The sequence below is a fragment of the Globicephala melas genome, chromosome 5, assembly GCF_963455315.2.
Source record: "Globicephala melas chromosome 5, mGloMel1.2, whole genome shotgun sequence".
In the NCBI taxonomy this organism is placed as follows: domain Eukaryota; kingdom Metazoa; phylum Chordata; class Mammalia; order Artiodactyla; family Delphinidae; genus Globicephala; species Globicephala melas.
Window position 1 is genome coordinate 85846164 of NC_083318.1, and position 72089 is coordinate 85918252.

Sequence of the window (72089 nt, forward strand, 5' to 3'; positions counted from 1 at the left end):
ACTTTCCAAATTACTGGGGAAAGAACTACTGAAGTTGTAGATACTACATATTTTCTTATGGTTTGCAAAATATTTTTAGTGTCCTGAAAATACTAATATTTTATACTACTTCACCTGAGTATTTTTAAGAATGCAATCACAAAGAGCAATTGAATTCTTTTATCATAGTTTTTAAGTATAGATATTCTAATTTTCCCCTCAGAATTATTCCACCTGGACCAGTAAATCTTCTTTCCTGGCTGAAATTCTGATTTGCAGATTAGTAGCACCATCTAGAGTTCTACCTACATATATAGTACTGACTGTACAATAAAAGCCAAAAAACAATGTACACGTTGCCAAGGTAACCTGCACGACCACCATGAATACCAACACAACGGGGGGCTTCTGTGATGACCCGACAGAGATGGCTCTCAGCTTACCAGTTTCAGAGAGAAAGGGAGACGTGTGTGTGTGTGTGTGTGTGTGTGTGTGTGTGTGTGTGCACGCACATGAGTACACATGGAAAGAACCATTTTGGGTATTTGGCCCTAGAGGTCAGAAGAGGACTCAAGCAGGAGAGCAGGGCCAGGCTCACAGGAACGGCAGTTGCATAAAAGCACACCCTTTCCTGTGGGACCCTGCAGGTCAACAGGTTAGGGCACGAGCAGGCCACCAGATCGGCCCCAGGTCACCTGTGGAACGGGAAAACATGCTCCCAGTCTGGGGCTGTACCACCTCCTGGAGCCCCCGGCTCATCCCTGCTGGCTTTGCCACTAAACTGACTCTCAGGAACTAGAAATGTTGAAGATTTCTAGCCAGAAAACTGGAGGGCATCTTTATAAGCACGACCCCAAACGAACAACATTCCTGCAGCCGGAACTCTGCCGCCAGGGCAATTACTGCCTTCACCTTCGAAGCCTGCCCCTGAGTGAGGAATTTCTTTCCTACCGATCCTCCTTCGGCTAAAAAAATGACAGAAGTGAGTTGGATGCGATACAAGTCACAGGGCAGAGCTTCGGTGGCCCTGCGTATCGGGAGGAGTTGAAGCTGGAGCGGCTCCTGTGACTGCGGCGGCCAGGGGACCTGCGCCGAGGGGAACGCGACCTTCTCCTCATCCGTGGGGGTGACCTGCGCCACATGGGAGGCGGTGGCAGCATTCTCCTGGGAGGGTTGAATCGCCGGGGGGCTGGGGGAGGGGGTTGGCCGAGTCGAGGGGGCCAGCACAGCCGTGGCAGTGATCTCCTGGCCATCGATGTGTCCTCCGTCCATGTCCGTGTGCTTCAGCGCCTTCTCTGCCTCATCTGGATTCTCAAACTACACATATGCGTAGCCTTTAGACAGATGCGGGTGCATCCTTTCTACAGGCACGTCAATCATTTTAATTTTCCCATAGGTGGAGAATATCTCCATGATGTGATCCTTGGTCACATTCCTTGTGAGCCTTCCAATGTGCACTTTGGTAGGTTTAGGCAAAGGGCTCTGCCTTTTCCTTTCCTTTTCATCTCTTTTGGGTGGTTTGGATTTGGAGCGGGAACGCCGCCTCTTGTCCTGCCTGCGCCGAGAAGGACTCGGAGAGCCAGGGGAGCTGCCGGAGCTGGAGCTGCGGGATGAGCTGGAACTTCCTGAGCGGCTCGATGCTGAAGATGAGCTGGAGCCGCTGCTGGGGCCTGTGCTGGTGCTGGAGCCCGAGCTGGAAGTCGAGCTGGACCGAAACCTGGTGCTGCTGCTACCACTGGAAGTGCTGCGCCTCTTTCGAGTTTTATCCCTGCCACGATCCTTCTCGCTCGACTCCTTGGTGGCCCCCTTATCTTTAGAGCGATCCTTGGACTGCTTATCAGAGCGGTCTTTGCATTTGGTAGGAGAAGGAGCCCTAGTGCTGGACTTTTTATTCTTTTCTTTGACTCCTAGCAAGCTCTTCTTTTTCACTCCTGATAAATGCATTCTCCTCTTCTGAGGTGTTCAAAGCAGCAGTGGTGGCCTCACTTATCTGAACTCTCACTTCTAACTTGAGTCTGAGAAACGATCCCTAATCAATTGCAATTTACGCCAAAATGCAGCAAGTCCCCAGTCCAGGCGCCGGGCTGTGAGCACTTCCAGGGTAGGGCTCGGCGTTGCCGTCCTGGGTCTCCCCGGCGAGAGGGCCGCGAGGGCGGAGGCCGAGTCCCCGGCTGCCCCGAATTCCAGGGGGCCTCACTGGGCCTGCTGCAGAGCGGACCTAAAAAAGTACATTTAAAAAAAATTTTATTTTATATTGGACTACAGTTGATTTACAATGTTGTGTTAGTTTCAGGCATACAGCAAAGTGATTCAGTTATACATATATCTATTCTTTTTCAAATTCTTTTCCCATTTAGGTTATTACAGAATACTGAGTTCCCTGTGCCATAGAGCAGGCTCTTGATTGTTAACTATCTTAAATATAGTAGTGTGTATTCACACAATCCCAAACTCCCAATTTATCCCTCCTCCCCACCTTTCCCTTTTAGTAACCATGTTTGTTTTTTCTAAGTCTGTGAGTTTGCTTCTCTTTTGTAAATAAGTTCATTTGTATCATTTTTTTTATTCCACATACAAGCAATATCATATAATATTTGTCTTTCTCTGTCTGACTTACTTCACTTAGTATGATAATCTCCAGGTCCATCCATACTGCTGCAAATGACATTATTTCATTATTTTTAATGGGTTAGTAATATTCCATTGTGTATATGTCCCACATCTTCTTTATCCATTCATCTGTCAATGGACATTTAGGTTGCTTCCATGTTTTGGCTATTGTAAACAGCACTGCAATGAATATTGGGGTGCATGTATCCTTTTGAACCATAGTTTTCTCTGGATATATGCCCAGGAGTGGGATTGTTAGATCATATGGTAGCTCTATTTTTAGTTTTTTAAGTAACCTCCCTACTGTTCTCCATAGTAGCTCTACTAATTTACATTCCCACAACAGTGTAAGAGGGTTCCCTTTTCTCCACACCCTCTCCAGCATTTATTGTTTGTAGACTTTTTGATGATGGCCATTCTGACTGGTGTGAAGTGGTATCTCATTGTAGTTTTGATTTGCATTTCTCTAATAATTAGCGATGTTGAGCATCTTTTCATGTGCCTCTTGGCTATCTGTATGTCTTCTTTGGAGTAATGTCTGTTTAGATTTTTAAAAAATCCATTTTTAATGGCACCCTGAGTGCAATTTATTTAATACTGTCCTCATATTTATTTTTAAATATAAAATTACTTTTTAGTGTTAATTATATTAATAATATTGTACATTAAATCTCTGATACTTATTTGTCTTATAACTGGCACTTTGATCTTGGGCTTCTCAACCTCCAGAACTGCAAGAAACACATTTCTGTTGTTTATTAGTCACCCAATCCATGGTATGGTGGCTTCATTTTGCAGGAAGAAACCTGAACATCAGTAATGTTTGTTAATTTACACCACCAGAGTGCTAGAACTAACAAGAGAAATATTCTAGAGTTAAAAAACATTATTGCTGCACTGGCTTTCTGCTGAAAGTTGTTTCTTTGAAAATGTTTTGTGAATTTATTGAACGTCACAGAATTTAAATATTAAATTCCCTATTTTTACATGAAAAGATATTAAGATAATAACACTATTATTAAGATATAGTCTTATTGTATTTGAACATATAATTGGTCCTGCAAAGTTACTAAGTGTGTAAGTACATAGGATGATGCACCAGGAACAGTGGTAAATGTAAAATTTGTACACCAAAGGAGGTTAGGGTTGACAATTGATGTGTGTTTGCATAGTACTTTATATAAGATTGAGAAAAAAATGGGAAGATACAATGAAAATTAGGTTCACACAAAAACCTACACACCCACATACAAATGTTATAGTAACTTTATTCATAGTAGCCAAAAACTATAAACAACTTGAATGCCCTTCAATGTATGAATGGTTAAACAAACTGCAGTGCTTCCATACTGTGGAATACTACACAGCAATAAAATAAGAATGAATTATTGTGTGTGTGTGGCACGCACAACTTGGATTTATCTCAAGGGAATTATGCTGAGTGAAGAAGCCAACCTCCAAAGTTTACATATCGTATGATTCCATTTATATACCATTCTTGAAATGACAAAATTATACAGATGGAGAACAGATTAATGTTTGCCAGGGGTTAAAGACTGGGAACAAGGGTAGGGATGGAGCCAGATGGCCATGGGTAGTGTGAGGGGTCCTTGTGATCAAACTATTCTGCATTTTGACTGTGGTGGTGGCCCACAAATCCATACATGAGATAAAAAACAACATGGAACTAAATACACACACACATGCAAATAACTGCATGTTTTAAAAACATAAAATGTCAAAAGGTTAATAGATTGTCTCAATGTCAACTTCCTGGTTGTGATATTGTACTATAGCTAAGCAAGATGTTACCTTTGCCAGAAACTGGATAAAGGATACACGGGATCTCTCTGTATTACATTTTACAACTCTGTGTGAGTCTATGATTATCTGAAAATAAAAATGTTATTTTTAAGTGGTAAGAAATTTCAGAAAAAAGAATGTTATCTCCACTTGAGGGAGTCAAGGAAGGCTTCATGGAGGAGGCATCGTTTGAATTAGACTGTAGATCTTCATGTAATCCAGTAACTCTATGGTTAATAAGGTTTATCATTTTTAAAAGTTGAAATGAAAAATTAGAATAACAGAGAACAACTTGACAATCTCTTTTGGAATGATCCTAATAAAACTTCTTTTGTAGAATTAAAATTAAACAAGAAGTCAGTGCATTCTGTTGACCTGCTCATCTCTTCATTTTGAAAATACTTATTCAAGCTATTGTGATCAAGTAGCAATTGTATAAAATAAGACTGTAGTTACAGCAACAGTTATAATAACACTGTTTCTTGAGCACCTACTATGTTCCAAGAACTTTGCTAAGCACTTCGAAATATCTCATTTTGATCTCTACAATGGTGTTTGAGGTAAATATTATTATCCCTGTTTTATAAGTGAGTATACTGAGGCTTAGTGTGTATAAATAACTGGATTAAGTCACACAATGTAAAATCTGGGATTACTTCTTAACACATTATTAACCGGGGGATTTTTGCAGAAACTAACGCCTGTGGCTGTAATATGTCTCCAGTCAAAAATGTGTTAAATCAATGTGTAAATAATAACAAAGCTATATTTTCTGCATAATACAAAAATAAAAGGTCAGTTCAACAACACTTATTGAAAGACTATTATATACAGAGCACTTTATTAGGTACTGTGGGAAGAGAGATAAAAGATGTCGCTGAGAAATGGCCTGCCCTCTTGCACAGTTAATAAGTATTATTTCAGTCATGACTTCTTAACTTTTTCCAACGAGATGGTTAAAACAGACATGTCCAGGAATGCTGAAACCCTTTGTAAGTTATCTTTCAAAGAAAGTTATTTTAAAAATATGATACAGTATTATCTATTTCTCTGTGCACATAAAATTTGAACTATTGCTCATATTTTCACTGTGGCCTAACCTCTATTTCTCAAATCTTTTGTAAAAAAAAATATCAGAAATATTTCTCTGAGAAATATGATGCCATTGTGAAATTAAACTTCTAAAATTTCTCCTTAATTTAAATCTCTTCAAGTTTGTTTGCCAAAGAAATTCCTCATTATCACATTATAAAATTTATTTTAATTTGGAAAGTCACGTCCAGAAATCTGGAATATACTACTCATGGTGTCAATTTATACGGATTCATCTTTAAATGCCTTCGCAAAGATGAATTGTATTCTTTCGGTTTTACTACAGTTTTCATTATTACTTGAACATCCCAAGGGCTTGCTTCCCTGGATCTACCTGTGTGCTACCTAGAGGCCCAACTGCAAAACATACTCAAACAAGGGGAACCAATTTTTAACAGAACACTGAGAGAAATTAAGTTTGAAATGTACTTAAGTCTTTGTTTAAAATTCAACATTTTCCTCAATTTTTTTCAAAAGAGTTCATTAAATGAAATATGTTTTTGCAAAATATTTAATGCTGTCAGTTCATATCAGATTTCCTACCTTACTTTAGCCAAGTCCCTAAATTTTATCAGTTCATATACCAGCATTATTTAGGTTGATAAAAATCAATCTTTTTCTACTAAGTGGTTACGGTACAATACAGAACTCACACGAGTAGCTATACACAATGAGGAAAGGGTAATGGAAAGATTCCGTGAAATCTCACCACCAACAGGCCTGTACGCCATGGCACCGATCCTAACTTCACAGTGCCTAGATCACTTGAATGTTGTGTATCTAACAACTCAGTAATAATTTACCAGAGCTGAAATTATGAAGGTGGTTGATATTAGGCTTTTTCTCATCAACTTTATATCTAGGCAGTGAGAAATTCAGTGTCATGCTAGAGGTAGCAGGAGGCAGCTTTCGCGATGATGTCTTCCCCCTGAGCCCAGAAGAGTCTAAGAGGCCCATGGTCCAAGCACTGACTGGAAATGTGGAGGAGGGGGAGGGAGTGGTAAGAAGGGGAATCTGCAGTCATTTCAAAATAGAGGTCTGACCTCTAGCTTCATTTGCACAACTACAGCTACACACTAACACCTGGACCTTATTCCCCTTCAAGGCCTTGCAGTTTGGAAAAGCTTTAAATACAAATACACAAGCACTTGGTGATAATTCCATTTCATTCAGTAGTTTGTACTGATTCTGTTTTTATTTCCTCCTATCCAACCATACAAAAATCTTACCACATAAGGTATGCTGGTTGTTCTTAAGTGAATTTTCATTCTAGCCTCAGACTTTAAAAGAATTTGCAATAAATTGATTGGTGACATGTTCCCCATCTTCCCCTTCCTCTTGAATTATTATATTATAATATCAAGCAAATTGATGATATTTATTTTTTATTATTATATATTGACATTCTCAGTAGTGCAATGTTAAATAAATATTATTTGCTTTAACTTAGAATAAGTACATTATATAGTTTGTATAATTATTATAGGCCACAAGAAAACAGAATCTTCCCCACACTTATCTCTTGTTTGCTGGAAATGAAAATAAAGTTGTATTTCGGTTTCTCTTTGTTTCCTTAACTTTAGTTCCCATTCTTTTGCCGTCATGAAGTGTTTGGTATTCCGCTGTCTGTGTGCTTGAGCTTTCATAATGATTAAGATCACTTTCCTCATTTCATTAAGAAAAAAAACACCTAATACTTTCCTGTACATAAAAATGTAGCTCTTTCCTTTTCATACTTCCTTTTACTCTTTGTCCTGCACCTTGAAAGTGGAAATTTACCGAGATGAGAGAAACTGGGGAAATGAAGGAGGGAATCGCTTCAGATTGTATGTATGCATGAGAAATTTATGTCAACAAGCCAAAATTTGATGATAGAAAACAAGTGACTGCAAGTTGGGACAGAATCCATCTGGCAGAAGCAGGATGCTAAGTGAAGCAGAGCTAGGAAGGAAATAGCAGATAGTTTAGTTCGATCAGTCACATCCAGGTGATCTGCATGACTTCTGCAATTCTATATCTCTAAGAACGGCCTCTACACAAAAATGTGTTCCATTCTTCTAGGTTGTTCTCTCTCAGACACCAGTTTTGGAAGCGATCCAGTCCCGGAAGGCAGTCACTCTAGCATAAACACCGGGTTTATTGGGATGCCCACAGTCATCTCCCCAGCTCACTATTCCAGCGAGGTACCAGATATCTCTAGCATCTGGACTAACCAGTGGTCCTCCGGAGTCACCCTAAAGGAGAAGGGAGAGATTGGTAATTAGCATTTCAGTTTTTCACAGAGAAATGTGCTGTTTTTCTAACATGAGTTTAATGAAAGGGGCGGTTTTCAAAAATCTTCAGTGTGCTCAAATAAGAAGCAATGCTTTTTATCTATGCCAGTAATTCACATAAAGGAGGCACTCCCCTACCTGGAGAACAGCTTAGACTCAGGGTTCAGTACACAGAGATCAAAGACTCCACCTCTTGGCAGGACAGTACTAGTCTGATACATCTGACAAAATAACTGCCCATACTCTTTATCAGTTTGACACAGCTCCCAAAAGAAGGGTGAAGAATTTATTACTGATAAAGAATACAGACATTAGGGTCAGACACCTGAGTTTAAATCTCAAGTCTGGCCCTTCGACGCTAGCTAAGACCTTTAATTTGCTTATTTGTAATGCTCCTAATAATACCTACCTTCAATGATAATTTTGAAGATTATGCAAGACAGTATATGCAATGTGCTCAGCATAGAGCCTGGCACAAAACAGAACTTAGTAAATATTATATATAACCACAAATTCCAATTGTTTGTGCTTTGTGAAAAACAGCCAGTGGGCTGTTTTTTTATACAGGTCATAAAAACAAGGTGCTGACTGATCTTCCCGAAAAATCCTGGGGTCTCTAGTTACTGACCACCAATTAAGTGTTCGGCACTATATGAAACTATTAATTAATATATTATTTCATTAACCCATGTAATTCTGGCAACAAAACATGGAGTTAGGTTTCATTTTCTCCATTTTAGCAGTGAAGAAACTGAAGCCAACAGAAGTTAAGCAATTTTCCTGATATCACACGCTACTCAATATCCAGAGTGATCTAACTCAGAAGCCTATGCTTTCTTTCCCCTTACATTATACTAACTTCCTTGTGAATTTTCTTTTGTCCACATAAAAATTTTAACTAATAGTAATAATAACTCAATTAGAAATAATGTGTTTGTAATTTTTAAATCAATTAACCAATAGGTATTTACTTATACTCTCATATGTGGTAGGAGATGTAAAAAGAGTATAAACACATGAGCCCTCCTCTCAAGCAGTGTACAATCTGCTTATAGAAATTAAATGTATTATATGAAGCTATTTGATAACAAATCATTTTGATAATTGAAACCCAGGCATATGTGAAGACATAGCAGATTAGGAAAAAGAAATAGAAGATGCCAGAGACAATAAAGCTTAAATTTGTTTAAGAGACAGGAGTGAATGAGTCTGAGAATAAGGTAATTAAGGAAAAAAAGAAAGCAGTGAGTCTAACAGCATTACAAGCTGAAAACTAAGTTAATGCCAGCAAGTATCAAATAGAGAAAGATATAGTGGGTTCTGTTAACATTAGTTAGCTCACATGCGATTGGTGAATAGGGGAGTTATATCAGGATAAGGTGGAAGTTTTCATGGCTTATATGTGTTTTTGTCTTAGGCAGTGGAGCCAGAATAATGGGAGTAGAATTGCAATCTTCAGAAGAAAAGGCCTCAGCTCAGCTATTGCACAGGCGGAAGCCTTTGAGGCTCTATTTTAAGAAAATGTTAAGAGTGTCTGTGCCGAGGAAGCCCTCTCCCTGCCCAGAGTGGCACAGCCCAGGCTTGCTTAATTCTTGGGTCCTGGCAGGTCGGAGTTCCTCCTCTGCCCAGAGCTATACTCCCATGTGCATTGTCTCAGCCTCAGCAAGTCAGTTATTTCTACTCTATTGTTTCTGTGCATTTTTAACTTCCCTTAAGTCAGCCACCAGCCACCCTGGGCATTCTGTCTACCTACATTGTCTAAGTTATTTTTCAAGGTACAATTATTTTTGTTGTTGTTGATGTTAATTATCTGGTTACAAAGTTGCATAGCCTTTGAGGGGTCTGTTGGTCTGTATCTAACCCTATTTTTACCATAAATTCAGTTATTTTTAGTGAGTGGTTTAGTGAGAAACATAACAGGAAGTTTATTCAAGAATATGTGTATGGGACTTCCCTGGTGGCACAGAGGTTAAGAATCTGCCTGGCAATGCAGGGGTCACAGGTTCCATCCTTGGCCTGGGGAAGTCCCATACGCGGCGGAGCAACTAAGCCCATGCACCACAACTACTGAGCTCTAGGACCCGCGAGCCACAACTACTGAGCCTGCACGCCTAGAGCCCGAGCTCTGCAACAAGAGAAGCCACCACAATGAGAAGCTCGTGAACCACAACGAAGAGTAGCCCCTGCTCGCTGCAACTAGAGAAAGCCAGCTTGCCACAAGGAAGACCCAACACAGCCAAAGAAAAAATAAAAGAATATGTGTATGTATAACTGATATAACTGATTCACTATGCTGTACAGCAGAAACTAACACAACATTGTAAATCAACTATACTCCAATAAAAAAATTTTTAAAAAAGAATATATATATCTATATCACAACAGAAACTTTTAAAACTAGAAGAAGCCAAACTAGAAACCAACGTTAGTGATCAAGATATGAAGTAATGAAGGAATAAAGTAGGGTCTTTAAAGAAAGAATAAAGACAAAGAGATAAATTTGGAAGGAATAGTAAAGAGGAAAAATATTTCATGACTTAATTGATTACATGTGAAGGAGATTTAAGAGTAAAAGAAGATTCCAAGAATAATGAAAGCCAACCACATAAATGAGAAACTTGAAATGAAAAAACAGGTAACATTTCGTGATGCCTGTTGAGTTTAAGATGGCAATTACATAAATTTTAGTCTTATACTAACAACTTAAAACATATAAATGGAAACGGTTTTGGAGTACATGAAAATGTGAGACTGAATTTGGGTAAGAGGTTAATTTTGAAGATGTAGATTTGGAAGTCATTAAAGTGACAGCTGACTTAAAGAAAAGATAATTTCTTTGAGTGAGTATATAGAGAGGAAAAAAAATGAGTGTTGAGGAACAGCCAGGCTTAGAGGGAGGGAGAGAGGAAGAGAAAGAGAAACCAAAATAAGGAACCAGGAATGAGTTGTTAGAGAAGGAGGGAGGGGAAAATCACCATATTTCAGGATCATAGAACCCAAAGAAAGATCATATTTTAAGAGGAGGTAGCCACATGCCACTGAGATGGGAAGGAGTAGGACACCCAAGTAAAGGTTTTTGCATATAAAGTTATTAATGATTTTTGAGATATTAAAATACAAGGAAGGGGCTTCCCTGGTGGCGCAGTGGTTGAGAGTCCGCCTGCCAATGCAGGGGACACAGGTTCGTGCCCCGGTCCGGGAAGATCCCACATGCCACAGAACAGCTAGGCCTGTGAGCCATGGCCGCTGAGCCTGCGCGTCCGGGCCTGTGCTCCGCAATGGGAGAGGCCACAACAGTGAGAGGCCGCGTACCGCAAAAAAAAAAAAAAAAAAAAAAAAATACATGGAGGCAGTAAAGTGGCAAAAATTGTGGAGAGTAGACATAAAAGAGGGGGGAAAATGAGTGCCAGGTCCCCCCTGAAATAGAAAAGCAGGATATTATAATCACAAGGCTAAACTTGGTTTCTCCTCTTTAATTCCCCAAATTTATGAGACATTCACATCTAATACTATTATCAAAATGGCATTGTAGAATAGGTGACATATTTTCAAGTGAAATCATATACATCTGTGATTTACTTCAAAACAGATCTAGAGTTTAGGATGGGGAGAAGAAGGTTGGGGGGTTAAAATATATAGGAATGAACTAAGATCGACCATGAGTTGATAATGTTGAAGCTGGGTGATGAGTACACACTCCAGCCTATAACAGAAAAAACTGTGGCCCCATTCCAACCCCCATAAGCAAAGGCCAATTGGGGAGCCTAGACTTCCAGCCTTACCAGGATCTAATGAGGCCCAATCCCCCATCAGACTTATGTCAGAGAAGTCTGAGTGGGGAGCCACTCTTTCATCCCTGCCAGGTGATGATGAAGCCCTCCTCTACCTCCTCTGTGGTGACCAGCTGGGGAGCATGGACTACTGCCCAATGGTAAGGAGGCATAACTTTCTCTCCCAGTAGGGTGATGTCAGAAGAGGCCTAGTGGAGAGCCAAGCAGTGATGAGGCCACTACCCCATGAGGTCAGTGGAGACCACAAGGGGAGCAGTAACAAGATGCCCCCATCCAGAGTAGTATTTTTGTATTGATACTTCATCCTCACTATCTCAGGCTTTACATGTGGAATCCCCTCAATGGAAGGGGTGGGGGGTTTTCTATTCATCCAACAAGTTGGTGAGGATGGGAAAAAGAAAATATTTAAAGAAAACTATATTTAATAAGTTTCCCTAACCTTTAAAAAAAAAAAAAAAAAAAAAACAACCAAAAAAACCCACGCCTAGTGAAGAGCCTGAAATTCCACCTCCATCCAGCAGTAACAAAGCACTATTCACCACCCTGGTGTCAGAGGACAATGAGTGGGACTAAGATAGCACTTCCCTACCCCCTTTGGTGTCATGTCAGAGGAACCCTGTTAAAACAGAAGATACAGAGACTCATAACATAATACCCAAAATGTCCAGGATATATCTGAAAATCACTCAATACCAAGAACCAGGAATATTTTGACTTGAGTGAGAAAAGGCAATCAATAGACTCTGACACAGAGATGACACAGATGTTGGAGTTATCTGACAAAGATTTTAAAGCAGCCATCACAAAAATATCTTAACGAGCAACTACCACCTGCTTGAAATAAATGAAAAAATTTAGAAGTTTCAGTAAAGAAATAGCATACATAAAGGATCAAATGGAAATCTCAGAACTGAAAAATACTATAATCTGCAAAAAAAAAAAAACCTCACTAGAAGTACTTAACAGAAGAATGGGGATGATGGAAGAAAAAAATCAATGAACTTGAAGACAGAATGATAGAAATTACTCAATTTGAACAGAGAGAAAGAGGAGTGGAAAGAAAAAGAACAGAAGCTTAGAGATCTCTGAGACCATAATGGAAGAGCTAACGTACCTGTTACTAGAGTTCCAGAAAGAGACAAAAAAGAAAGTAAGGCTGAAAAAGTTTTCAAATAAATAATGGCTGAAAATTTCCCAAATTTGTCAAAGAACATAAACCTGCAGATTAAAAAGCTGAGCAAGCCCTAAGCAGTATAACCCAGAGAAATCCATGACAAGATACGTAATCAAACTTCTGAAAACTAAAGACAAAGAAAAAACCTTGAACACAGCAAAAGAGAAATGACACCTCTTCTTTTAGGGAAAAACAATTCTAATAACAGCAGATTCCTCATCAGAGATCACAGAGGCCATGATTTACGTGCTGGGGGAAAAAAATTGTCAATCCTAAATTCTATATCTGGCAAAATTATGATTTAGAAATGAATAGGAAATATAGAATTTTGCAAACAAAGAAAATCTAAGGGAATTTGTCACTAGCAGATCTACACTAAAAGAATGGCTAAAGGAAGTTTCTGAAACAGGAAAGAAATGATATAAAAATAATCTTAGAAAACCAGAGGGAAAGAAAGAACAAATTATGAGTAAATAGACTTCCCTTCTCCTCTTGAGTTTTCTAAGTTACATTTGGCACTTGAAGCAGAAACACTATTTGATGTGGCTCTCAGCATATAGAGAGGAAATATTTAATATTTGTATTTATTAATATTTAATATTATAAATGAGGGAGGGTTAAAGAGACTTAAAGGGACGTACATTTTCTATTCTAAACCCCACTCAAACTAGTAAAATCTCAACGCCAGTAGACTGTGATAAGTTATGTGTGTTTAACTTAGAGGAACCACACAATTTTCTTACAAAGAGAGAGTCTGGTCAAAAACACTAATAAATAAATCAAAGTGGAATTCTAAAAAAAGGTTACTGTATGATGCTACACTCTCAAAATTACAAAATTATAGAGGGCAAACAGATTGGTGATTGCCAGGTGTTAGTGATGATAAAGTGTTGGGGGAGGGAAATAGATGTTATTATAAAGGGAGACAGACCTCTGTGATGATAGAAGATGAGACCCCTCTGTACTATCTTTGCAACTTCCTGTAAAGCTGTAATTATTTAAAAATAAAAGGTGAACAAAAAATTATGTAGCAAACCACTTACCTGGCACGCATCTCTGTTTCCTTTCAAGGATCCAGCACATAACATTCTAGGAGTTATGGCATTATTGTAAGCTTTGTGTTCATTACAGATTTTAGTGTCTATGAGATTCACCTGTACTTGCCGAAGGTGATTTTGACTACTTCCTAAAGGAAAAAAATAGACTTCATATTTATAAATCTACATATATTCTATAAACCTGAAGAAAGTCTTTTATAATTAATTATTAGATAAGATGGTGGCATAGAATCTTAGGATATATATTTTTTCAGGTACAGTAAAATTTGGGAAATGAATTCTTTTCTAACTATTTTAAATGAAGTTAGGTGCCTAGGAAAGAAGCTCCAGTTGTTTAAGTAATTTCTCTGTCATTGTTAAGCTTAGAAGATAATTTCAGCAGGGGAGAATGGTGGCTTTATGATTCTCTGATCTTCACAACTGGGTGTATGTATTAACGATCCCTAATCTCTTATGTGGTTAATACCCTAGTAAAAATTTCAGATATATTTACTCTTTCAGACACCTTACCAAGCACAATTACTATAGTGGTAGTGATGTATTTGATAGTAACCTAAGGCCTGAAGGAATTTATGTGTCTTCTAAATGACTTAGTTCACAAGTAGGGCCTGACTTGGCCCCGGTCCATATGACCAACCCACAAACATATTTTGGCATAATGGCATTCCATTTTTTAAATGCCTTAGAATACCAAATTAAATTACTATGATTTGACTTTCTCCTCAGATGCGCACCATCATTTTGCAGTGCTCCAAATCCTGTCACAAACATCTCATCACCAGGGTGGAATTCACGGGATGCATCAGGGAGACAAATTCTGTGTACTGCATTTGTGTAGGAAACAGGGCTAGAAAGCTCTGCAACTGAAATATCATAGTCATGTGATGGATATTTGTATTTTTCATGCACAATTATCCTCCGGAGGCCTTGTTTCATTTTTGGAGGCTCTATTTTTACTCCAAAGGAAGCAGTCCATCTGGCTGGGTCCTTATACCTGAGGAGAAAGTATGAGGAACAAATCCTACTTTACCATTTTTACCAATATAACTATTTATATTAAATAATTTAATGTAAAAGTATCAATGTAAGTTTTCTTTTTAAAATGATGGTTTATATGCATAGATACAAACTCTTTCCAATCTAAGGCTCAGGTGTCAGATCAGGTGGAAATTCCACCTTGGCATGTTTCTTAGGATATGCACGCCACTCAGCATGCTGAGTCACCCACTCCAGATCCTAGGACCTTTTGACATTTCTGGGCATCAGTTGACTCCAGGGGACATATGGAAAGCATATCCTGTACAGAATGAGAGAAGTGAATGTATTCTATGTGCACCATGTTGCCTATCCACACATTTCTCTGAAAATCAAAAATGTTATACAATAATTTAACAAAGCATTACTTATCCTGTATACTGTAGGCATTTTGCATTGGGTTGGAAGATTGAATTGAAATTCCTTGAAATATAACTAGTCGACCTATTCAGTTGTATAATTTGTTACTACCAAATTTCTTCATATTTAATTTTTTCGTACAACGTGGAATTTCCCTATCAGGGTCAAACCTACAATCCACCTAGCCTCTATCTCTGATAGATGACTCTCAAATTCCTGCTTCCTTTGATAAATTATTGTGTAGTTGTCAATGGATAATTTATCTACATGTACTTTGGTACCATTTCCATTTCTAAACTATAAAACCTCTTACTAAGGTTTATGAATTTCCCACTCTCATATGTATATGATCTTTAATTTGTATTAAACTCATCTCTCATGAGGTATTTCCTTCCTCCCAAGCCGCAGTACACTTTGCTTACCCTTAGTCATTCTCAAGGTTCAGGACTTACGTTTTAAAGCAGTGAGCAGCACTCACAAGCCATGTGTCATTAATCAAAGTTGCTCCACAGCGATGGATCCCATCCCATTGCAGACTAGCTTGCCATGGCCATTCACCCTCTTGTACCTCTGTCCCACCAACAATCCTGAGACTCTGTCTTGTAGTTTTGTTCCTTCGTGTCCCGCAGCCTGCAAAAGAGATGATGCGTTAGTTAGCAGTTGTTTTTTAAGTATCAAATTGTGTTACTGCGTCTCAAATTTCTTATACTTTGTGCTCCAACAGTATCAAATATTTTCTCTTGCTCTTACCTTTGCTTAAACTGTAGTGTTCCATTTATTTAACTCCTTTTCATCTTGTAAGATTTAAATCAGTCATGACCTTCTCTAGGATGCCTTCCCTAATAATTCCCTTGCCTCCAGACTGGATTACTTATGACTTTCTTGATGCTTACATCAAAATAATAATAACAATAATAATACTCTGTGTATATATATCTCTCTATATAATAGATTAATATATATTAGTTTATATTATTGTATGTATATATGTCTAATATTAGTATGAGGGATATTGTTTATAACAGGATGTCTCAATCTTGGCACTATTGACACTGTTAGATGGAGAATTCCTTGTGTGGGCAGCCGTCTCATGCATAATAGGATGTTTAAAGGATCCCTGGCCTATATACACTAGTACCAGTAGCATCCCCCCACTACAATCATGATAACCAAAATGCCACAATAGGACAGAGTCACTTGGGGGCCAAATTGCCCCTGTTTGAGAACTATTATTTTAGAACTCTGTTTATGCATTAGTCTCATATATCTAGTCTCATTTGAGTATGAGCTGCCTTAAGCAAGGAGTAAATCTTATCCATTTTATATCCCTGTTGACTAGCACAGCACTAGCACATAGCAAGTTCCCACTAAATATTGGTGACAAAAATATATGCCATTTAGGTGATGGGATTATCCTTTGGTTTTTATGTTTAGTTAAGTTTGTGAATTAACCAACATTCTGAGCTGGTGAATGACACACTTTCTTTCATCTTTTAACATAAATGTATTGTGTACTAATTCTGTTAAATATCAAATGTATTCTCTAAATCATGGCAGGGTACTCTGCTATAGGGGAAAGGAAATACTAAGCCTTGAGTCAGTATTTTTTTAAAATATGGGTGAAGATATTATCTGGGCCTTCAATAATTTCATAAATCTATATTCCAACCCCGTAATTGTCTGTAATTTTTACAATAGGGATTAATAACATCAAGATTTTATTTAGTGTAGAGTAACACTAAATTTCTGCCTCTAGCTGACAAATAGCAACATACAGATTACTTTTGTATAATCTTTAGAAAATGTTCATGAGAGTATATTGTAGATATCTGCAATCAGAACATTGAGAAGTATTTTTGCCTTTTCTTTAACAACTGTACTATCTTCCACTACACATCTGCCACAAGCCCCATACACCCATTCCAAAGTCCTCCCAGTTTTTATCCTTTTGCAATAAAATGTGCCTCAGAAATAAGATAAAATACCATGAGCTGTGCACAGATCAAACTTTGTTCTGACCCTATAATACCATCAAAGTAAGCCTAAATAATCCAGAGTTAAATTTTTCATTCAGGTAATGCAATTTTAATAAATATATTAAACTTACAATTGTTTAGAAAGTTGTCTGTTTCTGTCTCGTTGATTTCTGAAACACACAGAAATGGTGAATAGAACAGGGTCTGCACATCAGAATTTCATAATGCCTCTGAGTACTTCAAATACTAAAGGTTGCTCAATTCCATTATCGGATAGTATCTCTATGTTGTTAAAAAAAAGCAACACAGGGCTTCCCTGGTGGCGCAGTGGTTGAGAGTCCGCCTGCCGATGCAGGGGACACGGGTTCGTGCCCTGGTCTGGGAGGATCCCACATGCTGTGGAGTGGCTGGGCCCGTGAGCCATGGCCGCTGGGCCTGCGCGTCTGGAGCCTGTGCTCCGCAACGGGAGAGGCCACAGCGGTGAGAGGCCCGCGTAGAGCAAAAAAAAAAAAAAAAAAAGCAACACAGTTACTTTATCATAGATAGAATACGTTCATTGTCTTGGGGAGAAGGGAGATTTGAACAGTGTTTCTTAAACTTTAGTGTGGCTAAAAGTCACCTAGAGAGCATCTTTATACTGTAAATTCCTGTTCCTCTTCCCAGTGATTCTGACTCAGTAGCTTTGTGCTGAAACCCAGGAATCTGAATTTTATAGCCGGAAATAAGATGCAGGTAGTTCAGCCTTTTGCGTGGGACATACTATTCTAAACCAGAGTATTGATTCCCCAGATGCGATAGTATTGTTATTGACCATTATTTCAGATTTTTTTTTTTTTTTACCAAACTCATAGGCATAGTTCCATCTGTATAACATATTCCAGTGGCCATAAATTTGTCCTTATTCCCATTTAAAAGCAAATGTTATCCTTTTCCAGGTCTTCCTTCTGCTGAAGTTTTAGCAAGACAGTTTGCCCTCAAATTGTCATTCAACTCTAGCCAGTGGCTCCTTAGTTTGTTGACTTGTCAACAATCAGGCCCTAATCCTATCCAAACACTAAACCAACCGACAGATACATAAAACTTTAAGAACTCAAATTTCCTGACTCAGTAGATTTCCAATGGCCCAACCTATTTTCTTAGAACCTGGTAAGATGGGAGTTCTAAATGCAAAAAATTTTAAAGTTAATTTTTCTTTTAGTATTTAATAATATTGATTTACCAAAAAAAAAAATCTGTATTCTTGAGAGGCTTCTTTCTGACTTTCTCTGTTCTGGCTATATTTGGGGAAAATGACAAAAATGAGGAAGAAGTGACCATTTATTCTCAGTAAATAAAACACCACTACTAGTCTCCCTATTTCAATAACCTGTTCTTTATTTCAAGCTTTTCCTAGAGAAAATTCTGGCTTTGCATTTTTTTTAATTGGAGTATATTTTCTTTACAATGTTGTATTAGTTTCTGCTGTACAGTGACGTGAATCAGCTATATGTATACATATATCCCCTCCCTCTTAGACCTCCCTCACACCCCACTCACCCCACATCCCACCCATCTAGGTCATCACAGAGCACTGAGCTTTCTGTGCTTTATAGCATGTTTCTACTAGCTATTTTACACATGGTAGTGTACATATGTCAATCCTAATCTCTCAGTTCGTCCCACCCTCCCCTTCCCTACCTGTGTCTACATATCTGTTCTGTACATCTATGTTTCTATTCCTGCCCTGCATATAGGTTCATCTGTACCATTTTTCTAGATTCCACATATATACGTTAATATACAATACTTGTTTTTATCTTTCTAGCTTACTTCACTCTGTATGAAAGACTCTAGGTCATCCACATCTCTACAAATGACCCAATTTCATCCCTTTTTATGGCTGAGAAATATTCCATTGTACATATGTACCACACCTTCTTTACCCATTCATCTGTCATTGGACATTTAGGTTGTTTCCATGTCCTGCCTATTGTAAATAGTGCTGCAGTGAACATTGGGGTACATGTGTCTTTTTGCATTATGGTTTTCTCAGGGTATATGCCCAGTACTAGAACTGCTGGGTCATATGGTAGCTCTATTTTTAGTTTTTAAAGGAACCTCCATACTGTTTTCCATAGTGGCTGTATCAATTTACATTCCCATCAACAGTGCAAGAGGGCTCCCTTTTCTCCACACCCTCTCCAGCATTTATTGTTTGTATATTTTGTGATGATGGCCATTGTGACTAGTGTGAGGTGATACCTCATTGTAGTTTTGATTTGCATTTCTCTAATAATTAGTGATGTTGAGCATCTTTTCATGTGCCTCACTGCTATCTGTATGTCTTCTTTGGTGAAATGTCTATTTAGGTCTTCTGCCCATTTTTAGATTGGGTTGTTTGTTTTTTTTGATTTGAGCTCCATGAGCTGTTTGTATATTTGGGAGATTAATCCTTTGTCTGTTGCTTCATTTGCAAATATTTTCTCCCATTCTGAGGGTTGTCTTTTTGTCTTGTTTATGGTTTCCTTTGCTGTGCAAAAGCTTTGAAGTTTCATTAGGTCCCATTTGTTTATTTTTGTTTTTATTTCCATTACTCAAGGAGGTGGTTCAAAAAAGGTCTTGCTGTGGTTTATGTCAAAGAGTGTTTTTCCTATGTTTTCCTCCAAGAGTTTTAGAGTCTCCAGTCTTATATTTAGGTCTTTAATCCATTTTGGGTTTATTTTTGTGTATGGTGTTAAGGAGTGTTCTAATTTCATTCTTTTACATGTAGCTGTCCAGTTTTCCCAACACCACTTATTGAAGAGGCTGTCTTTTCTCCATTGTATGTTCTTGCTTCCTTCATCATAAATTAGATAACTATATGTGCATGGGTCTATCTCTGGGCTTTCTATCCTGTACCATTGATCTATATTTCTGTTTTTGTGCCAGTACCATCCTGTCTTGATTACTATAGCTTTGTAGTATAGTTTGAAGTCAGGGAGCCTGATACCTCCAGCTCAGTTTTTCTTTCTCAAGATTGCTTTGGGGTCTTTTGTGCTTCCATACAAATTGTAAAACTTTTTCTTCTAATTCTGTGAAGAATGCCATTGGTAATTTGATATGGATTGCACTGAATCTGTAGATTGCTTTGGGTAGTATAGGTATTTTCACAATATTGATTCTTCCAATCCAAGAACATGGTATATTTCTCCATCTGTTTATGTTATCTTTGATTTCTTTCATCATTATTTTATAGTTTTCTGAGTACAGACAGTTCTTTTGCCTCCTTAAGTAGGTTTATTTCTAGGTATTTTATTCTTTTTGTTGCAATGGTAAATGAGATTGTTTCTTTAATTTTTCTTTATTATCTTTTGTGGTTCGTGTATAGGAATGCAAGAGATTTCTGTGCATTAATTTTGTGTCCTGTAGCCTTGCCAAATTCATCAATTAGTTCTAGTAGTTTTCTGGTGGCATCTTTAGGATTTTCTATGTATAGTATCATGACGTGCAAACAGTGACAGTTTTACTTCTTCTTTTCTGATTTGGATTCCTTTTATTTCTTTTTCTTCTCTGATTGCCATGGCTAGGACTTCCAAGACTATGTTGAATAATAATGGCAAGAATGGACACCCTTGTCTTCTTCCTGATCTTAGAGGAAATGCTTTCAGTTTTTCACCATTGAGAATATTTGCTGTGGCTTTGTCATATATGGCCTTTATTATGTTGAGGTAGGTTTCTTCTTTGCCCATTCTGGAGAGTTTTTATCATAAATGTGCACTGAATTTTGTCAAAAGCTTTTTCTGCATCTATTGAGATGATTATATGGTTTTTATTCTTCAATTTGTTAATATGGTGTATCACATTGATTGATTTGTGTATCATGAAGAATCCTTGCATCCCTGGGCTAAATCCCACTTGATCATGGTGTATGATCCTTTTAATGTGTTGTTGGATTCTGTTTGCTAGTATTTTGTTGAGGATTTTTACATCTATATTCATCAGTGATATTGGTCTGTAATTTTCTTTTTTTGTAGTATCTTTGTCTGGTTTTGGTATCAGGGTGATGGTGGCCTCATAGAATGAATTTGAGGGTGTTCCTCCCTCTACAACTTTTTGGAAGAGTTTGAGAAGAATGGTGTTATCTCTTCTCTAAATGTTTGATAGAATTCGACTGTAAAGGCATCTGGTCCTGGACTTTTGTTTGTTGGAAGATTTTTAATCACAGTTTCAATTTCATTACTTGTGATAGGTCGTTTATATTTTCTAATTCTTCCTGGTTCAGTCTTGGAAAATTGTACCTTTCTAAGAATTTGTCCACCTCTTTGAGGTTGTCCATTTTATTGGCATATAGTTGTTTGTAGTGTTCTCTTATAATCCTTTGTATTTCTGTGGTGTCAGTCGTAATTTCTCCTTTTTCGTTTCTAATTTTATTGATTTGAGTCCTCTCCTTTTTTTTCTTGATGAGTCTGGCTAAAGGTTTATCAATTTTATTTATCTTCTCAAAGAACTAACTTTTAATTTTATTGATCTTTGCTATTGTTTTATTCATTTCTATTTCATTTATTTCTGCTCTGATCTTTATGATTACTTTCCTTCTACTGTTTGGGTTTTCTTTGTTCTTTTTTCTCTAGTTGCTTTAGGTGTAAGATTAGATTGTTTGTTTGAGATTTTTCTTGTTTCTTGACGTAGCACTGTATAGCTATAAACTTTCCTCTTGCTACATCCCACAGGTTTGGGTCATTGTGTTTTCATTGTCATTTGTTTGTAGGTATTTTTTTATTTCCTCTTTGATTTCTTCAGTGATCTCTTGATTATTTAGTGACATATTTTTTAGCCTCTATGTGTTTGTTTTTTTACAGTTTCTTTTCCAGTAATTGATTTCTAATCTCATAGCATTTTGGTTGGAAAAGGTGCTTGATACAATTTCAATTTTCTTAAATTTTCCACTGCTTGTTTTGTGACCCAAGATGTGATCTATCCTGGAGAATGTTCCATGCGCACTTCAGAAGAAAGAGTATTCTGCCACTTTCGGGTGGAATGTCCTATAAATATCAATTAAATCTATCTGGTCTATTGTATTATTTAACAAGACCCATATATATTCTGTCTACAAGAGACCCATTTCAGACCTAGGGACACATACAGACTGAAAGTGAGGGGATGAAAAAAGATATTCCACGCAAATGGAAATCAAAAGAAAGCTGGAGTAACAATACTCACATCAGATAAAATAGACTTTAAAATAAAGACTGTTACAAGAGATAAGGAAGGACACTACATAATTATCAAGGGATCAATCCAAGAAGAAGATATAACAGTTATAAATATTTATGCATCCAACATAGGGGCACCTCAATACATAAGGCAAATGCTAACAACAATAAAAGGGGAAATTGACAGTAACACAATAATAGTAGGGGACTTTAACACCCCACTTACACTATGGACAGATCATCCAAACAGAAAATAAATATGGAAACACAAGCTTTAAATGGCTTTGCATGTTGATACTGTTAAAAAAAGAAGTAAGGAGACTCAAAATGGAGTGACTTGTTGTAAGTCCTATATCAGCAAACCACCTAATACCTAGCCTAATTGCAGTTTCAGCATGTCTCAGGAATGTGACCTTTAATCAGTCAATCTGGAATTACCTGGTTGGCACCAGTGAAGTAATCTGTCTGATAGACCCCACTACTCCCAAATGAAGTTGCCATTTCATGACACAGTCCACTCTGTTAGAAAGCTTCCTTGTCTCACCTCCTTCTGGCTATAAAAATCTTCCGTTTTGTACAGCTCCTCAGAGCTCCTATCTATCTGCTAAGGCGGAATGCTGCACAATTTGTGAATCATTAAATAAAGACAATTAGATCTTTAAATTTATTTAGTTGAATTTCTTTTTTTTTTTTTATACAATACTACTAACAGGGCTGACTTCATGGGTGTGTGACTTGTGTATCTGCACTGAGTCCTGCTCTCAGCATGACATCTCACTTGGTTTAATGTTCACTGTCTTGAAATTCATAATAATTTTATCTCATAACATGTTTGGAAGTGAATTTTGACAGGATAATAGAGATGGCATGGGCAGAGGAGATATACACAATAGGTGTGCCCATGGATTCTTGCTACCCCATTTGTATATATCATGCACAATATCCTAAGAACTAAGAATTCCAGTGGACCCACAATGTTTAGCATACTCAAAGTGAGTATAAGTGTGTGATGTCTACCACTGTGTAAGCAGAGGGCAGTGACAGTCTCAGGAGGCTGTTTTCTGTTTGAACCAGAACTTGCTTAGAACACAAAAGAAGGCAATGGCATTCTAACAAACATGAATGACTAAGGGACCCTCTCATATCCTTTCTTGCTCCTGTTGTTTCTCCTGTTGTATTAGCCAACAGCTTCAGCTGAAAATAATGACATATAAGGATATTTTGGTTCTTCCTCACATAAGCTGAAGGTAGAGAGCATTGGTAAAATGTGCCTGTATCAAGAAGGGAAATAAAAAATGTTGAGCTAGACTTCTGTAGTGTTTCCATTGCATGGAACCAAAATACATGCATGGATGAGCTATGAAATACAGTTGTATAATTTTCATGATTCCAAATAAAAGTTAAATGCTTTTATATTTACATTTGAAATTGACATTTCACAATATAAAGGTGAACAGCAAAACTCATGCTAGTAATTTAAAGTTTGGATTTTTTTCACTTAGAAATCATTAATTAACAAGTAAAAATGCCATGATAAGTCGAGAGAGACCATGAAAGAAAGCAAAGTCTTATATCTTAGTACCTTTAACAGCATTGTTTAATTGCTTTTCAAAGAGTCCTACACTTTCACTTTGCACTGGGCCCGACAAATTACATAGCTGGCCCTGACAAGTGAGCCTCCTTTTCTAAGCAAGTAGAGGGGCTGACCACCAGGTTAGACCTCTAGTTACATCTGTCAGCTTTTATATCAGCACTTGTATTCATTCTTTCTACTTGTCCCCTATTCTGTAGTTTCTAGTGCTGCCATATCCAATATTCTATTCACTAGCCACATGCGCCTAGTGAGCTCTTGAGATGTGACTGAAATGCGCTGTAAATATAAAATATACAATAGATTTCAAAGACTTATTACAAAAAAAAATCTCACGAGTAATATTTACATGGGCTATTTGTCAATACAAATTACATTGTGAATACAATGTAAATTACATTAGCATTTCAACCAGTAGTCAGTTATTGGACTACTTGTTGAAATAGTACTACTTTGGATATATTGGGTTAAATATATAAATTATTTAAATACATTTCACATGTTTACTCTTACTTTTTTTTTTTTTTTTTTTTTGGTATGTGGGCCTCTCACTGTTGTGGCCTCTCCCGTTGCGGAGCACAGGCTCCGGACGCACAGGCTCAGCGGCCATGGCTCACGGGCCCAACCGCTCCACGGCATGTGGGATCCTCCCGGACCGGCGCACAAACCCGCGTCCCCTGCATCGGCAGGCGGACTCTCAACCGCTGCGCCACCAGGGAAGCCCTACTCTTACTTTTTTAATGTGCCTACTAGAAAGTTTAAGATCCTACATGTGGCTGGCACACTATTTCCACAGACTAGCATTGTTCTATAGCACATGACTTAGCTTTAACCAGTCTTTTATTTTCCCTAAGGATCTCCTATTTTTGTACTTTGTAGTAATGAGGACCTATCACTGTCTATCTTGTCCCCCTGCCCTGACAAAAACAAAAACCTCAGATTTTTCAAATTAGTTGTAAAATATACCAAAAATAATTTATACCAGAAACTAAATTATAAACTTTTCATCAGTAAAGGGCCTAAGTAAAAAAGCTAAAACAAAAACCTCAGATTTTTCAAATTAGTTGTAAAATGTACCAAAAATAATTTATACCAGAAACTAAATTATAAACTTTTCATCAGTAAAGGGCCTAAGTAAAGAAGCTAATGACATTTGAAAGCAAATATGTGGATGGCATGAACCTTTCCATCCATCATACTCAGAACATAAAAAGTAAGCAACAAGAAAAAGAAGAGGAATAAACGCACAAAGCCACTTTCTCCATTTATCATTGGATTCTATAGCTAAAGTGTAAGCCCCAACATAGAAAAAGAACACAGGCTCAGGGGTTAATGACAGACTTGCATGGGTGGTGTAAGTTTAAGGTAATATTAAAAAATTTTAAACTTCATTAGAACCAATTTAGTCCGAAAGAAATATTCTGTTGGTGGCAAGATCCCTACAATGAAAGACATCCAAAAACGTTTTAAAAAATCAGTGCCCAAGACCAAACTTAACATGGAGCTATTCTATGTAAGAGAATTGAACTACATAATAGGAAATAAACTTACTTTTAATTTCAACAAGTTCAGGATGGAATTTAGGGTGTCCTACAGCATCTTGCAGCTTTTTATGTAGAACATGTTGAATAATTTTATTTACGGTTTCAGGATCCTCAGAAGAGGGAAATCTAAAAATCAGCAGCATATGAGCCAATACTCCATGTTCCTCTTGACTATGGACCAAAAAGGAAAAAAAAAAAAAAGAGAAAGATGGTTTTTAAAGATAAAGTTCCAAATAAGATTTTATGGTAATATCAAACTCTATTTTTTTCTTTATCATTCATTTGAAGCACAAACACAAACACAAAACAAATCCATAAATGCAATTTTAAAAGTTTTAATTTGTTTTCTTCTGTACTCCTATTGCTTGTCATATATAGAACTCCCATCTCAGCCTCTCTGATAAGCAACTAGTATGCTCATGATCTCCCTTACCACCATAGGATCTAGTTAAATACTTGGGTTATTAATATAAAAAATAATTCTCTTGTCAACAATTCAAAATTATCAAATAAAATGTATGGTAAATATGAAATCAACTCTGGCTTTGGCTTTCAGGCTTAATTTCCAGTGGCTTAAGTAAATCCAGTGATTTCTCCTAAGCAGCCTTCAGGCTATCCTAAACAACTCCCAATCCTAAGGACATTAGAAAGCTTGAGCAAGTTGTTTTGACTTCACGTGATTATATTTCCAAGATAGAGTGTTCACTAGCTTTAGCATTATTTGAATGAATTACTACTTTGGAATCATCCTTTATTTATTTTTTTGGAATCATCCTTGACTACACTTTCATTCTCTGTCAGTTACTCTACCCCTTCTTTTCAAATGCAATCAGTTCCCTTTTAGTCTGGGTGCAATAAGCTGCCTCAGTGCTGGGCCCTGGGATGGGTGAGCCTAAGTGCATGGGCCCTTTAAGAGCCATCTCCCAGATGGCTAGTTTTGTGGTTCTCAGAACTCAAGCACTGTTTATTTTCAAAGTTAGATGTTTTGGAGGCTCATCTCTCAGGTGCACATCCTAAAAGTTGAGGTGCCTGATATGGGGTGCGAACCCTTCAGTCACCAGGGAGAATCTCTGGGTTTTGAGTTTTCTTCTGGTGTGGATTGCTCTGCGGGGGTGGAGTTTATGACAAAATTGTGTCCCATTGTCTCCAGCCTGCTTCAATGTGGTTTTCTTTTCATTTGCCCAATGTGTAGTATTTACTCAGCCAACTTTTTTTTTTTTTAAGGGAAAATTGTTTCTTATGTAGCTGCAGACTCAGTGTGTCCATGGGAGAAGGTGAGTTTAGTTCTTCCTACTTCACCATCTTGAACCAGAACCCCAAACAATTTTACTCCTCACTGTATACTGCATCAACTCCTATGCTCCCAAACTGTAAGTGTGAATATAAATTAGAATCTCATTTTTGGAAGGCAGTTTATCTGTTATAAATTTGACTATCCATCTTCTTTGATGCAGCATTTCTGCTTTTAGAAGTTTAATTTTCAAATACACTCTTTTGTGTGCAAGGAGATACGTACACATATGTTGTCATAACCTTATTTTTAAATCAGAAAAATATGTAACAACCCAAGTGTTCATCAAAAGGGCATTGGCTAAATCAATCTTGACATATACTTGTAGTGAAATACTATACAGCCAGCTAAAGAATGAAATAGATCTATATGCAGTCATTGGGAAAATGTTAAATATAAGTTGTTAACAAAATGTATCATTTCTGGGTGTGAAATTATTGGAGAGGGGGCTTTCGCTTTCTATTTTTTGTAATACTGTGTTATTTGAATTTTATAAAATTTTCTATTGTTTTTGTAATCTGAAAAAAACAAATAGGACTTTAAAGAGATTATTGTTATATATCTTATCCCATTTCACTGCCTCAGCAACCCTATCATCTATTACTTACTCTTTCTTATTTATCTTAAACTATTCCTATACTGGCTGGCTAATAGAGACAAAAACAAACAAAACTCTCCCTCTACCCCAGCTATACAATTTATCTCACACCTTCATATCACAGAAAACCTTCTTAAATGGGTAAATTACATTCTGCCTCATATTTACTTCATTGCAGTCTGCATCCTCCCCTTCTGTTCCACTGAGTTGTTTCTCTGCTTGAACACTAATGACTTCCTCATTGACATTTCCAATGGATTCTTTCTAGTCACATTACTTGGCGTCTCAGGAGTCTTGTTGATGCTGACCACTCACTCCCTGAAACGTTCTGTTGTTAGCTTCAGTGGTGCCTCTCTTGTTTCTTCATTTTTCCTGCTCCTTCCCTATTTCCTAGGTTCCTATTTTTCTTCTATTTCCTTAAATGCTGTCATTCTTCAAGCTTTCTTCATCATCCTTTTTTTTCTTGCATTACTCCTTTTCTGAGAAATTCTGTTGACACCCACACTTTCTAATACTTTGAGTTGATGTTGAGCAAATTTATGTCTTCAGCTCAGTTTCCATTTCCTCCCTTATGTCAGACGCATATTTCAGGCTCGTAAGTTCCCTTAGTACCTCAAATCAACATCTCTAAGACTGACTTTATCTTTCCAACAAATTACACTTCTTCATATTGTAGTAACAGAAGAAAGAATGAGTAGCAAGATTTCTGGGATGAAGGCGTAAACAAAATAGAAAGTTATTTGGAAGACAGAATTGGTAGTTATTCATAAAGTGCAAGGGGCCCAGGAAAGGGAGGAGTGTGGGATGACTTCCAGTTTTCTCATTAGTGTGATTGGGTTTTTCTTGAGTTTAAGAATTTTCTGTGAAACCTCCATGTGGAGGTGTGCGTGGGCAGGCATATAGTTCTAAAAATCAGGACAACAGTTTAGACTGGAAATAGAAACTTGGGTTTCAATAGCACATGAAACCATGTTGTGGGTGGATGAAGTCCCCTTGAGAGAGTGAAAATTTAAGAACTGGAGAAGCAGATCTAAGAAAAAGTAAAAATTCAAACACCAAACAGTATGGAATTTTCAGGAGTGAGCAAACTAACACCTCAGAGATGTCAACTAAGTAATAGACTGAGAAGTAACTTGGAGTTTTTGTCATTGAAATAATGTTGGAAATAGCTCTTGTTTTATTTTGAAAATAAAAATAATTTGTATTAAGATGATACATTACTTAAGATCCTCATATAGTATTTTGCTTAAAATGTTATGTTCTGGATTCTATTTATTGATGGTTGATGATCAGATCTGAGATCTTAAGTATTTGTAGAAAAAATGAGTGGAATGAAAGAAAGGAAAGAAAATTGGTAGGAAGGAGAACCAAGAGGAGAAGAAAAATCTCATCTACTACACTATTTTACATAGGACACTTATTTGCTATTAAACCGAGGGATGTGGCTTAGGTCCCTATTTGTGCTAATTAGGCATTCCAAAAAAACACACAAACAAACAAACAAAAAACAGTTCTATAACATAGCCACCAATAACACTTCTGTCCCTCAAAATCATCTTGCAAATGCCTTGTTTTGAATTTAAAGACTGAGTAAAGCACATTGTAACCCATGACTTATACAGAGCAGGTACCAAATTAACGTCTGTTGAATTGAATTATATCATATTATTAACACTTCAGACAGTATTTATTACTGACCAGGTTAACAGCTTTAGCTTTAAATTATATTCAGAAGTCAGCATTTTAGATCTACATACCTGAACTTGATAATGTGAGACTTGACAAATGCTTGCCTCAATGAAGATTTATGAAATGCATTATTCACCTGTTCCAAAAATATTCAAAATACGTCAGCAAGGATAATTTTCTGAAATTCTGCAAATTGATTCAAAGCTTAAAAACATTTTTAAAAAACTTAAAAACAAAACACATTGACTGACATTTCACAATGTGCTAAACTTGAGGAATCTCTTTTTGTATTCTACTCAGTGATTTCAACTGAACTCTGCCTTAGGAATTATAGGAACTGGGGAACCATAGTAGGGGGGCCAGGAGTGACATCTTCTATGTTACACTCAGAAAGAGACAAAAGAGAATAAACAGATTGGGTTTTGAAAAGTAAGAGTAAGCATCCACACCGTGAGATACAGATTTTTACAGTAGATAAACAAAGGAAGTGAAAAAGCTCTGTCAAGTGGTAGATTATAAAAATAAGGACAATCTATGGCCACACCATCCTGAACATGCTGGATCTCATCTAATCTCAGAAGCTAAGCAGGGTCGGGCTTGATTAGTACTTGGAAGAGGGAAATGAACGCATAATGGTGTCACATGGTTCTCAAACCTGGTGAAAAAGTTACCAAATATCCTGTCTTAATCTGCACTCAATTCAGCACTCAAGATGCTCTTAGGAAGGCCCAGGTGAACTGGGATACATAGCCTAATACCTCCTATAAGGTTTATTCTAATAGGGTGGAAGAATGTATTTTGTGGAGGTATTTCTTACTACTACAAATAAGAATTCTAGCCAACTTAAATTTTTAAATTAAAAGTCAAGATAAACACAGCAAGTGTTTCTTCTTTTCACTGTATGTATATTTACCAAATACAGATACTACAAGCTGGTAATTGACTGACAGAAACAATGAGCCTTTTTATTCTTTCTTACATTTTGTTTGACTTCTGAGTCTTTGTGCCCAAGGAAAGTTACTTCAATTATGAGACAAATCAGCACAATTCAAATGAGTTATCTAATGACAGCATTCACTTGGAAATATTTATTTAAAGGTTTATTTTTCATCAAACAATTTCAAAATTATTAATTTTTAAGAGTGTTAGAGTCTTATTTATATTCCTATATATTTAAGTCAGTCTGGATCTTATAAAAATTTTAGTGAATGGCACAAAAAACAAGGAAAATAGTTGCATCTTTACTTGATCTCTTTAGTTCTATTTCCTTTCCTTTAATATATGTTATATTTTAAGCAGATATATATATATATATATATATATATATATATATATATATCTCCTAAAATATAGCTCCTTAAAAAGAGCTTATTTGATATTTCCCTGGTTTGGTGTTTACAAGTACAAATACAACCAGGATTTGACCCTCTCCTCAGCAAAGTATCCAAATCCTCAGGCTCCTAGTCTACCAGGCAGTTTCTAGGTGGGCCACTGCCATTCTGTTCTCACTCAGGATATTGGAACTGGAAGACAATTTGGAAATTTTCTAGTCTAGTGCCTTAATTTTCACATAAGAGAATTTTTCCAGAATGATAAAGAGATATGTCAATGATACATCACTGGCTAGTAAATGGTACTAGAACTAGGTGTCCCAACTCCTAGTTTAGGGTGCTTTCCATCACATCATTTCACTAATTACTTCACAGACTACCAGGAAAAGTCTAAATTATTCTCTAAGTAGTCTGACAATGAAGAGAAGTCATCACCCAGGCTCTTGCTCTTTTGGCCTATACTGCTAAATTTTCCACTATTTAAAATATTCAGTTCATTCCTCAGGATGAATGTTGATGCCCTAAGGATAAAGATGAATATCCAAGGATTTCCTATAGACTTATGTACCAAAAACTTGTCCAAGGTTGGATATTTTAAAATACTAAGATACTTCTCAAGTATGGGTCTGAATAGTTTCAATCTTGTGTCCTTTTGCTAAAGGTCTCTTTAGGAAATCAATGATACAACAACTGTATCTTGGGTCACCCTAACATTCTCAGAATTTCTAGACTCTGCTGATCAATACTGTAGCACTAGCTAAGGAAGGGTGAGTAGGAGGTACAAAAAGAAATGGCTAAAAGTCACTAGGTTTAGCCCTGTAAGGCATATTCCTCCAATTCATGTATTGTTAGTTTTGTCATATATCTCTCAGGTAGGGCCTCTTCCCATTTTGCAAGATATACAAGATCAGTTGAATGGATGTTTGAGAAGCTAGGATACTAAAAATTATGGTAAAAAGTGATAGCAAATACCCTAGAAGTGGGAATAAAATGCTTACCATTGATTCAATTTTCTGGCTCATTTCTGTGAAATTTTTAGAAGCCTCTTTTCCAAACTCATATAGTTTGTCACTTGTAAATGACAATGTGCTATAGTAATTGTAGGTTGTCTTTTTATCTGCAAGGATAGAGGAAAAAACTCATCATACTTTTTATCAGATGTGTGTAAAGCATCACCATTTCCCCATTTGGTAGTTGCTAGACAGACTGAGACAGGAAACAGTGTAAAGCATCATCATTTCCCCATTTGGTAGTTGCTAGACAGACTGAGACAGGAAACAATGCTACCCTGGTCAACATCTCCATCATCCTGTTCTGACCTTCATGGTTATCTCAAGATAAAAGACAACAACGTTCATCATCATAAGATTTAGAGTATAAAAGCCATATGAAATGCTTGGTGTTCCTGTAGGCTAATTAGTCATGTGTTATCCATTCCTGAATAAGCCACAAGAAGCAGTAAGTCACACCATCTGAGCATATCAACAGGAATAGATTCGGAAGCTTCCCAAGAGTAAATGCATTTTTATATTTTAAAAGTAGATTTCTTCCAATTCCATAAACTACACATCAATTCTTGCCATAGGGACTCTAGTGTAAGAATATTTATTTTGGATAAGGAGATGAGGGTAGGGATTAAAATGCTAGGAGCTCAGTATATAGAAATTTAAGGAGGTAGAGTTGCCACTGGACATAACCCTCCAGAGACACTACTTAGTTTCACCTGGTTCCCTTGTCACTCTATTTATTTTCTCCCACCAGCCATAGGAATTGGTTTGTCTGTTTCTTTAGCCATTGTCTCCACTTTCTGCATCCAGTTCAAGCAGCCCATGTTTTTGGTCTGCTGAAGAATTAGTGCAACAATTCAAGCTTTTCCTCTACCCTCCTGTACATGAAGCAAGCACAGAGCTCAGAAGATTCATTCCATGAATATTCAGCTGACTATCTTTTCTGTGAGAGACTCTGTGCCAAGCATCTGGAACATGATGGTTGCGTATGGTTATGATAGAAAAATGGAGTGTGCCTCATCAATCTCAGGTGCTCTCTTGCTTCTCATCCTTTCCCTCACTTAAACCCCAGAGGGAAAGGAAACTAACATTAGACACCTGTGTCCCAAGCATATTTGCATATCTCATTCAATTTAAAATAACTCCCATAAGAAAGTAGTATTATCCACATTTAACAGATAAGGTCTACCGTCTCAGAAGTGTAAATAAATTGCCCAACCTTAACATGACTTGGCCGGAAAAGACTGAACTGGGTTTCAAGCTAAGGTCTAATTCCCAAAGCACAAATTTTCATTATATATTGCTCCTTGGAGTGGAAAAAACCAAATACACTCACTGAGGCTATAGGAGAAATCTCTAGTTTTACATGAGAGTTATATAAGAAAAAAAAAAAAAAAAACTACCAGTACATTCCAAAAGAATATTCTAGCCATCCAGAGGATTTGTTGGGACAGAAAGGGAAACCTCTGGTCAGACTCAGACAAGGCCTGGGGAGGGGTTGGTTATGCATAAAGGAGATGGATGACACTGAAAGGTCAGGGTCTCCTGAGCATTAGCCACTTAAGTGAGGGTCTAGGGAGGATTTGCCTTTCTCCCTCTCTTTCACTGAATGACCTTGCCCTTGCCCTGAGGACTGTTTGACCTGAAATGCAAGCAGATCACAATATACACAATTTCAAGTAACATTTTAAATTTATCTAAATATTGACCGATAGTTTACTTTAGGTCTAAAGTTGGGCCCAACATGTATCCGGAGAAAACCATAATTCAAAAAGATACACATACCCCAATGTTCATTGCAGTACTATTTGCAATAGCAATTGTGTTGTATTGTAAATTGTATTGTATTGTAAATTTACTGTTACAATACATGGAAGCAACCTAAATGTCCATTGACAGAGGAATGGATAAAGAAGAGGTGGTACATATACATAGTGGAATAAGAAAGCCATAAAAAAGAATGAAATAATGCCATTGGCAGTGACATGGATGGACCTAGAAATTGTCATACTGAGTGAAGTCAGACAAAGACAAATATCATATGATATTGCTTATATGTGGAATTTTAAATAATGGTACAAGTGAACCTATTTACAAAACAGAAATAGAGTCACAGATGTAGAAAACAAATTTATGGTTACCAAGGGGGAAATGGGGGGAGGGATAAATTGGGAGATTGGGATTGACATATACTCACTACTAGATATAAAATAGATAACTAATAAGAACCTACTGTATAGCACAGGGAACTCTATTCAATACTCTGTAATGACCTGTATGAGAATAGAATTTTAAAAAGTGGATATATGAATATGTATAACTGATTCACTTTGCTGTACGGCAGAAACTACACAACACTGTAAATCAACTATACTCCAATAAAAATTAATTAAAGAAATAAAGTTGGGCCCAAGATTCTGCATTTCTAACAAGCTCCTAGATGAGGCGGATGTTGCTGGTACCTAACCACATGTTGAATAGTAAGGTTCTAAAGAGGAGGAAAACATACTCTTCTACATCCTTAGACCTGTTTCTTTTCAGTTATTAGATTGAATTATTTGAAACTGCCATTTATATAGGTTAAAAATGGTCAAATATCAGCAATTTTATATGCTTCAACCAAATGAACAACTTATCTATAGTCAATATTTTAATTTGCCTGATAGACTCAAATAGGTTGCTAGGTGTCAAAACATATTTCCAGTTACCAGAATTATATGGCATGTGCAGTTGTTGAAAAATATTATTGAGAATATTAACAGAGAAGAAAAATAAGGATGAACATGAGTTTGCTGATAATTTTCTAACAGCTTTGTGATTCTATAACCTACAATGATGTTCATAATAGATTCACCTGCTGTCAGTCAAATCACAAAAGGGACAGAAAAGCAGTCCCAAAGGCCACTGGATAAAAACTGAACACACAGTTCTATGCTGTCCTGGGTTTTATGCCAAAATGATGCAGTCTGATCACCTCCATCTTTATCTGCCTGTTTCTACAATAGATTTGTTTGGCTCAGTTTGGTTATCTAGGCATGCCAGCACCTAAATTCTCATGTGTTATATCTACTCTGTTCTTAGGTTATATCTCTAAACAAAAGACAGATCACAAATATGACAGTAACACATATCATAACAATTGCTGTTTATTCAGGTGTGGTGTGTGGGCAGTGAACGTTGTGTGTTCCATATTACTCAGCTTATCATCCCAACAATAGGGTACACAGGAACAGGTTACTGAAATCTTACCAGGTTTTTATTGTATGCATATGAGTAAGATTTGTAAGCCTTATAATACTTGGCTTGGGAAGAGGCAAAGGAGAAGTAGTAAGAACATTTTCTCTCACTGAATTAATAAGATCCTTAACATGACTAGGAATTCCTTGTTAAGTCAGACAAACCAAAATATGCCCCAAGAAAATATCGTAGGTATAATTCATTTATTTTTATCATTCAGTATTCAGTAAACATTAATTATCTGATATGCGCCTAATAAGTTCTTTAATAAGTTTTAGAAATATAAAAATGAGTAAAACATAGGTGTCCATGGAGAGGAATAATGATGCTTACAACATAATGGGACTTAATATATTCAGAATAGAACTGTAGAATTATAAAGTTATTTTAGCTATTCTTTTTATACTAAAAAAACATGCTCCAGAGAAATTATCAAAATGCAGATAGTCCAAATTCAAAGAACTGCATGTGGGCAAATTCTACCCCCCCCCCAAAAAAAAATCTTTGAATACTTTTTCTTTCAGGAATAATCCACCTTGTTTAGGAAATTGAGATTGGATTTGTGTCTGCTAGTAGAAGATAACCAGTTTACAGATCACCATCTCTCTTTACAAAAAAGCAACTGCTACAAATTCCCAATTCAATTAGAATCCAGTGATTAGCTTCTTTGGTTACAGGGTCTTGAACATCAAAGCATTATCTAGTCACTAAGGGAGATATTAAACAAATAGGTCAAAGTGGAGTCAACTAATTAAAACCTGAGACAGAGTAAGAAGGAAACTTCAGAAGGGTTGTTATGCTCTAGAAGAATAGTTCTGAAGTACCCTGGGGACCTTTCTAATAACATAGCAGTGTTCAGGGTTCATCTAGCAGGGAGGTACCTGATTACCACAGAGTGAACCTCTTTGTAATTAATATTCTCAGCATATCCTATCTCCTTTAATCACTTGCAATATATACCAAGATGATTTTAAAATAACGAATAGGCATTTATTCAACAATATATTACTATAAGCATTTTCCCGACTTACTAGTACAAAATAGAGCCTACTTCCCTATGATCCCTGATTGTACAATTTATTGAGCTGTCGGGATTTCAATGAGTTGGAGTTATTTTAAATCAAGATGATTGTCTTATGACCTCAAACAACCCCAAACATTGGACTGTAGCTTTCCTATGGTTTTCCCTTAATTAAGACTTGATTATTGCTGTTAATGAATATGAAAACTAGCATGCTATTCCCAGCAGGAAGCATTGCTACATCAAAGACAGAAGAAAGAATCCTCCTTGGCTTGTGAGGATTAAATGAGTAACAAGGCTGGTGAAGAGTTCTTTGTACCAGCTATGCAAACAAATTATAGAAATGAATGAATAAGCTTGAGACAAATCAAAACAGGTATATAATCAGGAAATATTTGAGGTAAATCACTTGATGCCAGGGCAACCCATACTTACTGTATCTCACATAATGAACGATGAGTCCGATGCACACTGCCAGGACAATCAGGGATATAAAGGTGATGAGGCCAATAACCCAGGGCTCCAAACAAGCTCTCCTCCTGGCCCTCACCACAGCTGGCCTGAGAAAGAAAGCAAACGATGGATTATATTACAGTGCACACCCATACCCACTCCTTAGGTGAAGTAGATATTCCTGGGGAACTAATTCAGGACACTCAGTTAGAAGGAAGAGTACTGTTTTGTTTTAGAACACACCCTAATCCCTGGCTGCTGAAACCATTCCTGGCTCTGGTTGCTTGACCTTAGGCAGGTAATTTGACTTCTCTGTATCTCAGTTTCCTCATTCAAAAAATGAAGATGATAATGATAGTACCAATCTTATAGGATTATTGTAAGAATTAAATGAATTACTGTATGTAAAGTGCCTACAACAGTGCCTCGCATGTAGAAAGTTTGCTGAGCCAGCTATGTGCAAGATACCAAGTCGGGCACTTCCACTGTAGAATCTTAAATGGCCTATTATATATGTTACAGTTTGAACCATATTAGGTTGAGGGCAGAGTTTCTAATTCTATTCTCTTACTATTTTCTGAAACAAACTTAGAAGATACACATAAGAGATAACCAGAGGTCTCTTCTAAAGAACCTGAGTGTTTGAGCTAATATTTACCTCTAAACTTCAGCAATGCTGCAGGAAATCCCTTCTGCATGAAACTTCCTCAACCTCTCCCATTTGTTCTGCCTTCAAAAATACATGTTACTGAAAAATGTTGATCAACCTGATTTTTGTTTGATTAGTAAAGTTGCCATTCCCTTGTGTTAAAATAGCTGCTAAACAAACTCAAAAGTTAGGGAAAATGAAATAAGTCAGAGTTGGCCAAGTTGTTTAAATACGATGCTGTTATTTTAAATTTCTTGAGGTATTTAGCACGTTGGTAGAATCAAGGCATGTGTTCTTATCTCCAGAGCAGTCTGGTACAAGAACTGAGGGAAAGGGAAGTGTTATCCTGAAGGAGCACCTGGGGTTGCTTCAGAATAAAGAGAAGTCCAAGTCCAGCCCTTTCCTTACCAGCTTGGACAAGTTATTTAGACTCTGAACTAAGTTTGTCCATCTGTCAATAAGAGACAGCCTACCCATTCTGTTTAAAGCACATGGTTGACTGTGGGACCCAGAATGAGATCATGAATGTGAAAACTTCTTGGAAACTGTGAAGCATTTCACAGTAAATAATCGTTGCTTACAGAAATCAAGAGAACTCTGTTTCCTGATAATACAAGACCAGGAAGTGACATAATCATTCTGGTCCCTGGCATACCATCATCCCATCTTGGCTCTGTCTCAATGTCCTGTTTGGTGGGAACACTGTTGCAGAAGTCAACAGTTTCATCACTACATGACTCTGCCCTGCTGAAGTCACTGGAATGTAGTGGAAGGCTCCAGGGACTCTACTTGGTCTCCTCCCTTATTTCTGTGATATCCCCATGGGGCTGTAGCTGAGGAAACTATCTTTCTCTCCCTAATCTCTTCCATCTCCAGTTCTCCCTTGAGTGGGATTCCAAGCACCTGTTCCTACAATGACAATTACTGTAATATAAAAAGACTTCTCCACTTCTCTTCTGCACACTTCTTACGTGAAAACATGCGTAAGAAACTTATAAATTGACTCCTGTTCCTTCATCCCTGAATGCTTGCTATTCATTTCTTGCAGAAGAAAGGAGATGCATATAGCAGACATAAGCAAAAGTTTGGAGGGAATATGGGGAGGGAAGGGCTTCTCAACTAGTTTCAATACATGTCAGATGAAGAATATGAATTTGTAAATGTAGGAAACAATTGATATTGATATAATCATCAAAAGAATATGTAGAACTGTGAAATATAAGACGGAAGCTCTATTTATTCTACAATAACTCTTAATCAAGACAGAAAATTAAAACAATGCAGCCATTAAATTGATGAGGTAGAGCTACCCGTATTAACATGCAAAACGTCAATGATATATTTTAATGAAAAAATATTGCAGAATAATATGCATGCTATGTTCCAGTTTTTGTACATGATAAAGCTATATGTGTAGGTGCATAGTGAAGTATATAGAAAGACACACAAAATTTTTAACAGTAAGAAGTGGAATAACAGAAGTAAGAGAGCAACTTTAATTTTAATTTAGGTACTTTTTATGTTATGATGGATTTTAAAAAAAATCATGGCTTTCGAATTAAATGAGAGAGAGAGAAAAAGAGAGAGAGAAAGTAACGAGGACGGTTATACATGTCTCTTCATGGAGTTCCTATCACTATCTTGTTTGAGGTACTGCTGTGTCTTCTTTTCCTGTCTCCCACCTTTCAAAACTATTTTAGGGATGCTCTGTCTTTGGTGGCTTTGAGGGAAATAATAGGGATAGTATGGGATAAAGAAAAAAGAGAATCCATCAAAAACACTTTGAATAAACAGTTAAGAGAGTATGTTTCTGATTCTGACCACCAACCTACTGTATAGTGTGGTACCAGCAGATTCACTTCTCTCCCTTATTTTCTCCATATGAAAAACAAGGATAAGAATTCCAGACCCTTCCTAACTTGATGAGCTCTTAGAGATAAAAATGATGAAGTATTTCATTACTTTGAGCTGCCCAGTAGAAAATCATTGTACAAATAGTAAGGACTATTATTATTATCATCATTATTTTAATTATTAATAATAATGGTAATGACCACATTACTGAGATTTTTTCATTTGAAACATTATCTCTTCCTTTCCCAGTCTGTATGAGATTGCTTTTCAAACTGATTCACCCTGTTTCTTAATTACTTTTTTTGTTTGTTCTCTCAGCAAGTGATTCCATACTGAATTGCTCCAAATTAGATGTAGTAGAAGTGTGCTAAAAAAAATTAGTAAAATGGAGGAATAAATCTATTTTACATATCAACAGACACTTGTGTAGCTAACCTCTTCCTGCACATAAACACTTGTCCAATCATTACTGGGGCCTGTTGAAACTTACATGAACCTGCTCTTATAAAACCACCTTCAGACAGACTGGATAAATTCTAATAGCTTCAGTGGTATCAGATTTCTTTCTATGATTTTTCTTTTCAATTGAGGATGTGTAATTAGACGGTGAATGTAGCAGGTGAATATAGCAGTTAAAATATGGTTATATTTTTATAATCTCCAAATTACCAGAAGACAAGTCCAGAGGTGCATTATCATTATCACTTCTTAATGTGTCTTTTTCTAGAATAGTATAAGAAAGAAAAGCAGCAGAAACAACAACAAAAAGAGGAGAGGAAAAAGCATACTACCACAAATAAACCACATGGCAAGCACTGGAGAACCATAAGTCAAGGCTCACAGTGCTTCAGAGGAAAGTTTACCAGAACAAACGCTTTCCTAACACCACCACCATGGACCGATTAATAGTAGATGTCCAACTCATTGCCCATTCTCTGTAATGATAAGCAGTGCTGATATTCTTAGTTGGAATGTTTCATCAGCTCAGTCCAGCTGAGCTGTTTTGAATGAACACGTGCACAATATCTATAGCTGGTGATGCTAATTCATCATTAACTACTTAAGCCAGAGGTCAGCAAAGTTTTCTGTGAAGGTCCAGATAGTAACTATTTTAGATATTCTGGACCACACACTCCCTATTGCAACTAGTCAGCTCTGCCATTGTACTGCAAAAGCAGCTACAGACAATACATATACAAATGAACATGGCTGTGTTCCAATAAAACTTTATTTCTGTACACTGAAATTTGACTTTTGTATAATTTTCACTTGTCATGAAATATTTTTTTAATTTTGATTTGTTTCAACCATTTAGAAAGTATAAAAATCACTCTTAACTCAAGCTCAAAACAGGTCGTGGGCTGGATTTCACCCTTGGGCCATAGTTTACTGATGGCTGACATAAGCAATAGCCTACAAGTCAATGATAATTGTGTTGGAAAGTTAAAATAGTCTTTTCATTTTTTAGTCTCAACTGCATGGCAAATCTAATTTAGTGTGTCTCCAATCCCATTACCGCTAACTTTGTTCTGATAATTGTCACTAAAACTCATCGTCCAGCTCGATGACAGGTTTCTCATCTGCCTCCCCAATCTCTGAATCATTATCCATTACAGTAAGTGCTCTTTCTGGAAGTGATAGAGCCAATGGCTAGGATCACTTGAAACCCAAGTTGGCCTCAGTTAGCCTGGCATTCCCCCTCTTCCCCACGAGCTTTCTAGCTCTTTGCCTTTGTTCCTGCTGCCTCCTATATGGAGTAACTCAGAGTCTGTAATTTGCTTGCATCATAAAAGCCTTTGTGCATTTAAGAGCCAGTTCAGAAAAGTCCCCTTTATTTCAGTAAACTATATTCACCCCTAAGTATCACATCATAATATACATCTTGAACCCCTTGGGGATAATGTCTGTGCCTTACTTATCTCTTTATTCTCTGACCACTCTGATGCTCAATATATATTCACAGAGGGGATTGAACTGAAGTTGATTAAGCCAAATTGAACTGACCATTTGTCAGTACCACAACATGGGTTTCAACCTCTCTCAAAGCACTTCTGTTCTGCCTTAGTCTTAGAAAAGAACTTGGAATATTACAAAAAGAAAAGAAAGGTCAGACGTTGTGAAGAATAATTACTATTTAAGTAAAACCTGATTTCCATAAAACACTTTATATAATAATCAAGCTTTGTGGTTGATATGTCTATTTCACCTGTTTAAAATATATAATTTTCCAACTATGATTTTATCTATCTACTGTGAAGTATTATCATAGTTCAGAAAGTGATAAATGAAAATAAGGAGACATTAATTTCAGGAGACACTTCTTATTTGTGGTCATTGAATGTCTGTATATAATTACAATATCCAAACAAAAGCATAAGGAAAGATACCACAATGAAGTAACAGCATAATACCTCATGACATTACTAATTCCCTAAATCAGTGCTTAAGTTTTAAAATATTAGTTAATAAATATTTATTCAGTTTTTGTTGAGTATTTGGCACTAGCTCATTTCTTTACCTTATAGATTGTGCCTGCTTGTCTTGTTCACACAAACACTTCAGATGCTTTGTGCTTTGTGGAAGAATCATATCAGCTGGCATTGGTGAGATCTTCAATCTTATTAGATTCTTATTTTAGTCTTGAACAAGACTATTAAAATATCCAGGGCAGAACTAAAATATTGAATACATGCTCATGGATCATATGTTTTCATTGCTATGTTTTTAAAAGAAATACAAATAAATTACTACTTATAAAATTACAAATAATACAGAGGGAAGACAGAAGAAGCAAGAAGAACTACAATTCTGCAGCCTGTGGAACAAAAACCACATTCACAGAAAGATAGACAAGATGAAAAGGCAGAGGGCCTTTTGTACCAGATGAAGATGTACCAGATGAAGGAACAAGATAAAACCCCAGAAAAACAACTAAATGAACTGGAGATAGGAAACCTTCCAGAAAAAGAATTCAGAATAATGATAATGAAGATGAGCCAGGACCTCGGAAAAAAAATGGAGGCAAAGATCGAGAAGATGCAAGAAATGTTTAACAAAGACCTAGAACAAACAAACAGAGATGAACAAAACAATAACTGAAATGAAAACTACACTAGAAGGAATCAATAGCAGAATAACTAAAGCAGAAGAACAGATAACTGACCTGGAAAACAAAATGGTGGAATTCACTGCTGTGGAACAGAATAAAGAAGAAAGAATGAAAAGACATGAAGACAGCCTAAGAGACCTCTGGGACAACATTAAACACAACAACATTCGCATTATAGGGGTCCCAGAAGGAGAAGAGAGAGAAAAGGACCAGAAAAAATATTTGAAGAGATTATAGTCGAAAACTTCCCTAACATGGGAAAGGAAATAGCCACCAAAGTCCAGGAAGGACAGAGAGTCCCATACAGGATAAACCCAAGGAGAAAAACACTGACACACATAGTAATCAAATTGGCAAAAATTAAAGAAAAAGAAAAATTATTGAAAGCAGCAAGGGAAAAATGACAAATAACATACAAGGGAATCCCCATAAGGTTAACAGCTGATTTCTCAGCAGAAACTCTACAGGCCAGAAGGGAGTGGCATGATATACTTAAAGTGATGAAAGGGAAGAACCTACAACCAAGATTACTCTACCCGGCAAGGATCTAATTCAGATTCGATGGAGAAATCAAAAGCTTTACAGACAAGCAAAAGCTAAGAGAATTCAGCACCACCAAACCAGCTCTACAACAATTGCTAAAGGAACTTCTCTAAGTGGGAAACACAAGAGAAGAAAATGACCTACAAAAACAAACCCAAAACAATTAAGAAAATGGTCATAGGAACATACATATCAATAATTACCGTAAACGGGAATACATTAAATGCTCCAACCAAAAGACACAGGCTTGCTGAATGGATACAAAAGCAAGACCCATATCTATGCTGTCTACAAGAGACCCACTTCAAACCTAGGGACACACACTGAAAGTGAGGGGATGGAAAAAGATATTCCATGCAAATGGAAATCTAAAGAAAGCTGAAGTAGCAATACTCATATCAGATAAAATAGACTTTAAAATAAAGAATGTTACAAGAGACAAGGAAGGACACTACATAATGATCAAGGGATCAATCCAAGAAGAAGATATAACAAATATTATAAATATATATGCACCCAACATAGGAACACATCAATACATAAGGCAAATGCTAACAGCTATAAAACAGGAAATCAACAGTAACACAGTAATAGTGGGGGACTTTAACACCTCACTTATACCAATGGACAGATCATCCAGACAGAAAATTAATAAGGAAACAGAAGTTTTAAATGACACATTAAACAAGATGGACTTAATTGATATTTATAGGACATTCTATCCAAAAACAGCAGATTACACTTTCTTCTCAAGTGCACATGGAACATTCTCCAGGATAGATCACATCTTGGGTCACAAATCAAGCCTCAGTAAATTTAACAAAATTGAAATCATATCAAGCATCTTTTCTGACCACAAGGCTATGAGATTAGAAATGAATTACAGGGGAAAAAACGTAAAAAACACAAACACATGGAGGCTAAACAATACGTTACTAAACAACCAAGAGATCACTGAAGAAATCAAAGAGGAAATCAAAAAATACCTAGAGACAAATGACAATGAAAACACGACGATCCAAAACCTATGGGATGCAGCAAAAGCAGTTCTAAGAGGGAAGTTTATAGCTATAAAAGCCTACCTCAAGAAACAAGAAAAATCTCAAATAAACAATCTAACCTTACACCTAAAGGAACTAGAGAAAGAAGAACAAACAAAACCCAAAGTTAGCAGAAGGAAAGAAATCATAAAGATCAGAGCAACAATAAATGAAATAGAAACAAAGAAAACAATTGCAAAGATCAATAAAACTAACAGCTGGTTCTTTGAGAAGATAACCAAAATTGATAAACCACTAGCCAGACTCATCAAGAAAAAGAGGGAGAGGACCCAAATAAATAAAATTAGAAATGAAAATGGAACAGTTACAACAGTCACTGCAGAAATACAAAGCATCCTAAGAGACTACTACAAGCAACTCTATGCCAATAAAATGGACAACTTGGAAGAAATGGACAAATTCTTAGAAAGGTATAATCTTCCAATTGTGAATAGACCAATCACAAGTAATGAAATTGAAACTGAGATTAAAAATCTTCCAACAAACAAAAGTCCAGGACCAGACAGCTTCACAGGTGAATTCAATCAAACATTTAGAGAAGAGCTAACACCATTCTTCTCAAACTCTTCCAAAAAATTGCAGAGGAAGGAACACTCCCAAACTCATTCTATGAGACCACCATCACCGTGTTACCAAAACAAGACAAAGATACTACAAAAAAAGAAAACTACAGACCAATATCACTCATGAATATCGATGCAAAAATCCTCAACAAAATACTAGCAAACAGAATCCAACAACACGTTAAAAGGATCATACACCATGATCAAGTGTGATTTATCCCAGAGATGCAAGGATTCTTCAATATATGTAAATCAATCAATGTGATACACCATATTAACAAATTGAATAAAAAAGATATGATCATCTCAATAAATGCAGAAAAAGCTTTTGACAAAATTCAACACCCATTTATGATAAAAACTCTCCAGAGAGTGGGCATAGAGGGAAACTACCTCAATATAATAAAGGCCATATATGACAAACCCACAGCATACATCAGTCTCAATGGTGAAAAACTGAAAGCATTTCCTCTAAGATCAGGAACAAGACAAGGATGTCCACTCTCACCACTATTATTCAACAGAGTTTTGGAAGTGCTAGCCATGGCAATCAGAGAAGAAAAAGAAATAAAAGGAATCCAAACTGGAAAAGAAGAAGTAAAACTGTCACTGTTTGTAGATGACATGATACTATGCATAGAGAATCCTAAAGATGCCACCAAAAAACTACTAGAGCTAATCAATGAATTTGGTAAAGTTGCAGGATACAAAATTAATGCACAGAAATCTCTTGCATTCCTATACACTAATGATGAAAAATCTGAAAGAGAAATTAAGGAAACACTCTCATTTACCATTGCAACAAAAAGAATAAAATACCTAGGAATAAACCTACCTAGGGAGACAAAAGACCTGTATGCAGAAAACTATAAGACACTGATTAAAGAAATTAAATATAATACCAACAGATGGAGAGATATACCGTGTTCTTGGATTGGAAGGATCAATATTGTGTAAATGACTATACTACCCAAAGCAATCTACAGATTCAGTGCAATCCCTATCAAATTACCAATGGCACTTTTTACAGAACCAGAGCAAATAACCAAAGCAGTCTTGAGGGAAAAAAATGGAGATGGAGGAATCAGACTCCCTGACTGCAGACTACACTATAAAGCTACAGTAATCAAGAGAATATGGTACTGGCACAAAACCAGAAATATAGATCAATGGAACAAGATAGAAAGCCCAGAGATAAACCCACACGCCTATGGTCAGCTAATCTATGACAAAGGAGGCAAGGATATACAATGAAGAAAAGACAGTCTCTTCAATAAATGGTGCTGGGAAAACTGGATAGCTTCCCAGTAAAAGAATGAAATTAGAACACTCCCTAACACCATACACAAAAATAAACTCAAAATGGATTAGAGACCTAAATGTAAGACTGGACACTATAAAACAGAGGAAAACATAGGAAGAACACTCTTTGACATAAATCACAGCAAGATTTTTTTGGATCCACCTCCTAGTGTAATGGAAATAAAAACGAAAATAAACAAATGGGACCTAATGAAACTTAAAAGCTTTTGCACAGCAAAGGAAACCATAAACAAGATGAAAAGACAACCCTCAGAATGGGAGAAAATATTTGCAAACTAATCAATGGACAAAGGATTAATCTCGAAAATATATAAACAGCTCATGCAGCTCAATATTAAAAAAACAAACAACCCACTGTGATGCTTTTGCAAATATGTTCCTATAATGGGTTTCATCTTCAAGGAATTCATGGAAAAGACTCTGACAAGTACAGGTTTCTGGTAACTGACTATACTGCTGAACTGAATGAATAAGCATTTTCAGAACTCTAATGGAAAACTGAAGAATTCATAAAAGTGCTAACAAAAGATGAAGATGAAAAAAAAATTACATGGGACTGAGTGAACTGTTGAGGATGATTATAATTTTTGTGAATTTCTGTTTGAATAAAACAAAAAAACCCCACCAGGAGTCAGAGGCAAAAAATATACAAATCAATTTTCACTGCAAAGTAAAGGAGCTGTTACAGTGGAGGATTACTGGACTGAATGTCAATATTATGACATAGTTTGAGTGTGTTTTGTGTTTGGTAAATGCAATCATTGTTGCTTTTGTTTTAGTCATCCATTTATAATGCTTGGTGTCAGTTAATTTAGCTCTTGTAAAAATAAAATACAGTGTGTGTGTGTGTGTGTGTGTGTGTGTGTGTGTGTGTGTGTGAAAAAAACAACCCAATCCAAAAATGGGCAGAAGACCTAAATAGACATTTCTCCAAAGAAGACATACAGATGGCCAAGAAGCACATGAAAAGCTGTTCAACATCACTAATTATTAGAGAAATGCAAATCAAAACTACAATGAAGTATCACCTCACACCAGTTAGAATAGGCATCACCAGAAAATCTACAAACAACAAATGCTGGAGAGGGTGTGGAGAAAAGGGAACCCTCTTGCACTGTTGGTGGGAATGTAAATTGATACAGCCACTATGGAGAACAGTATGGAGGTTCCTTAAAAAACTAAAAATAGAATTACCATATGACCCAGCAATCCCACTACTGGGCATATATCCAGAGAAAACCATAATTCTAAAAGACACATGCACCCCAATGTTCATTGCAGCACTGTTTACAATAGCCAGGTCATGGAAGCAACCTAAATGCCCATTGACAGATGAATGGATAAAGAAGAGGTGGTACATATATACAATGGAATATTACTCAGCCATAAAAAAGAATGAAATTGGGTCATTTGTTGAGATGTGGATGGATCTAGAGACTGTCATACAGAGTGAAGTAAGTCAGAAAGAGAAAAACAAATATCGTATATTAATGCATATATGTGGAACCTAGAAAAATGGTACAGATGAACCAGTTTGCAGGACAGAAATAGAGACACAGATGTAGAGAACAAATGTATGGACCCCAAGTGGGGAAAGCGGCGGGGGGGGTGGGGATGGTGTGATGAATTGGGAGATTGGGATTGACATGTATACACTGAAGTGTATAAAATTGATGACTAGTAAGAACCTGCTGTATAAAAAAATAAATAAAATACAATTCAAAAAATAAATTACAAATAGCCTACTGCTGCCGTGTCCACTGTTATACAAACATACCTATAAAGTGTCTGATAGCATCAGCCAGGCCCTTGGACTGAATTATGGTTGCATTCCCTACCATAATAACTGTGAATAGTTCTCAAAGAGAAGTTACAATCATAACAAGGTGGTAGTCTAATTACCAGACAACTGTTTCCATTTTCTTTTAATAGCACCAAGACAAACGGTGGGAAACTCATTGTTTTTATTCTAAATGTTTTTATTTATATTCTACCTTGTTCTAGACTGATTTAAGGTAGCTTATAAAGATATATATTTACATTTATATAATTATAAAGTGATATATAGTATTAAATTACATTTACATATATGGTATTAAATTAAACATAGAGATGCAAGAATAAAGCAAAACATAAGTGAAAACACAAAATGAGAAGAGTACTAAAACTACATGTCATAATTCCTATCTAGATATTTCCTTAAGTCAGATGACAAACTTTGTAGCTTTCTAGCAGCGAACTCAAAAGCAAAACTAAACAAAACTAAACAAGAAAACAACTAAACCCTATTCAGTTACATTCTTCATGTCACCCATAAGATTAAAACTGAGCAATTACTTAGCCACAATACAATTCTTTCAGATTCTAATAAAAAGAATACTGTGTAATATCATGGACTCTATTCACCACAATATTCTTAGCATAGAAACAAAAATTAGTTTTATAATACTCTTAGTATGCCCCTCAATACTGGAAAATGGCACCAATGACTATTCAATAAAAACAATTTTATGTGGGGGAAGCAGTGTGAAATTATTTATACCACGCTCTAAGATAATGTTTTTAAATATCTGACAACACTTTGCGAATTATTGAAATGGCTCTGTGTGGCACTTTCACATTATAAAGTACCTAAAAGTTGAATCATAGACATAAAAATATATTATTACTTAGTACCATAATAAGTTTTTAATAAGCATAGTATTACTAAGTGCAATAGTAAGTTTTTAATAAATATTGGGAATGAAAGAAAACCCTACCACTAACTGTTAACTTAGGTAAAACCCATAGCTTAACGACTCCTATATTTAACTAACCATAAAACTCTAGTGATAATATATTTCCTCCCACCTACTTTAAAAGGAATTTGTGATTACAAATATGGTATCATCAGGCTTTTATTGGACATGTGTGTTATATAACTATTAGTGACAATTCAACTGTAATGAATGTCTCTGGTCTCCACTGTGTTATCATCTAGCTCTTTATTAAGTTCCCAGCCAGATATGATGTGTCACAGGAAACTACAAACTGAGATTTAGGTTGGCACTCTGCCTGACGTCTAGAAATTTACAGTCACAGATAGATGGGGTGCAAAAAGTTTAAAGATATTATTAAGTAATTAGGTATGGATCTATAGAATTATAAAGTGAGCTACTTTAACACTTAATTACACTAACATATTTGCTTTATTTTCTTCACACTCTTTGCAGTTCAAGATAATAAGTCAAAATGATCTGAGTCAGCAATTTTAAAAGCAGCAGTTTCCCACAAAAATGTTGACAAGAGACACCGTTGCAGCTAGTCGTAGGGAATTGTATGCATTTTAAAATGTGGAAGGAAAAAAAAAGCATTAACAGGGAGTGTGTGACTATGTTGTGGCTGTTGTGTCAGAAGAAAAAATGGTTGAGAAACCTGAGCTAGAGACACTCTTGAAGCTGCTAATGTATAGCACTCCCTTTCAGAAATTGTTTTGTAACATTAGATATCTTTCTACCAAATCTTTCTCATGACTTTGTCTAGATGCCTCTTATGAAAGTTGGCATGATATGGTGGAAATAACTCTGAACTGGAAGACTAGTGACCTGTGTCTCCATCTTAGAACTTTTATTGAAAGACTAAGTCCTTTCATCTAAGTCCTAAGTTTCTCAGATGAGAAATCTGAGAGCATATTCAACATCACGGAAGTTCCAGCATCCTGTAACCCCCAACTTAAATGATGCAAAGTATGCTCTCATTTTCTTCATTTGTTAGAAAACAATGAGAAGTTTAATTGATCTAGCTGCTCTTTAGTTTCCACCAAAGCTCGCCTTCCATGCCTCAAATAACCTAAAAATGCTCAACATTATTATAATTAAAATTTAGCATTTTTTAAACAATCAACTTTAACATAATTTTTCACATGTTATTTTTCTGATGGCTACATGCCAGATCATTTGGAATGGTCAAATTAAGAGTCTGCAAGTCATTTGAAATAATCCAAGTTTCATATGAGGAAGTCATTAAGTTTCTTGACTACTTGCATCCTAAGCCAGTTTTAAAATTCCTAGACTTGTAAAACTGCATTTTGTGCAAGCCACTGATGGGCCTTAAAATTGGAGTGTGCCAGCTGCAACATGTGCTAGACTGTGTGGTGTCCTCCTGGCTGCTGTTTCCCTGGCAAGTACTGTAAGCCATACACAAAGAATCCCTCAGATAATCTAGAAATTTCTGTATATAATAAAACCCTATCTGAATTAATTTAGCAATGAGAGACAACTGGAAATGTATTGACTCTTGTTAGTGTTTGTATTATTCTTCCAAAAGAGGGATTTCTTGACTAATGAATTTCCTGCCTCAGTTGTTGACCTATAATATAATGGAAGTATTGAGTCTTAACTTTTGGATGGAACACAAATTTGTGAAGTTGATCATTATATATTTACTTAATATAAATATATTTACTTAATTATACTTTAATATATTGGCATTTTAATAATAACATAGTGAAATATGCTCAGATTCATATTAGAATTAGGTAGAATTTACTGTGCAAATACCATAAAATTATAAAAGTATTATTTTATCTAGGGCTTCCCTGGTGGCGCAGTGGTTAAGAATCCGCCTGCCAATGCAGGGGACATGGGTTCGAACCCTGGTCCAGGAAGATCCCACATGACGCGGAGCAACTAAGCCCGTGCGCCACAACTACTGATCCTGCACTCTAGAGCCCATGAGCCACAACTACTGAGCCCATGTGCCGCATCTACTGAGCCCATGTGCCGCATCTACTGAAACCCGTGCGCCTAGAGCCCGTGCTCCGCAACAAGAGAAGTCACCGCAGTGAGAAGCCTGCGCACCGCAATGAAGAATAGCCCCCTCTCGCCCCAACTAGAGAAAGCCCGTGAGCAGCAACGAAGACCCAACACAGCCAAAAATAATAAATTTATTTTAAAAAGTATTATTTTATCCAAAAGGGCTAAATATTTTCAGTCACTAATGTCCATGTCTTTAATTCATATCTAAATGCTGATGGCTACCAAATCTATAAATACAGATTATTTGTCTAAACTTCAGACCCATATATTCATCTGCCTACTGTTCATCACAACAGGATATACCTCTCATCATTCGAACTAAGCATGTCTGTGCTACAGACTCATATGTGCCTATCCCAAATATTTTCCTTAATAATAGAATCTTTGATTTTTGGTTGAGCATATGGCCCCCTGGAAAATAGAATAATGTCCTTTATCCATGACTCTCCCTGTGAATATAAGTTCTGACCAATGGAGTCTCTATTCCAGTGGGTAGAATCCTGATGTGCTAGTTGGAGCTCTGGCAACCATACTAAACCATGATTGGGAGGATATATGTTCATGTTGATAGGACAGCACAGCAGTAGAAGCCTAGATTCCTAATTACTTGGTAAACCTCCCTATCAGCCCCTACCTGACTATCTCCAGACTTGTTTTACATTAAACTGAAATAAAATGACATTTTATGTAAGCCACTTTATCCTAAGCTTCCTGTCACTCATATCTAAGCTGATACTATTGCAATATGCAAAACAGATTAGTTGCAATCAAAGTAAATTGTGATTTTTTATGTAATTATCTTTGGGAGAAGAAGACATTCAAGAAATATATTTACTTAATAAAATATTTTTACTTAATATTTTCTAGCTGCACAATTTTGAGATACAAGTAATAAATCTGATGCTAATAAATAAGGAGACCAAGTTTTCATCGACGATCTCATTGTAAAAAGTTCTACGACTTTAAGCAAATGACTTCTATTTTCTTGCTTAGTGGATATAGGTCTGGGCTTTTGCGTCAAACAGCTTGGGTTTCGCCCCGGCTCTACCTCTTACTAGCTAGATGGCTCCAAGCAAGTTACTCACCTTCTCTAAGTCTACATTTCCCCTCCCATAAATGGGGGTAATGATAGAACCTAACTATAGGGTTCTTCTAAGGATTAAATGGAATAACGCTTATGGAGCAATTGGCATTATACCAAGTACACAGTACATGCACAGCAAATGTTGGCTTTGTCATTATTCCTCCTTCATAATGAGGAATTAATTTGTTTTCAAAACAGGTTGAAAAATCCCTCAAATTGCCTCATGTGACTAAGGGGATAAGGAGAAGATGGAACAGGTGAGGCTCCCAAGCCTTATTCCCACTCCACCCAGAGCAACACTGCTCCACGCAGCAGGGGTTTGCATTAGCCTTATGTGTGAAAGGGATTCAACTGGTAAAGAAAATGTGTAAAACTACTCATCTTTGGACCTTTTTAGCTCTAAGAATCTATACATCAAGCTAATGGTCAGCCATGACATATACAGTTTTGTGCAAGGATTTAGAACTCTACTTAAGAAGCCCATTGTATATATGTGCCACATCTTCTTTATCCATTCATCTGTTGATGGACACTTAGGTTGCTTCCATGTCCAGGCTATGTAAATAGAGCTGCAATGAACATTTTGGTACATGACTCTTTTTGAATTATGGTTTTCTCAGGGTATATGCCCAGTAGTGGGATTTCTGGGTCATATGGTAATTCTATTTTTAGTTTTTTAAGGAAGCTCCATACTGTTCTCCATAGTGGCTGTATCTATTTACATCCCCACCAACAGTGTAAGAGTGTTCCCTTTTCTCCACATCCTCTCCAGCATTTATTGTTTCTAGATTTTTTGATGATGTCCATTCTGACCGGTGTCAGATGATACAATGGAATATTACTCAGCCATAAAAAGAAACGAAATTGAGTTATTTGTAGTGAGGTGGATGGATCTAGAGTCTGTCATACAGAGTGAAGTAAGTCAGAAAGAGAAAAACAAATACCATATGCTAACACATATATATGTAATCTAAGAAAAAAGAAAAGGTCATGAAGAACCTAGGGGTAAGATGGGAATAAAGACACAGACCTACTAGAGAATGGACTTGAGGATATGGGGAGGGGAAGGGTAAGCTGTGACAAAGCGAGAGAGTGGCATGGACATATATACACTACCAAACATAAGATAGATAGCTGGTGGGAAGCAGCCGCATAGCATAGGGAGATCTGCTCGGTGGTTTGTGACAACCTAGAGGGGTGGGATAGGGAGGGTGGGAGGGAGGGAGATGCAAGAGGGAAGAGATATGGGAACATATGTATATGTATAACTGATTCACTTTGTTATAAAGCAGAAACTAACACACCATTGTAAAGCAATTATACTCCAATAAAGATGTTAAAAAAAAAAAAGGAATCCCAAATCTAGCTTTGCTGTTGAATCCAGTAATATATATCTAAGTGCTTAATTACAACTTGAATGTACTGTAAGGTTTGAAAGATTGGTTTGAAATATTTTAGATGTATTATTTATTATCTTTGGTATTTTCTGGACTAGGAAAGTTGAGACACAAGGGTTAAGCTAATTGTTTAAAGAGAAAGGAAAGTTATCTCTGCTTAACCAAGGGGAACACTTGTGATTCCAGGGATCATGATGTAGTGGAGGCAGCAGGGAGTATTAGAAAGTTCAGGACCAGAGTTAGAAATGTATGGCAAACTCCAGTTCTACCAATCACTTACTCAGAGATTTGGAAATCTCAGTCTTCCTAATCTTTGGTTTTCCTATCTGTAAAATCATGATAATATTAAAATTGTCTGCCTCACAGTTGTTGATAGGTATCAAATAAGAATATATGTTGGAATTATGTGTAAAGAACATATATATGTGTATATACATATATATCCTACTACATGTGCCCTCTCTGAATTTTGCTGTGACCTGCTAAGCTTTTAATGTGCAATAACCAATTTTTAAAAGTCCGTATAATTCTATACAAATTCAAATGGTAATAGTAATAACAATAACAATATTTCCTGGGTCAGGTAGACACCTGTGTTGGTTTAACTCTTCTACTTGACAACATTGGACTTGGTACACAGGTGAACTGGGAGGACAGATTCAAGCTTTAGTATTGACTGACTCACCCATTCCTGTGACCACATGCAAACTACCTAATCTTTGATTGTGGTATCCCTTAATTTATAGAACACAGAGATGCTTCCTGTCTACAATCCTCAGAGGTCTACTTAGAAGATTATCCATTGAACAATAACATTGTTCCTTGTAAATATAACTTTTATATCTTTTAACACAATAAGACAGTTAAGTCAGCATAGCAGTAGCATCACCTAGGTAAATAAAGGAGGAATTGTGGGGATGGTATAGCATTGTGATTAAGAGCATGGGTTGGAGTCAGATAGACCAGGGTTAATTCCCAGTTCTGCCATTATCACCTCTAGGCAAATACTGTCTGAGCCTCAGTTTCCTCATCTGTGAAATGGGTATAATAATATAACCACTGTTTGTTATAAAGATTAAATGTGCATGCTATTTTAGAACAGTAGTTGGTACACAGTACATGTGAAACAAATGATAGCAATTATTATTTGTTCTGCACTGAATCATAGCTCAACTTTAAACAGAGTGCTAAATCATTCTGTATTTGCTTTTGCAGCTTCAAAAAAAAGACATCATCTGACATCTTCAGATAAAAGGTTGAAAGACTGCAAGATAGAATTTAATGGTGACTGATACTTTGGATTCCCCTAAATTTAGTTCTATCTTCTCAGAATTACTATTGTAAAATTCTCAGAAATTGCTCAACCATTCAGGCCATATATGTACCTGGGAGAAGGTTCGGCTTGCAGGTTCTGGCATGACCTGGTATGTCTGCAGCGCATTTTTTTTTCCTCAACCTCTTAAAACTTTCCTACCCTCTAATCCACTCATTTCAAACCTATCAAATTATGCTTGAAACTGTGAGAACATTCTCCACAATTCTTATCCACCATCTTTGATGAGAATATGTCCAAAGGAGTGTGCTTTGAGATGTACTTAGTGGAGTTCCTCTAAAATCTAACCCTGATAAAGCCATGAAACGCAGACAGAGCACTCATTTCACCACCGACCATCTTAGAAGACTTGCTCCACAACTGCCCAATAGCCCCATCCTCAGGCACAAAAGCATCAGGCATAATTATAAATCTCAGTGCTGACAAGGAAGCACATGATGTTGCTTTTTTTCTTGAATGTTTATATTTATTCCCTTATTATATTGAAGCAATTATATTTTTGGAGGAAAGCAGACAATAATGAAAAAATAACAAAGGTTCACTAGACAGTTATAATTATTACAGACTGATGAATTCCTTCCATAAAATGCTGCACTAAGATGAACTTGATTTTCACACAATAGCAAATGTTGCAATCTTTTTTAGAAAACAGTGATGATATAATTGACGTGCTGTACTCTCAGTCACTGATCACCTTTGAGATAGTGCGGAAAAGTTAGGTCATGTTCTTATCTTGTTTAAATACAGAGACAGTTTTAAGAAAATTATATAACGGTAGTCTGTGCATTCTTCAAAACATTTGTAAAGACCTGTCAATCAAAGTAAAATTATACCACCACCCTTCCTTCGTCAGCATATATGTGCATTCTTTCATATTAACCTGTATTGACCTGTTTCTTTGCCTATACATTATATAAACATGTATGCCTACACATACATACACATTTTCTCTGTGTGTGTATATGCATGTGTGCACGTTTTCCATTTCTCTGTTAGAGGGCAAACTTTCCAAAGACTCTTCTTTTAGCTTCCCACACATGATAAGACAGTGTGTTACAGTAGAAAGAACATAGACTTTAAAGCCAGAAATGCCAAGGTCAGGTTCTAGATCCAACACTTACTAACCCTGGACAATCTGAGCTGCAGTTATTTCATTTTTTTAAGGAGAGATAACAATAATGGTTTCTCAAAGTATTGCCAAAATTCAATCAGATAACATTTTACAAAATGTGCAATACATAATAGGTGCTCAACAAAGTTTTCTTCCATACAGAACTTAGTACACAATGAGAACTCATTAAAAGTTGTTACATGGACCAGGACTGATCTTAGCTGAAGAAGTGAGGCACAGCATTAAACGCTTGGAACACTATCATAAAGCAACTCTGGACCTGCACCTCAGTAGAGGAACCCTTCAGTATCATTATCTACTGACTAATTTCAGGGCAAAAAGGAAGAGGTTGCTACAATAGATTAATTTTACATTGAGATTTTTCCCTGTAAACAAATAGATTCTTAATCCAAATAAGACCACACTCCCTGTCTGACACAAACTACCCAAATTATGTCTGTATCCTCCCTTCAGTTTTCCAGACATTCTGAAATTAGCCTCTTTTCCTTAATCATCACTATGTTGCATAAATGACTACTCTTCTCCCTTGGAGGAAAAGGTAAACTGCGAGAGAACACCTCCCATTGAGGTATAATTATACCAGTTTAAATAAAACAAAAAGCTACCACTTCAAAAACTGACCTATTTCATTTCCACTTTAATTTCTTTCTATCTTACAAGTTCCTGTTTTTTATGGCTTTGTACTGTATCAGTTCTTCTCAAACTGTACAGTAAATAAGAATTACCTTGTGTAACTTTTAATACAATTCCCATGCCTCAACCAGAGATTCACGGGAATTTCTTGGATGGGAGCTGGACTTTTCTGTTTTTAATAAGTACCCAGTGAATCTAATGGAGGGGGTCCATGGGTCACATGTTGAGAGATAATGCTTACCCTACGAAGTAAAAATTAAAGTTGTCCATTTTGTTTCATTTGAATATTACTCAGTTTACCTTCATCTATCTAAACGTGTGTAGATACTAATGTCTACAAATTTGGTCTGCTGTCAGTAGTTGCTGGTTGTCAGTGGTTGCTGGTGAATACAGTTGGCAGACATTCCTATCAATAATAAATATATTTAATAAATATATTCTTCTCTTCTCAAATCTCTTCCCTATAAACTTATACCTGAAAAAGTCTTCTTTAACCTTCTGTTGTATGTGTTTTTATAAAATTAATGTGTCGATTTCTTCATATTCAAAGGATAGTATAAAATCAGTTTGGAGAAAATGATAGCATCTGAAGAATAATGTTTACCTGGTCTAACTTTCTTCTAACCTTTAAATTCTAACATAGTGGTTTTCATTTAGAACAGGTGGAGTGAGGAAGGGGCTATCAAAATTTTGGTCAAAGAGGAAGGAACATGCCATTTGATAAAACTCTCCACCTGTTTCTGATATGCCTTCCCAGTTATGAGCAAATGGCTTTAAAAAGAAATTGCCTATATATCTCAATATACCTCTTTTTTCAAAGCATTCTTGTTGGTACACTTATTCCAGCAAATGTGCTAATAAATTTAATCCCTTTTCACTCTAGCCCATTCACTGAACATCTCCTAGGCTGACTCAAACATCGATATGCTCCACTTTGTATGCAAGTTTTAGATCAGGAAGGAGTTTTTTGTGTGTTTGTTTTTCCTTGAGAGGTATCTTCCATCTACTCTGAAGCAAGACTGAAAACATCTTTGCTTCAAATTAGAGACTATACTCAGGAAAATTCGTTCCAATACCTCCAAATTATAACTCCCCTACACAAACTCCAGACTCACTCAGATTTAGCATAGACAAAGCCTGAAATCAATTTAGAATCTTGAGTTTGATAGAAATTATATGTTTAAATAAAAGCACTGTTTTCTATAGTAATATTCTTAAAGATAATCTAGGTAAAAAGGCTAGGGTACAAAACCATCATGGATTATAGAGAAGTACTTGCAGAAGGCAGGAAGCCTTGAAAAGTCTGATTTAATTTGTGATGTCTGTCGCTCTTAGTTGATTCATCAACAAATATAGAGAGTATTAAATTTCTCATGAGGACTATGTAGAACTTTCTTCCTATCAACTACAGAGCCTGAGTGTTTTTCACTATTAAGATTCCATTAGAAGCTTTATACTTTTCAAACTGTTTTCTTCTCAAAACAGAAATTAACAAAAAAGAGCATGCCAATATCTCAATCAGAGAAAATGAATTTTTAACATGAAGATAAAATTATTTTCAGAGCCCAAACTGGTACACTGAAATCTTGTTACTGTTTAGTTTCTAACTTTTAAAGAAAACAACCTCAGAATAATTATGACTTCTCTATTAGAGAAGTTGATTTTGACCAGGTACATCACTGGATTTATTTTAAAAATCCAACTATGATAATTTAATCACATTGCCTTCTTAAATTGTTTCTTGTTCTTTTAAAACATATATATATATTTTTTAGTTTATACTATTTACTTACAGAAAGAAGTGTAAGTTTGATCTTCATGGTTTTAGATTTTTTTCTCATGTATAATTTTGAGTATTAAATATAATATAATATATAATATAATATAATAAACTTGAGACAAATAAAACCGAAGCTAAAAACACATTCTATTTTTCTCAAAACAAAACAAACTAAAAGACAGTTGTTAAACACCATGTGCCTTTATCTTTTGTTGAGCTCTTCTGAAAGTACATAAACATTTGGGATGGGTCACAAGAGGACAGGGAACACTAGTATAGAAAGAAGAGAAACCTATTTCTTGACATAATTTCATGTTAAATATCAAAAGTATTTTTCCACATTAAGCAAATAATAAATTGGAGATCTACACATTCCTTGGTGTGGTTCATGCCACTTTAAGCAAGTTAACTTAAGACAAAGGAAAAGAGAAGAAAACTCACCGATACATTGCTGACCAGCGAGGAATGGTCCTGTGGAGACCGAGGTCTGCCATCAAGTGTGTGTATCCAGGCTCTATCAACAACTTTGTAGGCTAGACTGAGGTGAAGAAAGAAGTCACTGATGATCTAACTAGAACCAGTCTGACAAGTCTTGGCTAGTATGATGGGAACTGTGTGACTAGTAAGATGAAGTCAAATTTTATAGGGAGGGAGAGAACATCAATAATATAAGCACTTCCTAGGAGTGGGAACTTAAAATCTATTGTCTTCTGATTATAATGATTTCAAAATGTTAATATAAACCAGATTTTTTCAATAAAAGTCAGATGTTTAAATCTAGAAGAAAACTTTTTTTAAATCATCTTGCTAAGCTTCTTCATGTTTCCAATGAAGAAACTGAGGTTTAATTAAGTTAAATTGGTCAAAATCACATAGTTAATGCCTCTATATAGGACTAACACCTACTTTTTTTAAAACTAGTCTGACATGCTTTCCACTCTACCATGCATATTATAAAAGTTTTACTTTGGTATTTACTATAAGTCAGCTGTTGAAAATACAGCGGAGATTAGAAAAGCATTAATATCTCAAAATTATGTGCCACCGTTCTACTAGAAAAGTCAAGTAGTTTGCAAATATTAACCCACAATTAAGACAGTGTGTTTCTTTTACTATGGTGGAGACAGGCATATCAGCCAACACTGAGGCATTACTATCTTATTTCTGAGATGATAATAACCTAGTTTTTTAAAATGTGTGCCAACACATGTATATGCAAATATCTGTGTATTTGTGTCAGGTATAATCTTTAAATTGCCTCCCCTAATCCCCATAAACTAGATAAGGTGTTTCTCCTCTGTGTTCTCATGGTATCATAACACTTATCATATTGTACTAGAATTTTTTATTTTTATCTCAACCCCAGCAGACTGTGAATTCTTAACAGACAGTAACTTTATTCCTAAGACATATGGGCTCTCAAAAATATGCATGGAAAAGAGAGAGAGGATGAAGGAGGAAGGGGGTATGTATGACCAGTCCTAAAAATCACCATAAAGAAGACAAATAAATATTGTTGAATACTCTAACACAGCCATTTAGCCAATGGCTCATCTGAACAGATGTAGAAGTTGGGATCCGTACTGAAGTGTGGGATTAGGCTGCCAAGAATTGGAATCATTCTCTAACAGTAACTCAAGAAACCTCTACATTGGGGCACACTGTACTTAGGACTAGAGAGAGCATCACATCTACCCTTTTTATTAGCCAAGAGATCACTTAACACTGAAGAATAACATGGATATTTACTTGAAGTTACTTAATATATAGTATCATGTTTCTGTCTACTCACTTGAAAGTACAATTTAGCCAGAAATAAAGAAACAATAATGAATTAAAAACCTACAGGTTATGAGATTAATCTGTTCTTGTTATATAGCCTTTAAAAAATGAAATCCTCATTAATGAAATGTTAATACTGGCTTGACATACTATATTCTACTTCATATTAATATTTTATGAAAATATTGATTATACTCTTGCTTTCAAAGGAAGACATATTCTTCCTCAGAGTGACTTTGGGCCAAGACTTGTCAGACTCATTTTAACAGAACCCCATGACTCTTTCTCTTTACCAAAATCCAGACTCCAAACTCAAATAAATCCTTCATATGGTCTAGTTACTTAAGTTTATGTATACCTGAACATGTAAATGAAAAAAAAAAATGAGAGGGCTTTCATGAATTTTTTAAAAACCCTATGAATATAAGCTAGAAATTATAGAAAACCAGAGACTAAGGATACGTAAATAGAGGATGAGTGGATGTCGGTCAAAATACAACCATAACTATTTCCTTCCTATATAAAAGGCCTTCATTCACCCTACGCAAAGAGTATTAACAGTGTGTATCACTGTAAGACCGGACACTATAAAACTCTTAGAGGAAAACATAGGAAAAACACTCTTTGACATAAATCACAGCAAGATCTTTTTTCATCCACCTCCTAGAGTAATGGAAATAAAAACAAAAATAAACAAATGGGACCTAATGAAACTTCAAAGCTTTTGCACAGCAAAGGAAACCATAAACAAGACGAAAAGACAACCCTCAGAATGGGAGAAAATATTTGCAAATGAATCAACAGACAAAAGATTAATCTCCAAAATATATAAACAGCTCATGGAGCTCAATATTAAAGAAACAAACAACCCAATCCAAAAATGGGCAGAAGACCTAAATAGACATTTCTCCAAAGAAGACATACAGATGGCCAAGAAACACATGAAAAGCTGTTGAACATCACTAATTATCAGAGACATGCAAATCAAACCTACAATGAGGTATCACCTCACACCAGTTGGAATGGGCATCATCAGAAAATCTGCAAACAACAAATGCTGGAGAGGGTGTGGAGAAAACGGAACCGTCTTGCACTGTTGGGAATGTAAATTGATACAGCCACTATGGAGAACAGTATGGAGGTTCCTTAAAAAACTAAAAATAGAATTACCATATAATCCAGCAATCCCACTACTGGGCATATATCCAGAGAAAACCATAATTCTAAAAGACACATGCACCCCAATGTTCATTGCAGCACTGTTTATAATAGCCAGGTCATGGAAGCAACCTAAATGCCCATCGACAGATGAATGGATAAAGAAGAGGTGGTACATATATACAATGGAATATTACTCAGCCATAAAAAGGAATGAAATTGAGTCATTTTTTGAGAAATGAATGGATCTAGAGACTGTCATACAGAGTGAAGTAAGTCAGAAAGAGAAAAACAAATATCATATATTAACACATGTATGTGGAATCTAGAAAAATGGTACAAATGAACCGGTTTGCAGGGCAGAGGCTGAGACACAGGTGTAGAGAACAAATGTATGGACACCAAGGGGGGAAAGCCATGGGGGGTGGGGATGGTGGTGCTGAATTGGGCGATTGGGATTGACAAGCATACACTGATGTGTATAAAATTGATGACTAATAAGAACCTGCTGTATAAAAAAAATAAAACAAAATTCAAAATTAAAAAAAAGTCATTCTTAGAGCCAATCAGTTTTAAATTAATTGATCTCTAAGAGGGAAAAATAGTATCTTAGAGCAAAAATTTGTCTTTCATTCAAATATTTATTTTCTTTATACTGTTTTTCTGAAATCATAAATTTTATTCTGCAATCCTTTGCCCTAAACTATGGTGTGAAGAAAATGTATTCAGAGTTATCCACCTCTTTGTTTCTGAGATACGACAATCTGTCTTACCTGTGTCCTTCTGTGCAATGTGGAAGCAGAGTCAGGAGGAATATATTTGTGGATTCAAGTCTCTTAGAAACCTACAGTAGATATGTCACATTGCATAACTAGTAAAATAGCAACTAGACCACAGGCATTTTTACCAGCCAACAAACCATTCCATAGTTCTTTACATATTTAGCAATGTCATAGCAATGAAGCATCTGATGGCCACAAGGATGAGTATGCTAAAGAGGTATAGTGCCAGTGTGGCTAGTCATGGGTGGTTCAAGTCCCCTGGCTTGAACCAAGTTCTTTTATGCCTGATAATATCAATGCATGGATGCTTAAGGATAGTAATCTGATTAATTTACGGAAACCCTCAAAGTTATACCTAGATTATGTCTCTGTAATGCTAAAGCAATCCTTTCATTGGCCAGTTTATTGGGTTGTACATAACAACAGACCAATGTTAAACTAGTGAATGAGCTAGTTATCAGAGTAAACATAGCTATTTTGTCATTTGTGGATCCATTTCCTCCTATCATGTATTGTTTTGAAGGTACCCATGCACCTTAGTTTGTTTAAGCTGAGAAAACAAAAAGCATTAATATAATTAATTAACCTTTGGCCTCTATTTCAGCAAAAAGAGATCATGCAGAGCTCCTCTGAGGAACAAGCTATCACCATTCTGTCACTCTCCTTTATCTAATTTTCTTAGCAAAAATGTGATTGGTTTTTCACCAGCCTATCTGTCCCTGTCTTTGAAATCCGTTTTTTATCTCCCCTAAACCTTTTTTTATTGAATGTCATCATGTAGTGGTTGTTTCTCAGTCCCATCTTATCCATTGTTTTGCAGTGGAAGAGACCATCTCAGCCAAACTAGCACTGGCTTTTAACCTGGTATTGCACTCATAGGGTTGGCAGAGTTGATTCCAGGATGCAGCCACAAGCATGAGGAAGAGGCTGTAGATAACTTCCTGCACTTCAGCTGGTTGGAGAGTACCACTCCCACTCTGAACAACATCTCGCCTTCCCTCCAAAGAGTGTACTGTACTTGAAGCAAAACAGTTACACACAAATGGCTATGCATATAATTGTTTGCCAAAGAAATTTCTGGCCCTTCCCTTTCCCTTAACTGCCTTAGGGAAGAATCTTTTCTCTAGCTTAGTTTCCACATGATGTTTCTTTTGAGAAAGGGGACTGGGACAAGAAATCTGTCATGTAGTTAAGCAGGCAAGAAATATTATTAATCCAATTTTGTTTGAGAGTTGTTTGTCCATATGATTATTTAAAAGTCAAGTTTAGTTTCAAAAAACCTTTTTTTTTTCTGAAATTACTTTTGGGGTAATATTTAAAATGAGAGATTGTAACTCTGTAAAATGCATAGGGAATAAAGCATTCCAGTGTACACAGAAAAGGCAAATTTTTAATCAAATAAAGTTTTATGAAATGAAAAACAAAGTCCTCTATAAGATGTTTCGCACCTGCTACAACTATCTCCTATGCTAGGGATAGTTTTCCTGGCCATTGACATGAGGATCTGCTAAGCTTTACAATACATAGTGATACATATAGCAAAAACCAGAGATATGGTTTTTACAATTAAAAGACAATAACAATGCTAAAACAATCTTTATTGTTTAATGTATTAGGATATACAATATAGACTAGTTAATGTCGTTAAACTAGTGAGTGAATGAGGATAACATTTTTGGACCCATTTTAATTTTAAAACATTTTTTTAAATTAGTCTTTAAAAAACATTTTTAAGATTTATCAGGCTGCCAGTGTCCTTGCCCCCACGGTGAGCCACAGCCACCCTCTGCCTCTGCAGGAGACCATCCCACACTAGCAGGAGAGTGTGGATTATCTGATTCAGGAGCTCTGAAGACCCAAATACAGTATATATTTTATTTATTTCAGTAATGTGATCAGCAAGAGTAATGTGAAGTCATTAGCTGAACCTGATGAACAGGAAGTTGTGGCTGAGGTTCAGGAATTTTATGGTGATTACATTGCTGTGAATCCACATTTGTTTTCCCTCAATATTCTGGGTTGCTGCCAGGGTCGAAATTGGGATCCAGTCCAACTATCCAGAGCAACTCAAGGACTGACAGCTCTCCTTTTATCTCTGAAGAAATGTCCCATGATTCATTACCAGCTTTCATCAGAGGCAGCAAAGAGACTTGCAGAATGTTAAGCAAATGATAACTAAAGAATATGAACTGTTTGAATTCCGGCAGACTGAGGTTCCTCCCTTGCTACTTATTTTAGATCGCTGCGATGATGCCATCACCCCATTGCTAAACCAGTGGACATATCAGGCCATGGTCCATGAACTACTGGGCATAAACAACAATCGGATTGATCTTTCCAGAGTGCCAGGGATCAGTAAAGACATGAGAGAGGTGGTCCTATCTGCTGAAAATGATGAATTCTACACTAACAATATGTACCTGAACTTTGCTGAGATTGGTTGCAACATAAAGAATCTCATGGAAGACTTTCAGAAGAAGAAACCAAAAGAACAGCAAAAACTAGAATCAATAGCAGACATGAAGGCCTTTGTTGAGAATTACCCACAATTCAAGAAGATGTCTGGGACTGTATCAAAGCACATGACAGTGGTTGGAGAGCTGTCTCAGTTGGTCAGTGAGTGGAATCTGCTGGAGGTTTTGGAGGTTGAGCAAGAACTGGCCTGTCAAAATGAACATTCTAGTGCTCTCCAGAATGTAAAGAGGCTCCTGCAGAACCCCAAAGTGACAGAGTTTGATGCGTGCAGCCTGGTGATGCTTTATCCTCTACATTATGAGCGACACAGCAGCAATAGCCTACCAGGATTATGATGGACCTTAGGAATAAAGGTGTTTCTGAGAAGTATCGAAAGCTTGTGTCTACAGTTGTTGAATATGGTGGTAAACGGGTCAGAGGAAGTGACCTCTTCAGCCCCAAAGACGCTGTGGCTATTACCAAACATTTCCTCAAAGGATTGAAGGGAGTAGAAAATGTATATGCTCAGCATCAGCCTTTCTTACATGAGAACATGGACCATCTCATCAAAGGAAAGCTTAAGGAAAACCTGTATCCTTATCTAGGCCCCAGCACACTCAGAGACAGACATCAGGATATCATTGTGTTTATAATTGGAGGAGCCACCTATGAAGAGGCTCTAACAGTTTATAACCTGAACCGCACCACTCCCGGAGTGAGGATTGTCCTGGGGGGAACCCCTGTGCATAACACGAAAAGTTTCCCAGATGAAGTTCTTGCTTCTGGACTGCACAGCAGAAGCAAGGACAGCTCTCAAGTTACATCAAGGTTAGCAAGCAGAAGATGAAATGGTGATAGAGAGGTGAGAAGAATGGCACAACTTTCCCTCTTGCCTCACTGCAGGCTTTCTCCACTGACCAGAGGGGTGTTGGAGAAGAGCCTTGGGTTTTGTACTTCTTGTTATAAACCATCTCCAGGTAGCCTGCTGATTCCTGAACTGTTGGCACAGACACCAAGACTCCAGTGGTGAGTTGAGAATAAGTCTGAGCCCATTCCAACCCACTTTTCTCATGTTTTCTTTATCAAATAAATAAATGTATTCCTTGTATTTGATAGCCCACACAAAAAAAAGATTTATGAATTTCATGTTGAGGGGTCACCTTTCAGTCTTCTGAACAGACTCTTCCTGAGATATGAATTAAATGTGTTTATCTACACTCTACCTCTTTACAAATAGACACCCCAAGATGTATAAATATATTGATAAAATAAGGATCAAATTCAAGAAAAACTACAAATGCAAATATACTATCTCTCTATATTGTTTATACTTGCTTTGATAGAGCTGGCAATTTGGCTTTGAACTTCCTGGCAGTAAGGATAACAACAGAAACTTAGATAATTCTCATTATAGAAAAGAAAAAACTTTTTGGTCTAGCTTGATCCAAAGGTAGAACTTGAATTACCTTAACTAGGGATACTATGTTCCTTAGATGAACATTCCTAAATATCACTTCTCTCAGAAGACCTTTATAAGAACAGAAAAGGAGATTCTGAGTTCATATTCTTGACAAAGGCCTGGAGAGTTAGGATTATGTATTGTTGATTGAGGGAAGATTAATTTACTTTGTTACACCAAAGAGGCAATTGACAATATCGATACTTTATCAAAACTGAGGAGCTGGAGGAAACTTTACTTTTAAATAACATAAAACCCCATGAGATTATTATTTTAGATTAGTGCACTTTGACTCCTCATTAGCTCCTGTGTAGTTTGTATTATTATGTCTCATAGTTTGCTGGATTCTATAATGTATCTCAATAGGTGCATAAATGCACCATAGGTTAATATTTATTCCAATAAAAGCTTCTATCCGTGATGTGCCAAATCTCCTTTTCATATTCCTTAAAGAAATCTTGGTACATACGATCATTTTCTATTAATTATAGTCTAATTTTAAACCTTTGTCTAGTGTAAAACTTCAATAGTGAATCTGATATAAATACAATCACCTCCTTTTCCCTTTAACGCAAGCATAAACTATGACACTGGCTGCTTGAAGTAGAGAAGTTGGAAGGAGGTCTGGCTCCTCCTCCTCAGCGCTTATTTCTTCTAGCTTGGGGTCAGACAGAGGAGATAGGGTAGTAGAGATTTTACATAATCAGCTATGTGTCGGTGTGGGAAAGTGTCCCTGGTCTTTCTCTGGTTCAATCCAGTTATGTCTACTGCTAATAGATTCTGTTATTGAGAATTCTTTACTGATGATGTGCTTGGTTTTCTTTGGATGGTGTTCAGCTTTATCCGAGCCTACCAATCACTGAGGAATCCCTCAGGGAAAAGTAACCATGTCCACTTTGGGCTTTGACACTGGTTCTGCTCCTGACTCCCTCGCCTCACTGAGCAGCTATCTTGCCCCTTTCCTTTCCTCTGTGCTGCTTCAAATATAGTCAAGGTAACCACTGACATCATCTTCTGAACCCTCCAAGAGCCACAGAACACCAGCATGGGATAGAGGGGGCTATGTATTCCCTCTCAGGAACAAACTCCAGTCCCTTACTTCCCTGTTAATGTGAGCTAATGCAGTGAGCTCCTCCTCTTCAAAAATCTGAAGACTAGAAGTGAGCAGCTGTCTTTGGTTCACATGTGGTGCTTAAACATCAGATGGCAAATGCTTAACTTCCCCAAGAAGACTTTCACAACAGGGCTCTACCATAGCAGCTCCAGGTGGACCTCTCTTGCTTCTTGCAGACACACACAAACATTCTTTACACATGATTCTCCCAATGGGCAGCCATAATTTGGCTTCAGGAAGAGAAGAGAATAATCTCTCTTCTTCCCTTGGGAAGAGGAGAAACCTTTTCCTCTGAGGTCTGTGATCTTCAGGAGTTACTGGCTCTTACCACTCTTCTCCCTAGTTTTCTCCTTATACATATGAGGAGTTGAGTGCTGGTTTTTGTTAGGACAGCAGGTTATTTTACCTCACAGTGTGCCTACCCTTGGTGGAGGGTAGTGACTGACCCCAATTTTTGGCATCTCTTCGGAGGTTTTCATACGAAGGGTATTACTTAGTTCTTCTTTTCAATTATAAGCAACAGAAAAAGTCCTACTCAACAATATAAAATCTTGTTTACAAATATATCTAGTATGTCCCCTAATTTCTATAATATTTTATACTTCTTGAGGTATTTTTTATCAAAATGCTCCATCATTTTTGTTGATTCATTGAATATATCTATTAATCCAAAATTATTTGCCTACTCCTACCTCATTTCCAAATATAGATGTCACTTCACTTTACCACCACATGGGCCGTCTGTTTGCTCTTGAACACCTGAATTCAGATCTGCCTCATGGCCTTTATACTTGCTGTTCCCACTTTCTAGAATTTTCTTCTCATTGATTTTCCTAGCACTTACTCTCTCACTTTACTCATATCTATGCTCAAATATCATCTCCTCAAAAAAGTTCTGACCATTCCATCTGAAACAGTCTGTCCCATTAATATCCCCCCATCACTCTTCATCCCATTAGCCTGCCTTTTCTTCAAAGTACTTATTAATTGTTAAAATTATTTATACATGTGTTTGTTTCTTTTTTATTGTCAATTTCCTTCATTAGAATGAAAGTCCTTAAGCTGAAATCTTTATCTTGTTCTCTTTGACTCTATCCCTAGGACCTACAGAGCACCTGAAACATAAGCACTCAAATACTTGTTGGACAACTAGGGCACCTACCAGGCACCGGTAGGGGACCATAGACACTTAAAGGGACGGGAGGAGCCTCCAGTGACTGGCTTGTGGGATCTTGGTTCCCAGGCTGGAGGTCAGGCTTGAGCTCCTGTGGTGAGAGTCTGAGTCCAAACTGCTGGACTAACAGAGAACCTCAGATCCCAGGAAATATCAACTGGACCTCCTGGAGGTCCTCATCTCAACACCAAGACCCAGCTCTATCCAACTGCCTACAAACTCCAGTGGTGGACGTCTCAGGCCAAACAACCAGTAAGACAGGAATATAGTACCACCCATTAAAAAAAAAAATGAAAGGACAAAAAAATTTGTTACAGGTGAAGGAGCAAGGTAAAAACATATAAGACCAAATAAATGAAGACGAAATAGGCAAACTACCTGAAAAAGCATTCAGAGTAATGATAGTAGAGATGATCCAAAATCTCAGAAAAAAATGGAGAAAATACAAGAAACATTTAACAAGGATCTAGAAGAACTAAAGAGCAAACAAACAGTGATGAACAACACAATTGCTGAAATTAAAAATATTCTAGAAGGAATCAATAACAGAATAACTGAGGCACAAGAACAGATAAGTGACCTGGAAGATAAAATGGTGGAAATAACTGCCAGGGAGCAGAAAAAAGAAAAAAGAATGAAAAGAATTGAGGACAGTCTCAGAGACCTCTGGTACAACATTAAACACACCAACATTCGAATTATAGGGGTACCAGAGGAAGAAGAGAAAAAGAAAGGGTCTGAGAAGATATTTGAAGAGATTATAGTTGAAAACTTCCCTAACATGGGAAAGAAAATAATCAAGTCCAGGAAGCACAGAGAGTACCATACAGAATAAACCCAAAGAGAAACATGCCAAGGCACATATTAACCAAACTATCAAAAATTAAATACAAAGAAAAAATATTGAAAGCAACAAGGGAAAAGCAACAAATAACACACAAGGGAATCCCCATAAGGTTAACAGCTGATCTTTCAGCAGAAACTCTGCAAGCCAGAAGGGAGTGGCAGGGCATATTTAAAGTGATGAAAAGGAAAAAGCTACAACCAAGATTACTCTACCCAACAAGGATTTCATTCAGATTTGACAGAGAAATTAAAACCTTTACAGATAAGCAAAAGCTAAGAGAATTCAGCACCACCAAACCAGCTTTACAACAAATGCTAAAGAAATTTCTCTAGACAGGAAACACAAGAGAAGGAAAAGACCTACAATAACAAACGCAAAACAATTAAGAAAATGGTAATAGGAACATATATATGAATAATTAAATGCTCCAACCAAAAGACATAGACTGGCTGAATGGATACAAAAACAACAGCGTACATATGCTGTCTACAAGAGACCCATTTCAGACCTAGGGACATATACAGACTAAAAGTGAGGGGATGGAAAAAGATATTCCATGCAAATGGAAATCAAAAGAAAGCTGGAGTAGCAATTCTCATATCACATAAAATAGACTTTAAAATAAAGACTATTAAAAGAGACAAAAAGGACACTACATAAAGATCAAGGGATCAATCCAAGAAGAAGATATAACAATTATAAATATATATGCACCCAACATAAGAGCACCTCAATACATAAGGCAAATGCTAACAGCCATAAAAGGGGAAATCGACAGTAACACAATCATAGTAGGGGACTTTAACACCCCACTTTCACCAGTGGACAGATCATCCAAAATGAAAATAAATAAGGAAACACAAGCTTTAAATGATACATTAAACAAGATGGACTTAATTGATATTTATAGGACATTCCATCCAAAACCAACAGAATACACTTTCTTCTCAAGTGTTCATGGAACATTCTCCAGGATAGAGCATATCTTGGGTCACAGATCAAGCCTTGGTAAATTAAGAAAATTGAAATCATATCAAGTGTCTTTTCCAACACCAATGCTATGAGACTAGATATCAATTACGGGAAAAAAAAACTGTAAGAAATAAAAAAAATGGAGGGTAAACAACAGGCTACTAAATAACCAAGAGATCCCTGAAGAAATCAAAGAGGAAATCAAAAAATACCTAAAAACAAATGACAACAAAAACACGATGATCCAAAACCTATGGAATGCAGCAAATGCAGTTCTAAGAGGGAAGTTTATAGCAATACAATCCTACCTCAAGAAACAAGAAAAATCTCAAATAAACAACTTAACCTTACACCTAAAGCAAGTAGAGAAAGAAGAACAAAAAAACCCAAAGTTAGCAGAAGGAAAGAAATCATAAAGATCAGATCAGAAAGAAATGAAAGAAACAATAGCAAAGATCAATAAAACTAAAAGCTGGTTCTTTGAGAAGATAAAATTAGCCAGACTAATTTTAGCCTAAGAGAAAACGGGAGAAGACTCAAATCAACAGAATTAGAAATGAAAAAGGAGAAGTAACAACTTACACTGCAGAAATACAAAGGATAATGAGAAATTACTACAAGCAAGTATAAGCCAATAAAATGGACAACCTGGAAGAAATGGACAAATTCTTAGAAAACCACAACTTCCAAGACTGAGCTAGGAAGAACCAGAAAATATAAACAGAGCAATCACAAGCACTGAAATTGAAACTGTGATTAAAAATCTTCAAATAAACAAAAGCCCAGGATCAGATGGCTTCACAGGTGAATTCTATCAAACATTTAGAGACAAACTAACACCTATTCTTCTCAAACTCTTCCAAAATATAGCAGAGGGAGGAACACTCCAAAACTCATTCTACGAGGCCACCATCCCCGATACCAAAACCAGACAAAGATGTCACAAAAAAAGAAAACTACAGGCCAATATCTATGATGAACATAGATGCACAAATCCTCAACAAAATACTAGCAAACAGAATCCAGGAGCACATTAAAAGGATCATACACCATGATCAAGTGGGGTTTATCTCAGGAATGCAAGGATTCTTCAATATATGCAAATCAATCAATGTGATACACCATGTTAACAAATTGAAGGATAAAAACCATCTGATAATCTCAATAGATGCAGAGAAAGGTTTTGACAAAATTCAACACCCATTTATTATTTAAAAAACCCTCTAGAAAATGGGCACAGAGAGAACCTAACTCAACATAATAAAGGCCATATATAACAAACCCACAGCCAACATCATTCTCAATAGTGAAAAACTGAAACCATTTCCTCTAAGATCAGGAACAAGACAAGGTTGCCCACTCTCACCACTCTTATGCAACATAGTTTAGGAAGTTTTAGCCACAGCAATCAGAGAAGAAAAAGAAATAAAAGGAATCCAAATTGGAAAAGAAGAAGTAAAACTGTCACTGTTTGCAGATGACATGATACTATACATAGAGAATCCTAAGGATGCTACCAGAAAACTACTAGAGCTAATCAATGTATTTGTAGAGTAGCAGCATACAAAATTAATCCACAGAAATCTCTTGCATTCCTATACACTAATGATGAAGAATCTGAAAGAGAAATTAAGAAAACACTCCCATTTACCATTGCAACAAAAAGAATAAAATACCGAGGAATGAACCTACCTAAGGAGACAAAAGACCAGTATGCAGAAAACTTTAACACACTGATGAAAGAAATTAAAGATGATGCAAACAGATGGAGAGCTATACCATGTTTTTGGATTGGAAGAATCAACATTGTAAAAATGACTATACTACCCAAAGCAATCTACAGATTCAATGCAATCCCTATCAAGCTACCAATGGCATTTTTCACAGAACTAGAACAAAATATTTCAAAATTTGTATGGAAACACAAAAGACCCTGAATAGCCAAAGCAAACCTGAGAAAGAAAAACGGAGATAGAGGAATCAGGCTTCCAGACTTCAGACTATACTACAAAGCTACAGTAATCAAGACAGTATGGTACTGGCACAAAAACAGAAATATAGATCAATGGAACAGGATAGAAAGCCCAGAGATAAACCCACGCACATATGGTCACCTTATCTTTGATAAAGGAGGCAAGAGTATACAATGGAGAAAAGACAGCCCCTTCAATAAGTGGTGCTGGGAAAACTGGACAGCTACATGTAAAAGAATGAAATTAGAACACTTCCTAACATCATATACAAAAATAAACTCAAAATGGATTAAAGACCTAAATGTAAGTCCAGACACTGTAAAACTCAGAGGAAAACATAGGCAAAGCACTCTATGACATAAATCACAGCAAGATCCTTTTTGACCCACCTCCTAGTGACAAATCAGACCTAATAAAACTTAAAAGCTTTTGCACAAGAAAGGAAACCATAAAAAAGATGAAAAGAAACCCTCAGAATGGGAGAAAATATTTGCAAATGAAGCAACTGACAAAGGATTAATCTCCAAAATATACAAGCAGCTCATGCAGCTCAATATCAAAAAAACAAACAACCCAATCCAAAAATGGGCAGAAATCTAAATAGACATTTCTCCAAACAAGATATACAGATTTCCAAGAAACACATGAAAAGATGCTCAACATCACTTATCATTAGAGAAATGCAAATCAAAACTACAATGGGGTATCACCTCACACTAATCAGAATGGCCATCATCAAAAAAAATCTACAAACAATAAATGATGGAGAGAGTGTGGAGAAAAGGGAACCCTCTTGCACTGTTGGTGGGAATGTAAATTGATACGGCCACTATGGAGAACAGTATGGAGGCTCCTTAAGAAAATAAAAATAGAACTGCCATACAATCCAGCAATCCCACTACTGGGCATATACCCTGAGAAAAGCATAATTCAAAAAGAGTCATGTACCACAATGTTCATTGCAGCTCTATTTCCAATAGCCAGGACATGGAAGCCACCTAAGTGACACAAAGCCACTTTGTGTCACAGTGGG

The 72089-nt window shown here is 36.6% G+C and overlaps 2 protein-coding genes and 2 pseudogenes across 2 annotated transcripts in view; 1 reads left to right on the forward strand and 3 right to left on the reverse strand.

Moving 5' to 3' along the window:
- Positions 1-738, reverse strand: part of TMPRSS11B (transmembrane serine protease 11B) — a 23612-nt gene extending 22874 nt beyond the window's left edge. The window contains 1 exon segment of the mRNA XM_030880718.2: positions 675-738. Within this exon segment, the coding sequence (XP_030736578.1) occupies positions 675-738 (64 nt within the window).
- A 206-nt stretch (positions 739-944) lies between these two features.
- Positions 945-2034, reverse strand: LOC115865690 (RNA-binding protein with serine-rich domain 1-like; annotated as a pseudogene).
- Positions 2035-7556: 5522 nt separating this feature from the next.
- TMPRSS11E (transmembrane serine protease 11E) lies at positions 7557-57835 on the reverse strand. Its single transcript, XM_030880702.2, has 10 exons — positions 57783-57835; positions 36067-36191; positions 31365-31483; positions 29104-29171; positions 25465-25628; positions 17283-17321; positions 15628-15805; positions 14515-14774; positions 13766-13908; positions 7557-7718 (listed from the first exon to the last, which is right to left on the reverse strand). Exons 1-10 carry the CDS (start codon positions 57833-57835, stop codon positions 7557-7559), a joined length of 1311 nt encoding a protein of 436 aa, XP_030736562.1.
- A 1769-nt stretch (positions 57836-59604) lies between these two features.
- Positions 59605-64568, forward strand: LOC115865721 (vacuolar protein sorting-associated protein 45-like; annotated as a pseudogene).
- The last annotated feature ends 7521 nt before the right edge of the window (positions 64569-72089 follow it).

Excerpts from the sequence above, each read along its gene's own strand:
- TMPRSS11E (XM_030880702.2), bottom strand. The coding sequence starts at position 57,835 with ATGGCAGACCTCGGTCTCCACAGGACCATTCCTCGCTGGTCAGCAATG. Across the intron at positions 31,484-36,066 it reads CGTTCATTATGTGAGATACA|ATAAAAAGACAACCTACAAT; the intron begins GTAAGTATGGGT and ends CTATCCTTGCAG. Across the intron at positions 17,322-25,464 it reads TGAACTTGTTGAAATTAAAA|AAATCAACGAGACAGAAACA; the intron begins GTAAGTTTATTT and ends TGTGTGTTTCAG.